General features: G+C 38.9%; 4 protein-coding genes and 1 long non-coding RNA gene across 17 annotated transcripts; 3 read left to right on the top strand and 2 right to left on the bottom strand.

Annotated features, from left to right (window-relative positions):
* Window positions 1-13,951: 13,951 nt before the first annotated feature.
* Window positions 13,952-27,357, bottom strand: LOC111259825 (U3 small nucleolar ribonucleoprotein MPP10). Of its 3 annotated transcripts, XM_022832102.2 has the most exons (11): window positions 27,094-27,357; window positions 25,835-25,859; window positions 22,393-22,539; window positions 21,791-21,918; window positions 21,167-21,421; window positions 20,315-20,451; window positions 19,707-20,036; window positions 19,230-19,439; window positions 15,058-15,411; window positions 14,710-14,931; window positions 13,952-14,274 (listed from the first exon to the last, which is right to left on the bottom strand). In XM_022832102.2, exons 1-11 carry the CDS (start codon window positions 27,155-27,157, stop codon window positions 14,128-14,130), a joined length of 2,019 nt encoding a protein of 672 aa, XP_022687837.1. In that variant the 5' UTR covers window positions 27,158-27,357; the 3' UTR covers window positions 13,952-14,127. The 3 variants fall into 3 exon arrangements, with proteins under 3 accessions (XP_022687837.1, XP_022687836.1, XP_022687840.1); XM_022832101.2 differs by lacking the exon at window positions 25,835-25,859; XM_022832105.1 differs by lacking the exons at window positions 25,835-25,859; window positions 27,094-27,357 and adding an exon at window positions 22,814-22,896.
* A 117-nt stretch (window positions 27,358-27,474) lies between these two features.
* Window positions 27,475-34,113, top strand: LOC111259826 (eukaryotic translation initiation factor 3 subunit J). 7 transcript variants are annotated; one of them, XM_022832110.2, is made up of 6 exons: window positions 28,086-28,232; window positions 28,334-28,422; window positions 29,250-29,311; window positions 30,168-30,320; window positions 31,628-31,969; window positions 32,517-34,113. In XM_022832110.2, exons 2-6 carry the CDS (start codon window positions 28,407-28,409, stop codon window positions 32,622-32,624), a joined length of 681 nt encoding a protein of 226 aa, XP_022687845.1. In that variant the 5' UTR covers window positions 28,086-28,232; window positions 28,334-28,406; the 3' UTR covers window positions 32,625-34,113. The 7 variants fall into 7 exon arrangements, with proteins under 7 accessions (XP_022687844.1, XP_022687842.1, XP_022687848.1 ...); XM_022832111.2 differs by having other exon boundaries at window positions 28,117-28,232; window positions 28,331-28,422; XM_022832109.2 differs by lacking the exons at window positions 28,086-28,232; window positions 28,334-28,422 and adding an exon at window positions 27,475-27,627.
* A 3,042-nt stretch (window positions 34,114-37,155) lies between these two features.
* LOC111259824 (uncharacterized) lies at window positions 37,156-38,644 on the top strand. The gene is made up of 2 exons (XR_002679866.2): window positions 37,156-37,249; window positions 38,186-38,644. It is a non-coding gene; the product is annotated as an uncharacterized LOC111259824 (long non-coding RNA).
* A 4,217-nt stretch (window positions 38,645-42,861) lies between these two features.
* Window positions 42,862-61,635, bottom strand: LOC111259822 (spatacsin). Of its 4 annotated transcripts, XR_002679864.2 has the most exons (18): window positions 61,552-61,635; window positions 59,986-60,498; window positions 58,275-58,408; window positions 54,542-57,822; window positions 53,664-53,862; window positions 52,086-53,233; window positions 51,096-51,248; window positions 50,584-50,802; window positions 49,749-50,199; window positions 49,498-49,618; window positions 49,100-49,229; window positions 48,503-48,665; window positions 47,846-48,111; window positions 47,368-47,531; window positions 46,334-46,752; window positions 45,386-45,464; window positions 44,984-45,109; window positions 42,862-43,945 (listed from the first exon to the last, which is right to left on the bottom strand). XR_002679864.2 is itself a non-coding variant. In XM_022832096.2 (15 exons), the coding sequence occupies exons 2-15, from the start codon at window positions 60,177-60,179 to the stop codon at window positions 46,569-46,571; spliced, it is 6,807 nt and encodes a 2,268-aa protein (XP_022687831.1). In that variant the 5' UTR covers window positions 60,180-60,498; window positions 61,552-61,635; the 3' UTR covers window positions 45,442-46,568. The 4 variants fall into 4 exon arrangements, 1 of the variants encoding a protein (XP_022687831.1); XR_002679865.2 differs by lacking the exon at window positions 45,386-45,464; XR_015310750.1 differs by lacking the exons at window positions 44,984-45,109; window positions 45,386-45,464.
* Window positions 61,636-61,682: 47 nt separating this feature from the next.
* On the top strand, window positions 61,683-66,995 carry LOC111259823 (carbonyl reductase [NADPH] 1). Of its 2 annotated transcripts, none has more exons than XM_022832099.2 (3): window positions 61,683-61,824; window positions 63,701-64,075; window positions 64,324-66,995. In XM_022832099.2, exons 1-3 carry the CDS (start codon window positions 61,747-61,749, stop codon window positions 64,717-64,719), a joined length of 849 nt encoding a protein of 282 aa, XP_022687834.1. In that variant the 5' UTR covers window positions 61,683-61,746; the 3' UTR covers window positions 64,720-66,995. The 2 variants fall into 2 exon arrangements, with proteins under 2 accessions (XP_022687834.1, XP_022687833.1); XM_022832098.2 differs by lacking the exon at window positions 61,683-61,824 and adding an exon at window positions 61,831-62,057.
* The last annotated feature ends 4,587 nt before the right edge of the window (window positions 66,996-71,582 follow it).

Genomic DNA, 71,582 nt, shown 5'->3' with positions numbered 1-71,582 from the left:
AACATTCTTACATTGAAAGCCACCATAGGGGCGGGTGCGCCATGAACTGGACGCCCTACCGCCGTAACATAAAAATCGGGGTCCGTCACAACTTGTTGTGCGGAGCGCACGTCTCTTTTACAAAACGTTTTTCAGAAAGACAGGAAAAGAGAGAACGAGGAAGAGCTATGAAAAAAGTCAAATACAAAGACAAACCATGTATATGTGTTCGTATAGGAAATAGGGCGCATAGTTGAAAGAGGGGCCCACTCATTGAGCTCGCTGCCAGTCAGTTCCTGTTTGGCACAAATTCGCAAACGACACTGCACTCGAAGCGACGCACTCTACTTGACAAATTTGCGGAGACTATCAGCGCCACATGAGCTAGGAAATCAGTGGCCCACTTTTCGTCGTTGCATAATAGCAAGAATATGCAACATAAAGAGTATGAAAGAGACGAACGTGATAGCTATTTACGTAACAGCAACCAATGACCAGTTACCTGCCGTTGCACTTATTATTGGTGGAAAAACTTCTTCACTTTCTAACAACAAAGATTTGTTAGGACGGGTAATGCCAGAAAAGACGTTTCGGGGTCGGTAAACGGGGCGGATGATCTTCGAACGAAATGCCGCTCACGATTCGTGGATTTACTCAATGATGTTTACTATTTAGACGAAGCTATCGATCGCAGTGAGTGAAAAAGAACCTATTGTCGATACTATGTCTTAAAGCAATTCAATCGAGAGACAACATAAATAGATACAAAAATAGGAAAGAGAAAAAAATACCCGCACGTAAAGGGTCCAATGCATTCGTTTATTTAACAATATATTCGTACATATGTCATCATATTTTGTATATACGCCTGTCTGATACGCAAAGCACTTGTGATTTTCACTACTTCTGGTCGGATCACGTTCGTTATAGCTTATGCGGACTTAGTTATTGATGGCAGGAAACGCTTTGCCTGTCAAAAGCTGAAAGCATTATGCTCTAAGAAATCTTTGTTAATCGTTAAAAAAAGATATGGACAGAGAGTAACATACAAAGTAAACATAACAAGGAAATTAATGTTTCCATCGATGCGCATAACGCATTCTACGGGAATTGGCATAGTCAACTTCTGAAGTCCGAAGTCACTGAACCCTCGACAGTTTTGCTCGTTTGTGTAACCTACAAAAACGTTACAGCAAATCAGATAGTCTAACAATTTTTATGGTAGTATTCTCATCGTCAAACAAGTATCGAACGCTGCATAAGCTAACTAGATATAAAAACTAACGAACCGTGGGTGGTCACTAGAACAAGTGTTTGATTTTGGCGGAAATGAGATTTTAGTGAGGTGAACATGGAGTCGCACAGCAAATATAGGGCATGTTAGCTTGTTTATAATATTTGTTATGTGTATTGTAGTATCGCCTGTGGCCGTTAGGACCATATGGGGAAACGAATGTGACGATGATTTACCTTGAAGGCCATTTAAGCTTTTCATCGTAACCTGTGTTGTCGTAACATGAACATGCTTGCCTGTCAGGACAAAATACCAAAATTTTTCTAGGCAGAAAAGAAATATTATATTTACATACACTTACACGTGTGATTTTGTCTTGATAGAAAATTCTCTCCTTGAATTTGTTGTCTGTATAGTCAAACAACCTTATGATCTTTACTACTCAAGCAGACTCCGTTAGTTCTGGAGTCTTTTGCCCAGGATTCTGCCGAAATCGTATAGTATCGATCTTCATTCTATCCAACATCTAGACTCAACTTTATCAGATAACCATTTTTTCTACAAGGTGTTTCAAATGAGCAATGTCATCCGCTTATGAATGTACCTCATTTCGCTATCAGAGGCCAAGAACGGAAGAGTATGGAATGGCTAAAGCATAATGCCTACATTCGTTTTACGTAAATGCGGTATCCGCTCATTTTTGCAAACTGTTGTCATAATCCCTATTCATACATGTATTCATCAACTAGCTTAATATATGAAACAGACCAGCCTCCTTCCAGGTGGGTCGTCCACTTATAACTTAGGCCACCACCTCTAGTTACCACCAAAATGTTTTACGTCCAAGCCCTTAATTGCATTATTTCAGGCGGCAGCTTGGTGCTCTAGCTACCACTGCCGACAGTCACTAACGTTAATAATAATCTAATGAATTCTGTTTATTAGTCTGTTTAACAGTTCTTCACTCACTGTACCTTATGTATATCCTTGTGCTTTTATACTCACCTAAAAAAACCCTTACATAGAGAAAGCCGATCAAAGATCGCCGAACTCCTCTCTACTCGTAAATTTTTGCTTAGGGGTAGATGTGCTTCTACCCATTTCCTCGTATGAAATCTGTTTCTCTTTCCATTTCTTCTACTTCTCCTTTAAAATCATTACGGCCCCAGGGTCCGATTACTCCTCTTCTATGTTTTTTCATCGGAATCAGTCGCAGTGCTTAGCTGTGTACATAAAATGAAATGGTACAGATCGTCGTAATACCAAGAGACTGAGCCAACTCTTTGAGAATCTGCTTAGCTTTATTGCTGCTGACCCTGCTCGAATGGGGACCCTCTAATATTCTCGCCTATGGTCGCCTGCATTGCATCGAAAAACGATGCAAATTTCGAGCTCAAACGACGTCTGCTTCAAGCCTTCGAGTCTTTGTGTCTTAAATGCTGCCAGCAAATTATGAAAATGAGTCGATCATATGTTAGGCTACATTAAGGTTCGGCCTCAGTCGAGCAAGGCTCAAAGTCCACATTAGACAAAGTTAGGAATCACCAGTCTACAGCGTATAATATTGTTTGATTGAGATAAATCTAAAATGCTAGAAATATTAGGCAATTCATGTGTCTAATACACATATGATGAATATGGTTGTTTTACGATTTTCTTGTATGCATGTATGTATATGTATGTATGTATATATATGTATGTATATGTATATGTATGTATGTGTATGTATGTGTATATATATGTATGTATATGTATGTATGTATGTATATATATATGTATATATGTATGTATATATGTATATGTATATATAATGTATACATATGTATATATATATGCATGCATGTATACATGTATGTCTGTATGTATGTATGTATGTACACTTATTTCTTCTGAACATGGTAGCACGGTTCTAGCGCAACCTAATTCAGAGGTAAAGCGTAAATTTCGGCGATCGGTGCCATAGAAAATAAATCCCAGTAGAATAGGCGTGATTCAGTAACTCCAAATCGTATTACAAGCACGAGTCATATTGCTTGGTCCCTTAAAACTTCTTAATCTATTGAGAAATGGCCAATAACAAGCTATTAACTTATTGTGCCAGGAGTTGTTACCGCCGCGAATGCTGTTGCCACGGTCATCTTGCTTATTTAGGACCTATGAAAGCGCCTCCGAAACTTTCGCCCTATAAACGGACTGTAAACATTTCTTGCCTCATTGGACTAATTTTAATATTTGATGCAAAAATCCTGTCGCCGAAGACCCGTACCGGTTCATAGTTAGAAGATAGGATTTATATATTCTATACAAAGCGATAGCGACCTCGAGCCTAGGCACGTATTAATGAAAGGTTTCGAACTAATTTAATTTGATGCGAAAGTTGTGTGAGCGCGGGAACATTACCTTTGTGCATCAGCGAGCACTCCAATGAATTATTGGTATTTTATTACCAGAAATATGCGAGAACGCTCTTTAACTAGTTATTATAGTATCTAATATTTATTGATAGGCTAGGTTTCGGTAGCCTTAGTTATAATCTCCACACTTAGCAGAAATATCATAAATAAATAGCTACATTTCATACTTAAAACATCCTCCTTTTATTAATGTGCTTTCTCCTTTAGCTGATCTATTTACAGTACCGTATGTAGTCTTCACTCAGCTGAGGGTATTTCAATTTTATTACCATACATCGTAACTTTTCATAATCTGAACTGTAAGACCTCGATAACAATACCCTCCTTCCTTTAACGGTCAACACAGTTTTTCTATGACATCAGATTGAGAAATAATAGTAATAATAATAATAAAAAAATCGAGAAGTTTAGTAATAACCCGGCGCCAATACACTTTCAGATGCCTGATCAGGGTTGGCTTCGCGTAACACGATCGTGCCTTGGAAGGTAAATAAAAATATGATGAAAAATTCACTTATACATCCCTGTGCGACGATACATACCGAATGAATATACGTTTTGACGTAATATTTTCAGCTCGCAAAGAAGCAGTTGGCTCTGAAATGGGCTCTACATACAAACATTGAGGGACGGCCTCTAATAGCCGAACAGACGAAATACCCAATATATAACTATATGCTAGCACGATTAGTAGTTCTCCACGAGAAAGTGAGGCTTATCTATAATTTGTCATGTAATTTGGACAGAATACGTTTGGACAAAAAACGTGAGACTACAATTAGTATGGTATTCAGCATACGTTGTTATAGACAATGATGTTTGAGTTGTATTTTCCCTACGTGTTGTGATTGCGATAGTCCAGGGGAAAACCAGTGCATGATAAAACAGATATCAGTGCTAGGTGGAGTCGTCTTACGATAGTATAAAAACTATATTTCCTCAGAGCACTATTCCGTGGTCGTTACTGTTGCATTTCAGTTGCTCTATTAATTTTTCTAGATCTCTTCTAAATACGGTTCGTGCAAGGACATGAACCCGTACAGCATTCAGTAATAGGTACAGCTTTGTTACCAGCTTGGAAACGGTCTTGAAGTAAAAAATCTGGCAAAAGTCCTAAAAATTGCAGGCTAAATATTTTAACACCGTACAAGCAGAAGCTTGCAACTATTCACTGGCATAATCAGAGTGCTTTACCTGTATTAATAATCATAAGAACAATATTATTATTTTTACTAGATCCTCATTAGTGTCAGAACTGGCACTCAGCGTGTAATAATGGGTCACTCGAAGCAGCGAAGCATATACCAAATATATAGAAAATTTCTGAGAAGAGCCAAAATGTAAAAACTTTTCCGAACGCTATTAACACCCGATGAATGATTTTCTAAAATCAGCGTTCATTACTGCTGTCTTCCCTATAGAACTCACCGTATTGATTGGCCATCGGTTTAAAAGATATCTGGAAAGTATATGAGTAAACGGCAGACCGATTTTCAATACATCCAAACTCGTCAAATTCTTATTAGGTCCTTTGCGAGCACGTGTATGCGTTCTCCAAATAGCACGTCAACTCAAAAGTCCATACTTAAGCTCTAGGATCGGGTATAAGATGAAACACATACCAACTAGGTTGACTAGACGTCGTCCGATGCATCTGGAGGGAAGTGAATCTCAGATGCTATCGTACTGCTCGAAAGACGCTATCAAATTAAATCCAGGAAGCGTTTCTTTGTTGCGTCATTCCGTCCCTTCCATTCAGTGCTCTCTGTCACTATCGCTGGCAAAGCGACCACTGAGCTCGCTTGAACAACTAACGAACTTGTGCGGGTCTCGTTAATCTTCTCATGATACGTATAAGCAGAAACAGGGTAGGGTAGTGTATCAAAGAGATACAGCGGAACACACGCTAGAGGGCACAGCAAGTAATCAATCATTAGCAGTACATGGCTTTGATTGTCGTATAAATATAATATTTTAGTGCTTATCTGCAAGTGAGTACTATGCCGCTGTACCTCGTTGATAGAAATTGTTTTTCTATCTTCCTGTTATACGCCTTAATAGTTTGTAAAATATCATCTAGTAAATTCGTCACCTGAATGTAGCGTATTCCTTCCCACCCATAGACAAGGTAATTTTAGGGTATTTAAACTATTTTCATAAAAGACTGAGTAGATTCAACTTAGAATATAATCAATATTTCATTATATGTATAGAGAGGATAATTATATGAGTTATTTCTCAGTTAAATACTATACGGAGTACCAGAGCTATGAACATAGGTGGCTGTAGGATGGCTCTAAATGTCCATCACGCCTAGCCCCATCGCTTGCCTAGGATAAATGTGGAAAATATGTTTGATAATTTGTTTACAAGAATTTTCTTAAGCGCTACTCTGTGGAATTACTTCAGATTTCACTTTATTTCGTCCGGACAGTAAATGAAGCCATTTTTAGATTCGTACAGCTTTACCAATGATCAACAGTAGAGTAGATTAAATATCGTGGCAAAAATTATGTATAAGACGATATAATATCTTTTTTTTAAATAATAAGATGAATTTCAGTGCCGCATTTATCATAGATTTTGTGGATTACATTGGTTGACTAAGCTGTAAAAGGGGAACTATTTTTTGATACAACAATCTGCTCGTTTATTTCAGATTTAGAACTTGCGGATAGCTAATTATACGAGTTAGCCCCTATAGATAATCGTACGTACGCCAAATAAACGATTAAAGTTTTCTAAATTTAAGATGTAAATGTATCTTCCCTGCAGAGGAGACGAACCCACACCCTAAGCCGCGACCGGTCTACGCGCAGATTTTTTTATGTTCATTGTAGATCTGCTTTTTACCGCTCAGGAGGACGAGCCTCCGTGAGCTGAGCCGAACTAGGCTTTATGTGTGTGTTGGACGCCTGATTGTGGATACCATACTTCGTACAGCTGGCATAGTAAGTATGACCGTGTCTGTCTGTGTATGGGGTAGGTCCGTGTGTAAGGACGACGTACAAAAGGAAAGAAACCTCTGGATAGCTGGATGGGCAAGGCTTTGCGTAGGGTAGAAAGTGAACCATCGGAGTTAGCGTTGACCAAAATCGTAACACGGCTGCCTCTACCACCGAACGAAATGAATAGCCAGCCGTGCGACCCATCTGGCTGGCTTGGTATAGAATTCAGGGTCTACAGACTCGCCACTCAGCACTCGGCTGGCGTAAGCTTTTCAGCGGCCGGCGGCGGACCACCAGGCGGCTTATGAGAGAATGGTTGAAATTGTGTGAGAAACCCCTTATTATATTTATAACAGCGTTTTCAGCAGGCCTTATCCGTTGAATGTAGTCAGGCTGGCAGGCAGTAGACCTACAGGTCGGCTGGTCCGCAGACCGGCAAGCCTACAGGCCGAATCTCGACCTGCTACTAGTCGAGATGGGCTAGCGAAAGCTAACGGACAGATTGGCGGCTGCCGGTTGACGACGAACTTGAAAGGCTAGGCGGAGACTGCCGCTGCTGGACTGGGCAGCCAATAGAATTTTTCGCTAGTCAAGCCACGAAGGGATCCTTGGACGGCTCGACAAGCACACATGTACGCATGCAAAAACCTGATTTAACAGCGAGCCCAGTGTAGTCCGGACCCAACCGTAGGCTAGCGATCCTGAAAAAAAGTTAAGTCACGTGCTGCGCTTATGGTAGTTTTCCTAACTGAGACGGCCACGAATAACGTTTTAAATGCCAGTAATCGTATTACAATGGGATTCAGTTGATTCCAATACGGGAAATTATTTGTGCGTCCTGTAATAACGTATGGCGAACGGACGGGTACATAATCTGTTGTAGACGTTTGCACACAATCGCTAGAATTTCTGTAGCCATGGAAATTGAACTGGTGCACATATCAATAGAGATACAGTGAAATGAAGCCATCTGTAGATGTTATTTTGTTGGGTAGCTGCGGGAACAACGAACTAGTTCCATTTCCTTCACTCAAAACGTATACGCACATATCGCACAATGCAACTTTAACTAGCAGCGATCTCTGGTTATTTCGGCTAACGACTTTCAAGCAAATTAATGCTGCGACTGTTATAAATACACATTTAATCTATATTTTGTAATTCAGGGATGACAAAACTGTAATTAAAGTTACTATATATATATATTGAATTATTTTATTTCTACTCAGGCAAATGTAGCTATCTGCTCTTCGCTTCGATTCGTTGCTTCATATATTCTATTTGCAGGTATTTTTATATTCTATATTTCGCTAGTTTGTGTTAGGTGATTACTTTACAACTCACAAGTACAAGTCAATGTAGTTTACAACTTTACTTCAGGTCTATAGTTACGCAAATAGATTAGATTGTGACGTAAATGACTAAAACAAAAAGAAACAAAAGTTATTTGTTTTCAGAAAATATTTCCTCATGCGTTTTTCAAACAAAAAAACCTTCGTTTGAAAAACGCATGAGTAAATACTCAAGTTTGTGTGACAAGGAGATATTCTTAACAATCGAAGGGATAAGTTGGTGGCATGAACGATCAATCATGAACAATATTCAGCGCGTCGAAGGAAAGTTGGGCGAAAGCATCTTTCTCCAGTAAATTTTACAGGCTAACAAGAAAATTGTTGATAACCTTTTTCAGTTGGTAACAATAACGATAACATTAATAATGGGGCGGTCGTCCAACGAGACGTGTCCAACAACAAATTCGATCGAGGCAAATAATTACGTCCACTGTTCCGTCAATTTACCCTTAAAAATCTACTCTCAGGCCTTACAATACGTACATTTAAATGATCTCTTAAAATTGCACCTCCAACAAATATTATGTAATTGGGCATGCATGCCTTACAGTAAGTACGAGTTAGAACCAATAAGCCGGTCGTCTAATCAGGTGAAGGGGCTGCCTTCTTAGGGTTCAGGCGTGACTGGCTTTGTCAATCACTTTATCTGGCCTGTTTTCAATAGCCGAATCGACTAGACTTGTGTCATTGCCAAATAGTCTGTCTGAATAACAACAGCGCTGTGTGCCAGTATGCCAGCATAGACAGAGACCATACAGCAAAACGCTGCATGGTCTCTGTATATACTAAGTACCTTCATGTGTTGCTACTAGTGAAAAAAACAAGGTTCCGGGGTGTGTTCAGTATCGTGCTGGAAATCATTCGTTGAGGCCAGTTAGAGGATGGGACACAAAATGAATATATGGAAAATGTATCTATGGGCTGAGTTTTGCGCTGAAATCTTTCAATGGTTCTCCTCTACCGTAAAGTTATCCGCAGCGCCAGCAGCGTAGCGGGTAAACAATGCAATGTTCAGATGGTTTAATTCCAACAGACACAGCTATTTTAATTAAACCAAGCATCTTATTGTGTTTTGTCAACGGGTGATGTCAATTTTTGGAAAAATCCACGTATCAGCTACGGCGATAACTCTTCTATGTCGTTTAAAAATGTGAACTTTTTCCACAGAAAATCTTCGGGATAGCAGATTATAGATGAGACCAAGCAAATATGTGATACGAATCAACAAACACACTTCTAAAGGTGCAAAGTGAATCTCATAGCACTGCTCGTTCCCGGCAGTAATATCAAAGCTAAGTTAGTCCAAATTTCTACATATATTTTTTCCTTACATTTCCTAAGACACTAACAATTAATGTCTGAAGATACTTGAGCTGACACTTAAGTTCGCAACGACGATTCACATGCTATAATTAAACGAAAGTTAAACGAGGCTCAGACTTCTGAGCATACGCAACATCCTCTTACCTATAAAACCGTCTACATTATAGTTTAGCATTAGGCAAGGTCATCACCTAATCAGTAATCTCAAAGGCTTGAGCGCAAAGCGAATTCCAGCTGCACGATAGCTAATCTCTTATCCTTCACTGTTTATCCTTTCCTTTGGCCTTGAAAGTTTTCTAGTCAATCACTTGGAACAGCGATGTCTTAGGAAGTAGTTGATTGTTATCTGGCTTTGGTTTTAAGAGGCTGAGTAGGTTTCGAAATCTTTAAAGCACTCAGGTAGCCATTTTTATAAAAAAAAAAAAAGAAAAAGCATTTAGTTCCAGTGCGATTGTGTTCTGCGGTACACACGGCACAGTAAAATGCTATGTTTTTTAGACTAAAGCAAATAACATATCTAAAAGTTATTTACTTTATTCTAAAAAACATAACTTTTTGTGAAGTATTTAGAGCCAACTTTTAAGTTTGACTCTACGATGCGGCACTCTTTACTTTTCAGTTCAAACCTAAGAATACAACTACGAAAAACGTTTTATACAGGATGTATTAGTAATGCTGATTTTGCTTAGAAAAAGATAATAGTACATTGACATCAGGTAGAAGTATAAACTACTACTAAGCGACTTAATCCACATATGTTTAATAAAATTGCATGACTTCTTGTCTCCGGCTAGAACTGTGCCCAAAGTCTATAATACTCATCATCATATTGACTCCTCATTATTAATACGATCTTGGACTGTTACGTACATTATAATCTATTCTTTCTAAGCGCCGTTCTATTCTTCATAGGAAGTTTAATACGATCCGAGAAACCCGTGTCTCCACGTACGGCACTTGCCTGTTTTTGAGTCGTCGGCTGCTGGCGTTTTGTGCGTTCATTTTTGAGGCTCATACCCCCTCTTATGAAACGTTCCGTAAAGGCGACAAATTCAGTCAACCCAAATTGCGTGACGCATCTCGTCACGAGATCAAGTCTATACCGTGGTAGTAGTCAGTACAGTAGAAATCTTAAGGACAACACGGATCAATAGGCTGAACGTCAAACTTTAAAAGAGGTTCACATATGGAAGATTTGTCGATTTACAGTTAACTATAAACCATACTGCAGCAAACAGTTTCGCAGATAAATTACGTCTGATGGACAGTGGCGCTCGTGGCACAAGAAAAAATGGCATATGTACGTAATAATGAGCTATGTGACATTGTTCAATTGGACCATTTATCGAACGCTGGCACGAGCTTCGATTTTGTTTGAGAATTACGACTATAAAGAACCGACCGTGAGAAGGCTGCCTTGTAAAAAGGCCCTCAATGCCAAGATCGGCATCGTAGAATCGCTGTCGGATGAATTCAGTTAGCTACGGTCCGTTGTATTTAAGAGTCCATAACTCCGATGATTAATATCGTTAAAGCATTTAGGTCCTTACTTATTTGTCGTCCACACAGGAACGGTGTAATTACTTTTAGAGCGGCCTTAGAAGTAATTTCTCGATCGTAATATGGAAGGTTCTCTAAGTCGAAGGGACCCAAATAAGGTATCAACTCTGAACACGTGACTGCACAGGTCACAGGAAAACAAGCCGTTCATTTTTATGAATTAGAGATTCAAAAAAAGCACAAAGAATCTTGCGAAATTGTAAGATTAAGTCGGTTTATCGAAGTACATTCTCAAGACGAGAGAACATTACGAAAGCTCTGTATTCTCACATATTCGTCAACACAAAGTGTGAAATAACAAAAAATCTTTTTTGTTATTTGCAGTTTTTAGGCGTCCAACGTTTCATCCCCACGGTCCATCGAGTGGCAGGTTCGCGCTAACTTTTTATTTTCCCTAACCCAAAGTAAAAAGTACACAGCATACGTAACAAATATTGCTATATATCGAACAAAGCAATAAGCGCCATAAGTCTTAGATGAATGCTGTTTTTAAGCCTTTGCGGTCTAAGTTCAATCTGTCGAACTAAATTTAAATTAACCCGAGGATGTATTTGTTGGATCGTGCAATGCACTTAACTTTGTTTTGACTATTATAGTTTAGCTTTCTTTTAACTGCTCTCTTCATATAACTCCTTTTCCGTACCATTTGACACCTGATGTACCAACGAAATGAATATTCAAAGCCATACCTATTGCCCTATATAAATTGATATTTCAATTTATACTGTGCATTATGGCATTAATGCTCGTTTCTGGTTGTGATGCTTGACAAACGTCGTTAAGCAGGTTTGTAAATCCAGCTTAAGTTAGTATTTCAGCTTAATTTGAGTCGGTTAATGCAAATGTGTGCGACCAGGATATATATATGTTTCAGTTGACTGTCATGAAACACCTTTGTGAGGGCGCGTCGTCGAGGAGAAAAATGAACCTTGCAGTAGAAAATCATAATTATGATCATCTAATTGTCGTACCTCTAAATAACAAACTACTACGGAGAAATGCGGAAAAACACTTGCTGTTAAAGTGGTTAGCAAAGAAACATCGAAACAATATCCTGCCTAATTAGATCTATTGTGTGAGGTGACATTGAGTGAGTCATAAAGCAAGAATATATTCTTGCTTTTGCTGGCATATAGACTCTTATCGGCAATATCTATGCATCGGGTATTGAAATCCGTTATTTTTATCATTTACGTACATTTAAAAAACGTTTATTTTGCACAAAATGTATACTTTGAAGTGAATATACGGAAAAAAATGTTCATCGCATTCCTGTGTGTCTATCTGACACGGGAACTAACGTCGTTTTTGACTTTTTTGTGTGATCCTTACATGTCTACCAGGGATCAGATTCTAATTATATTCTAAAACCTAGCAGGATGTTGAAAAATTTGCATAAGAATTACCACTTTCATAATCGAAAGTTCTTGACATGTAAAATGAATTTTTGAGTATGTTATTATGACTCAGTATTTCAAGTTTTACGTCTGGTATTGCCTTTAAGTATTACTTCAGACGTATGTTGTTAACTTACTACTAACTCACTACTTCTGAACTACTAAATCTGAAAGATGTCCTGGCAAAGGCCAACTCTGCCTCTGCATGTCTGCTAGACTTAATCATATGATAGAATGCCTAAAGTCGATACCGGACGTAAAACTTGACACGTAGAGAGACCTGGTTGAACTGCCTGTAGAACGACGCAGTGGTAGAATAATTGTCTACAAACCTTTTTTCAAAAGTGCTTCAGGGCAAACGCATTTGCAGCCCAGGCCTTAAGGTTAAGGCATTTATCTGGTATTGTGAGACCCTCCTCCACTAAGTCTTGGATCTCGTGCTATTGGGCCTTTATTCGGAACTTAGTTTTTGAACCAAAACTTGCAGAACAGTAGTGGTAGTGAGTTACTATTGCTCCACTAGTCGCGTTCCAGTCCATCCTTTTGTCGGGTTCTCCTCCTCACCGGACGTGATAAGGCCCGAGCGAGGTCTTATACGTTCTTCTCCGGCCAAGCGTAAATGTATAGCAGCATTTTGTTCTCGTAGTATTTCAGTTGCTAGCTGTTTCTGTGGCCTGATATGGCTGAATCGCCCTTGTCCGCTAACATATCTCTTGCAATTGCCGCCTCAATTATCCAAAGGCTTGTCGTGTTATATATGCATTTCACAAATTGTTTTGGGCCTAGTTGGTGGATTTTTAGTTCTCTGATCACCGTCCTTTGTCCACCGTTCCACTATCTTGTGTATATATGCTTGTCAGGATTCGCTTGGAGGTTTCCAAGGCTTATTATTATTTGAGTAATGTGAAAATCAATCTCGCGTACCGACCTATCAAAATATTTTTTCATCAGATCTCGTACCTTTGGCCCGGAGTTCCCCCTTCGTAATACTGTCCACAAAATGTAAGGACAAGTGGTTATCCAGATTCGAAACTGGGCATAAATACACTTTGTTTCGTGCTGGGAGCCAGCCGTCTGAAGCAATGCTTTGCGGCAGCACTAACGCAGAGCTCGGAACGTTAATTTAGGCTTGACCGAAAGCCAATTCAAATTTCCACTCAATACCTTTATCAAAACGACTAAAAACTGAAAAGTCAGGATGGTAAAAATAGTTTAATTCAGTATGGTTAAAGAATCTGTCAATTAAAATTGCTGAATTGTTTGGACGTAAGTAACGCTAAAGAAAATTAGTTTTTATACACAACGAAGTTAGATTTAAATTTACATCACTATATTAAATGTAATCTATACGTGTGTTTCAACACACATTGCACAAATTATAAACTGAATTTTTTGTGGGAACTGGATTCTTTTTTTAAAATCGACATAAGCTTCCATCCATCTTATTACCATGGTCACACTTTAAGGTTGAAAGCCATAGTATCGTTTGTTATATTACGATACAAACGATTAATGATGAACGCTTTCAGTAAAACGTCCATAAAAACAAACAGACAACAAAATTAGAAACGATGCTTTTGTCGCTAGTTAAATGTATGTGCTGCAATTATTCTTAACTAAGTATCATTAACTCATCCACGTGCCAAAACATATAATGCTTAAACAGCCTATTTTAAGTATGTATTGGTTCTATGTAGTGTAAGCTCGCATGTGCCTTGAAAACGACAATAACAACAGCCATTAATTAAAAAAAAAATGTAAGTTTGAACAATTTATCTCAACCTCATTAATGGAAGTATGTATAGATAGATGTATTTATACACAAGGTGTTATACAACAAGCCAAGCATGTCTGCTTAGCTTCCCAGGCATTCCATTTTCGGCGATGCCGCCTGTTATAATCATTGTCATCATACATCCCCTATAGCTTCAAACTGCCCACACGTACTCGCTTCAGCTCGCGCTGTTTTTGAGCTTTCTTTTTCGCGTCGACCTGATTTATAAGCTGATCCTCTAGCCGCTGGAAGAATTTCGTCGAAGATTTCAACCCTGAATCACGTTCTTTTGGCTGAAACATACAAATAATAAGCGGCATAACTGATTTAGAAAAAGTGCAGTTGAAAATGAATATCGAGCACGTAACGCCCCATTTATGAGACTCAAATACAAAGACTGCCGAACCGCCAGTGTTTGAAAACTTTAGGCAAGATAAAGTGAATGAGACTTGTGTTTTACCGGCAAGCTAGTGCTGAACTTTTTGACGTAAACAAGATATGTATAGTAAATAATCATTTCGTGTTAAATTCTCATAGAATAGAGCCATAGATAATTTGTAATAGGTTCCGAGAGCTGAATATAGGCACAAAATACAGATAATATTTATAATAAGCTTACCCTTTTGGATATAAAAAAAACTTTTGAATTGTATTAGGATAGGATAAAGATTGAAGTTAATGCGTTTTTTACCCGGGTTTGGCAGAAACATGAAGGTGAATTTACGTACCGTCTTTAGAACCTTTGTGTTGGTACTGTTTCGCAGGTTCTCTCTGGCCGTTTTGCGTTCAAGACGTTCCCTAAACTTCAGATCTCGCTCAGCACGCTTTTTCTGTTTCTCCTCTTCAAAGAAACGTTTTCTCCTCTGATGTATTTTCTTCAGACGCCTCTCACGGTTCTTGTCTGTCTTGGATCGTTCGTCCTTTGCCAACACCTCACGCTTTGGTTTTTCCTGTAAAGACATAGTTTATAATAATATTAATTATTTTTGATCTACTTTGTATGCTGAAGTTAACCTTACTTACATTAAGACACATATATAGCTATATATTTTTACCGAAAGCCTAAATTTACATACTCTGATTTCTTCTGGTGCAAGCATCGTAGCATCGCTAACAGTAGCTGGAGCAACTTCCTCTACAGCGATGGTTGGCAGGTTATTGATAAGTTTCAGTTCAGCCTGCGCAGGTCTAGGCATGAAGTGATAATTGCTCAAGGCGTCCAGCTGTTTGAACAGTGCTCCCATCAGCTTTTTGATCTCGTCATATTCGGGATTGGTGGCTTCCTTTTCGCCTTCCTTCATCTTGAGGAACTCTTGCTCGTAGACCTCCGCCAGACCAACTTTCGACTTTTCCTGATCGAGTGTTAGACGACGTCGGAACTCGAATACCTCTTCTGTTGGTTTCACCTTCCTAACAACGTCATCCCATGCCTGTCACAATGAAATCGGATAATTAATTACAGTATCAACGTATCAAAATTCTTTTCAGGTAGTTTCCTTAAGTGTCATACTAAGGTAGATAATTCTTTAACCAATCCTTGCTTCGCTGTGTCTAGAAGTTGCCAGCTTTGGAATCTCAAATACTACTACGGAATCCGTGAGTAACGCTTTAGGCCTTGTAGCCACGCAACTTCCATGTTTCTCTTCAGCGCTTTAGATGTCAGCTTATGGTAATATCTACAGACATCTCACCCTTCCAACATTTGCCTTCTACGATCTAAATTCTCAGGTCATAGCCATACTCTTCATTCTGTCGGTAGATATCTTCTTGGTACAATGATATCCATAAGACTGTTTCGCGCGATGTCTGGACTGGAGATCGCGTGTTCCAGTCGATTTGTACAATCTCTTGACTTATTTCTATGTTAAATAGGGTAGAATGGTAAACTATTCGCACTGGCAAAGATTACACGCATGGTACGTAGCGTGATAAATAATTTGAAGTTAGGTTAACTTAAAAAAACAGGTTGTTCCATGTCGCGCTCCAACGTACTTCTTAACAGGATCCTTTTAGCCTAGAGAACTGCCGTTTGGACTAAGTCTGTAGTAAAATAAAAGACTAATATAGTTCTCAACTAAATTATTGTCGAGATACGTAGAGACCACACGAAATCAACGAAATGCAACCTATAAACTGAATATATCCGTAAAGAGGTGGCCATTCAGAGGAAGGCCATATCAGGTGAGGCGGTACCTAAAAAATAAAGGCGTCGAAACAACGGCGACTCTAAAATTACTAAAAAATCGCACGAAATTCATATGCAATACGAAAGACCGTATTATGAAGCCAATCGTTTTGAAAGTTTAACTCATAAGGTTTGTATTTCTATAATGAAGTCTGTTTTTATTCATTGCCGACAGCGAAAGAGCCGACGCAAAATTGGCTAAACTCAATACATTTAAAAATATTAAAAAGAAGCAAATTAAGTTGTACAATTTGGTGACTTCATATTTGTCTTAGACTTGTTGTGCAACTTCATTTGCTCTAATGATCAAAAACGTGTGAACATGTTCACTATACTCAGGTGGATTGCAGGTGCTCTACTCGCACGCAAAGAAACCAGGTAATTATACAGACATCGCTACATCACTTTCTCACATAAAACTACTATCATATTGCTTCTTGCGAGATCATAGTAACTCCTCCGCGAGAACAGCTTTAATTTGGACACTTTCCACTTGTGTAATCCACATCACTTGTTTACGTGAGAGCCTCACTTTCGCTGTAGAAACGAATTCACTCTAGGGAGCACTTTGCTCATCACGCCTATATACTCGTTACGAAGCACATATAAGCGTCTGCTGTACTGAATGAATCTCTCGGAACGAGAGTAACAGCGGTTCGAAAATCAGTGAGCATTAAAACTTCGATTCCCATAAGCCCCCCCCCAAGAACGCCATCTTACGGATGCTTACGTAATGGGTGCCAGTTTGAAATCCTGGTGTGGGGTAGAGGCTACTACTAGGCAAATATTTAGGCAAGCTAATGCTAAGGCAATACCAAGAGTATGAAGGTAATGCTCGTATATTCGCCCATTAGAAATGTGCGCACTCCCTGACGTGTCGCCTTCTATCTGGTTTACACTGGCTAAAGTCCAAAGCTAGTTCTGACGCCAACTGGCTAATCTGCAAAGGTTGAGTAAAGGAAGGATCCTATGGTCGTACGCAGATTCGCTTGTTTATACATTCTAGTGCGTAGAAGGTTCACCACGTTGATAAGAATATAGAACGCATCTGCTTTGAACACTCTACATCATTTTTTTCTCGACTGAGCTCTTTCCATTACAGCGAACACGAAACATTTTGTCGAGAATATCATCGGCCACCAAATATCATCAAGCCTTTTAGCGAATTCTTACGATATTATACATTGCGAACTGTAGTGGCCAGTTCGATTAGACACAATGTATTCTTTCAAGCTCGCCTCTACTTTCACATGGATGCAAAATTATTATATTAGCAGAACTTTGCTGTACTTGAAATATTTCTGGAAATGAGTATGTATATTAGTCTGAGCTGCAACTGTATACGTTTGAACGTCTACGGGTCGAAGACGAGCGTGCATATAGAGATTCTTTAGGCGGGTCGTGTCGCCACAGCGTATCGCCTTATAATACAAGATTCTTAAAGAAACTTTTAATACCAGTGAGTCGGTGAAGAAGTGGCTCATGCAAAACAGATCCAGATGCTTAGAGACACAGAAGTCGAGGAGGAAAGAAAAGGGATGGCCGATGTCTAATGCAAATGGGGCTCCACTTAGAGTCGTTGAGTATCGGCTTCGAGAACAGATACTAACTGACCGCGCTATGTAATGAATATTAGCTTGAATTCCGCAAACAAGATCATCACAGACTGCAACTGTAGAAGCAGACACAAAAGCCTTTTCTGTCTCAAACATACGGTAAATTGACACAGCTCCCCAGTACTGCAGAGCTAGTATCATCTACACGTACTGGAATATTGTTAAGCTTTTGCCTTTACTAACCATTTGCTGGTAACGTTGCTTGGGACGACTGCACTTGAATAGAACATATACAATCGGGTGGCTCACCCCACATATACTATTGCGAAGCCTGTCAGTCATTATCTGAGTCACACCTTTTTACGTACTAAAGCAACCTATTTCGGACGCAATTTCACAATCACATGAAAAACTGTTGTGTTTTAGTAGATCATTATGATTGGAGTATGCTACTGTGCCGTATACCTAACTAAAGCTCCGACTGAAGGAGTAGTCGCTGCCTTAAAGTACACAACTGTGTGCGAAAAAATAAGGTATTAGAGCATTGCGGATGCAAATAAAATTTATTTCAATCATATTCCGAAATTAACGTAATACAATTATTAACAACGCACAAACATACGCCCCAATAACGTTTCGTAGTATTTTCTTTTTCAAAAAACCTAGGCTACAATTAATATGCATAGAACTAACATGATCGGCGAATAACTTGCTGTCTTAAATTGGCATAAAGCGACATTAGGATGTTGCCATTGTTATTTCTGCTTGGACTTAATATTTACCAGAAGAAAAATTTTAGGCGGCTAGTTTCACTAGGTATGTCATGTTGAAGTATAAAATAAAAAAATGCAACAGGTGAATAAAAGTGAACCAATAGAAAACAAAATGAAGCAGACGCTACACATGTCACAGAAGAACTCTATTATGAGAAATAAAAGAGTACCCTTTATATGTTGGTTTAATCGACAGTACCAAAAAACATATGCGCCTGTTTAATATTTTTTAGCGGCAGCTTAAAAACATTTTTGAGAATTCAGGAACAATGGCAGCCCTTGCCAAAATCTATACTATTTTGCTTAATTCCGTCTTCCAGAGCCACTATTTAGATGAACTTCCGGTAATGCTGTAGAAAAAAGAACTATCTAAATAGCTAATAGACGTTGTAACTATAGTTGGCAGAATTTTATAAAACTTTTGTTACGCCCCCAGAATCACGTATACGAACATTTTGTTTAAAACGGTGAGAACTAAATATCATGAAGCCTTACGCCTTATCTATATACGATTGTACGGAAGGGACTTCAATTAATTTTGAATTATCGGTAGTGGACGAGCACGTTACACTAAAGAAAGGTAAAACTCTTGTCTAGCCAAGTCTAGCGCAGCGGGGCATCCGATAGGTGTAGCCTTGGCAGATAGTAGTTTCTCATATTAGAAGCGTGTGAGAAAAGCCAAATGTGCTTATTTTAGATATTTACCAGTTCTCAACCTTCTATTGCCTTCTTACCTTGTCTTTAATGCGTTGCAAAATCCAGTCCTCTAACTTCTGCGTCAATGTCCTCGTAATCTGTGGGGCCTGCCGCGTTTGGTGATCGAAGTCGAGGTGTTCTTCCATCAATGAGTTCTCCGGTCGATTTTTGGCCGACACTTCACCACGCATTTGCCACCCTTTTTCGGCCAAGCGGACTTCCTCTAACTTAGTGATCCTCTCACGCAACTGGAAAGGTTTACACCAGAAACATTGAATACGTGTATTTAGAACTCCATGATGTTTATAATTTTCCTATATTGTTCTATATTGCACTATCTCTTAAAATTTCTGAAAGCGTCTAAAGCTCGATAACTTTTGGTGTATATTTTAGTGTGGCTGTTATTGTTCCTCTTATTCATTCCCGACAACATATTTCAAATATTTAAAATAGTGAAATGAAAAACCTATACAAGCTAAAAAATTACGATTAGTTTTCCCTTTTTTGCAACGAACCTTCTTCTCGTTCTTCTCGAATGTGCTCATCTTGTTTTCGTCCTCTGTCTTGTTATCATCTGAATCCTTAAAGAGGTCTCGAGTTGTCTTCAAGGCCCCCTCAAGTTCATTGTTTTCAACATCTTCGTCTTCGGCGTCTCGTAGATCATAGTTATTGTCTTTTTCGTCCATTTCTGTTTTACTATAACCATCATAATCGTCACCACTTTTATCATCATCTTCAGTTTCACTAACTTCCTCGTCAATAAATCGGACGGACTTCCGACCCTCAGATGCTTTCAACTTACAGGAAGCCGGATCATCGTTGTCCTTTTCTTTTTCCTGATTTTCCTGAAAAAACAAACAATATATCTTTTATCTGTAAATGTATGCACCAGTAAAAAAAAACGTCCCGGTAACTTAAATCAACCACCTTGAGCGATAGGTCGGACCAATGTTGAATGTGTGTGCGTATTATATATGATATAATATATAAAAGTATATTATACCCAATAAACCTAATAATTATGACTGATAATGAAAACTAAAATTTGCTTCATGCATGAATTAGATTACCACTTTATTTGACGACCAGATTGGTAGACTTATAAAATGGTTGAAATATTTACCAGTTCCCTAAGATCCACGATGGGGTCAAAGAAATCTTCGTATTTGGCCTCGCACCCCTCATCATCGCTTGTAAAGTTTCCATAATAATCTACCCATTCATCGTCTTCGCTTTCGCTTTTTTCTAACTCAGGTTCGCCTATATATTGGATACCGGAAAAATATAAAACAAACAAAGTTTCGTCAACACAGCTTTCAAATGTCTACGAATTTATATGCCTACAACACCTCAACGCGCGATCCTTGCTAGTTGTACCTATCAGACGTACGCGAATTCTGTGTAGCACATCGAACTGATTCGATGAAACGACATGTTGGGCACATTTTACTAAATTTACATGAAAATATCAATTCAAACTCTGTGAGCTTGCGTATCAAGAACAGATACGTTAATAACGCAGCATCACGTTATTTCTGTATTACACAGATTAATTGTTAGGCCATGGTCTAAGACAGATTTAACTGTATTTCCGTACCTACTAAATCGAAATCTATGTGCATATATAGACACTAACAATCGGTGTGTTTTGCTTTTAAACATGTAGTTAGTATAGATTTATTTTATGAATTAATTTATCTGATAAACGATCATGATAATTTGCAAGAAACACCAAAACACGTTTAATTACAGAACCGACCTGAGCTGATGAGTCGATTAAGCAAAGAAAGAGTACGCTTTGCATAAGTAGTGAGTAGAATGTATTTACACAACAGTCGTCTTTGAAAAATTGAACACGATTCAACGTACAGCACTTTGTTCTCTTTTTTTTTTTAATATATATTTGCTGAGCCTACTTTTCGCTTTATTTCAGAACTCATGTAATGTATCGATAATATTCTTAGCACCACCTTACTTTGTCTTTTTTTATTCATTTTACGCTGTTCCCGTTGATCTTCACTATTGAGGAACTCCTCGAGCGCTCCCAAGCTAAAGAAATTATCATCGACGGCCGTTTTGTGCAAAGCTTTTCGGCGTGGAGCTGGCGAGAAGACAGAACCTTCCTTAGATTTTTTGTTCCCATGTGCAGCTTGTGCCTCCAAGCCGAGCTCTTCATCTTTATCAAGGTCTTCATCCTCGCTTCCCATTTTCACCTCTTCGTCGTGGAGCTCTAGAAACGATTTATGAAGAGAAATGAACAAATTTTTCTTTTATGGTATTAAAGAGTCCCCTTGATAATGTAAAAAGACTATCTGCTAAGGGAATTTTGTTAGTGAACTGCAGCCAACCACGTCCACGTGTACAGAAGCACAATTGCAAGCAACTGCTTTTTACTTAGCAATAGTGGTCCACCGAGCAGTGACCGTTTATTTTACATTTGAAGTAAACACTTTAGTTTTTTTTCAAACTAAAGCGTTTCCTTTTTCATTTGATTAAACGCTGTAACTTTGATCGGCTACTTGTGCACAACACCTTTGTTGATATCCGAGAAATTAGGAACTTCCAAGGATTACAGAACGCATCCAGCTTAAGAACTAACCTTCATCGCCATTCGCACTTTCTTTTTCAAGCTCAATTCCAAAGTCAAGATCTGTCTTGGCTCCCAGCCGGGCAACCGCTGCCAATGCGACATTGAAAAGAGGTTCGTTTCGCAGTTCTAACTCTTGCCTAAAACAACAAAGAGACTCGTTATTCTAATCTCCAAAATACCGTTAACTATATTAACAACTGTAGAATAAATCTCAGGTATGTATCCGCATCAAGTAGCAAAAAAAAACGAGGGCATAAGATTGTAGTAGCAACTAGCAAAATCCAGGTATTATATACTATACATTGGGTCGGAGAAGTATACGATGAAAATTTTCATATTTAAAAGCGTCTCGAAACCAACACTTTACAGAAAGAAACAGAGTAGTAACCTCTGTTTCCTACTTAAATCTTGGAGATACTATTTAACAGCATTATAAATTTCAATAGTCAATGCTCAGTTTAATAAAAAAAAAAAATACATCGTTAAGCGATAACTGTAACAACAACGTAAGCACAGAGTTCAAACCTGCACCTAAGGTTTTTTGAAGCTTTCTCTGTGGCATCAAATTAACTGGCACTTAAAAAACGAATAGCGGTTTGTTTTTGGCTTACCAGATTTGTTCATCGTCGAATTCTTCAACGATCAGCTGATCAAGATCTTCTGCGCTCTGAAAATCCAGACACCGTTCATCTCGTTTCAATCCGTCATAAAGCGACTTCGACAATTGGCGAAATTTGTCTGCAGACTTGTCATTTTTTCTGAAAGCCGTCAATAGAGTTCATCAGAGATGACATGCAGTATATGAAATCGCTTTGAAATTACAGAAGGTTATTCATAGGATCTTGCACACCAGATTCACAAGATATATGCATATATATTTTCAAAAGGCGTAGTTTCAAATGGTACATTTGTACCAAGTGGCCAATCTCACGACCCTTTGTTGTGTTATTATGTTAAGTAATCAGATGTGAATATTTGAATAATAAATATGTAAATAAAGGAGTCTACTTATTCTATCTTTTTTTTTGTTACCTTTTGACGCTAGCGGTGTCTGTGTGCGACCAGGGCCTATTATATACAGAGTGCCCCCAAAAATGCATACACAGTTTTAGTTATTATAACCTAAATTTTTATTTACATAAATTAATATTCAAACCGCCAAAAAAATATAAAATATTCAACTTTCTTTTACCGCAAATATTGAAAATTGTGACCATTCTGATCAAAACACAACATATAACGGTCGGCTCTTAATTCAGAAACTTAATACTTTTTATTAGGTGTCGTGCCCTGTCTTAACTCGAATGCGGCTTTTAAATCTGCGAGTGTCGTCGGTTTTCTAGAGTCGGCTTAATTTTAAGGCACTCCTACGAGCACAAACATTCACGTACTAACAAAGTCTTGGATAGCTAGCTTTTTTAATTTACGGCGTTTATATTAAGTGTATTGCCCTGCGACGAAGGACAGCGAACCATGCTACCTTAATTAAAGCATCTTGCTTTTGTACAATCATAGTATAGGTGATTTCACGCCATGCCTAGTGTAGAATAACGTGATTGCCCCATATGGCCAGTGACTATGGTGGACTGAAAGCGCTGTCTTCTCACTATGCCTCTTTTTTAATCCTTGCGGGCGATTTCAACGCCTGCCTTGACCAGCTGAATTCAAGCTGCATTACGGCATTCAAAACACTCTGACGAACCTTCGTTGGTGGGTAATCAGTCCCACCTCGACGCTGACTTTTATCGATATATTTACAACGACCGTAACCAGGAATAAGGTAAAGTTTTAGGGTGAGGATTATTTTCTGTTAGAGGGCATAATCACTCGTGTTCACATACCAAAAGCGATAGAGCAAGTTTTATGTGCACGGACTGTCAAGCGCCAAGTTCCATCGCGTGCCTACATATAGACAAACTCCTAGAAAGCATTTAGGAATTTATTTCTATATTTCTATACCTGATGAGGTGAATGCTGAAACTTGTACGCAGCTTTTAGTGGAATCTTTACTGGCTCCGAAAGTGTAGGCCGTAGTTCGACTACACCCGCAGCCTTGCTCAGAGTACCCAGATGGTTTCAGGCTTACAGCCAAAATAGAGCTGGATCTATATCTTCTAGCCTTCGTTTTGGATACCATCTGTACTGCGTAAACCATGAACACCTGGAGGCATGTTTGTTTGTTGATGCAGGACGCTAACCATACAGGTGACTACCGCGCCATGGCAGATCGGCGGCTTGTACGATGAGCTCCTCGGCTCTCATAAATCGCTTTTCGAAATGTTTGCTTCAAAGGATACGACACTACGCGCGGTACCCCTTTTCTCCCCTGGAAGAGCGAATCTCAATACAATGTGACATCCTCGTATTTTACACCTCGGGTAGTAACGCAAGGTCTTGAAAGCCTATGCAAAAAGAAAGCCGCTGTGCTAGACATACTGCTAAATAATTATTTACATAGCAGTACATTTCCAGCACAGTGGAGATATGCTACCCTGTTAATAACCCGTAAATAAAAGCAGTACCCGACACCGCAGTGTTATCATGACAGGGAATAGCGGAGAACAGCATTTGTCATAAGCTGCTCTAAATAAGTACCCCCATCCCAACAGAGAAATATGGGTTTCGAATAGAATGCTTCATTGAAACAGTGTGCAGGGTTCTTGCGGCCAAAGTCTAAACAGCACTGGCCGCGCCGCGTAATCCTCTATACATGGTGTTCCTCGACTTCAAGGCGATCTTCGACCCGGCGCTCAAGCACAAGGTATGCTCACGCCAACCGAGGTGGATGTCCCTATTATGACTATGCTCATCCTTGTCGCTGCAACTCTGCAAAAAAGCATAACTATTGACTATGTAATGGCTGAACTCGCGCGAAACAATGTTTGGTTCAAAGGGACGCTCTAAGCCCACTCTTATACTTTATCTTGTTTAAGGGCCTGATAAAAGAGGACCGAAAAAATTTGTCGAAGTCATTTTTTATGAAGACGACGTAGTACTATACGTGGCATACAGATTAGGTTAGGTTAGAAAGCTCTAGTTCGACTCCACAAAGCAGTCACAGATATGAGTTGAATCTAAATTTGACTGTAACTGAAGCAATATCACCTTGTGCTCTTCCAAGTCGCCTTTTGCCTATGTAAATGAGTTTCTGCACTTGAAATGGCTTTTCTTTGAGCAGTAGAAGTTTCACCGCACATTTAATCGAAAGGTGCAGGAAGGCAGAGTTGACCGTATTGGTGATCAAGTCGTTTTATAGCTTGTCCCTCGTAACCGCTGTCGGTTTGTGCGACCTTAGAATGGCTCCTTGTAACGTACGGGATACACATTATTTGGAACGTTCTTACAGTGAATAACCGCAAACAATTCACTTGTCTTAACGTTTCTTTTTTCAAAGAACTACTGGGAGGACACGATGACTCAAAACCTTATCTTCTAGCCAGTTAATAATTACTAATTCAAGGATCTACATTGTTGTTGTATTTTCAACAACAAGAGCTTCCGAAGTCAATTTTAGAAACTGAAAGAAAAAATTCGCGGAAGTTGATGAGTTTTTTTTTGTTTCGCGTGCAATGAAGAATAGTGAGAAGAAAGGGAATGGAAAACAGGCGTTTTGTCTCTCACGCTGGCCTACCATAAACCCTGCAGGAAACCAGGTTTTCACGAGTATGACGATACACGTAGGTTCTCCAGATGAGGAGAAAACTGCGATAGATATTAAGCCACTCACTGCATCCTAGTACCATCTTTAGGCATATGGCAGATCCCTTAGTTTTATAAATTTAACAAGACTTTTACAGCTTAAATGACGTAAAGTGACTGAAATTGCTTTGTATACTTTCTCTGACAATGGTATATTGTTTTGTTGATCGATAAGAGATGAATTAACAGCAATGATGAGTAAATGTAACTTGATCAAGATGCATTTGCATGGCAAAATCCCACGGGCGTCCGATCTTGAAATAATCAAGCTATCATATTTTTTTCTTTTTGTTTGTCTTTTTTTGTTTCTTTGTCCGATAGCACTCTTTCGAAGACTCATAAGGATATACTCACAATGATAATGAGCAGGCGTTCCGTCCTACTGAAAATAAGTTCGAAAAAGTGTTTGAAGTTCTTTTTTGGCACGCATCAAAAGGAGACGTTTAATAACATAATGACGATAGTCACCGGCGTTATCGTAAAAACATGGAATCTCTATGGCACTGCGGAAATTTCTATAAAGGTTTTTGCAAGCGTACACAACTGCACAAATAAACACACAAGTTTAGAGCTGGCCTTTAAAACCTATCGTGGTCTTCCTGATAAATTCGCCTATTTGAGTGATTTTTGTTTGTTTTTGTTGTTTGAAATTTGTTAGGACTGTGTATGGAGAGCTGGAGCTGTAGGTATAGGTTATCTTTTGGTGAAACTTTGTCTGGGGCTTGGTTTCCTGATTAAACGGTATCCTCTTTTCATAGGGCGGTTTATGTAAAAGGATGTTCCTTTGCACCATCATTCTAAAGCTCGCGATGAACTAACTGCCTGTTCAGCTCAAATAATTGTGATTTCTATAACAAGAAAGGTAAGTCAAAATAGTGGACGTTACTAACAGATTCCACGTTGTAGGGCGCAAGCTGAACTAGGTTTTTTTAAGAAATAATTCGTTGTCCACACCAAATAGTACCTTCTTTTTTACTTCGAAGTGTGCGTACCAGTTGAAAGCAACAATGCTGGCAACGGCCAGTAGTATTGTCGTGAAAACCCTCACATTGTAGATATTTATACAAGGGTCCTATACAAATGTATACAGATACACATTCAAATGTTTTGAGTTTTTCGTCCGATACTGGCCTTAAGCATTGCTTCAGACAGCTTGCTATCAGCACGAAATGATGCACTTTCGAACACAGAGCACCATGTGCCCTTAAATTTAATAGGTGAACATGTTATCACTGAACCATCATGGAGATATACCAGAGTTATTAGAGAGCAGCCGGTTAGTTCAATTCTAATAACTGTCTTGAAAGTATATTACGTACTAATTTACAGCTCTAATATTCACACTCATATATAAGACTATATATATATATATATATATATATATATCGTGTCATATAACTCGCACACATGTAACTAGGAAAATTAATTATGATAGACACACCCATAAAGCTAAAAAAGGTGTGCACGATCATTGGATACAACTGTGTAAGAAAATTAACAAGTGATTACGCTGTGCTATTCTTCTATTTGATACAGTTTAATGCGCACCTTACATAACATGGCAGTGCGATGCCTGTATATTCACCTGAATTTTCAGTTACCGTGAGACTCACTTGAGAAATTGCGTGATATCTTGTGTAAGCGATTCGACCTCGCTGTCGACATAAGAAAACACATTCTTCTCAAAACTCGTGCCTGGAGCCATCATAAACAATTACACACATATACGAACAGCACGCGTCCCAGGGAAACACATGGATCTTGACTGCTACGTGTAGTTAGACACTGCTCAAATTCGTTCGAAGAACAACAACATCAAAAAAGGGACAGCAGACAAAACAAAACATTTCAGCCCCGTACACGCTGCTTGGCCAAAATGGCACCACGATTTTTTTCGAATGCCAGTAGACGGCGGCGGCCACGTGCAACTGCATCGAAAATAGAACTGTATCTGTACATTGGAGGTTGTTTAAATGCCGGCTGGCTGCACTGAACCGTCGAGTTGATTTCATCCCTCTCGACGGGTAATTCGCGGCCTTTTGAAAGTTTCGAAATTGTTGTCACCGAAAAAGGCGGTACTGCTGTTTCGAGACATTGCCCGCGTTCACTTTCTGGAAATTCCGGCACAGTCATGAGCGACGACTGGGGTGTGAATTTTGTTACCAATCTTTCATAAAATCTAGTAGCGATATCGGTGCAAAGTGTGGTGTTAATAAAATTTCGTCGATTACTGTAATACGATAGGTGATAAACTCTACAACGGAAACCGGCAAAACATCTAACATATGGCCGAAAATGGCGAACCTACGTGTGAACGTGCACTCACCTTCTGGCCTGCCTTGATGTTGCTGAACATCAACCATGGTTTGCGAAATTTGAAAGTTCTGTCACTCAAACGAGCGACATTTTTCCCAAGCGGAATTTGCTCTGATTTTGGTTTCGCCCATTATAACTAGTTAGATTTTAACACACTGAAATACGAAAAAAACGAAATCAACAGTCAGCGTATTTCCGTGCTGTCTTGTCTGGCTGACGATATGCTGGCCATGTTTGCAAAGGTGGTAACTTCGAGAACTTGCTAGCGTAAGCGAGCGCCTTATTATCTCGCTGAAATAAAACGATGGGTTCCGGGCAGCACATGTCTGATCTGACCTCGCTTTGTCGTCAATGACCTCGTGTACGAACAAGGAATCTGTTGTTCAGGCTGGCGGTTACTGTCGATTCGAACAAAACAAACCGTACGCCATATGCGGTAGGCTTTTTGGCTTAATTTAGAATCATGAAATGTATATATAGTGAAAGCCAACTTGTCCCGCTATCTAGTTAAGTTCCATATGTCTGTTGTTTCAGCAGTGGAACCAAAGACGTGGCCGTAAGTCACTTTACGCCACACGTATAACACTGCCGCGTGTTGAAGTTTCGTTGAATGTCGTGCAACCGAGGTATCGTTCAAGACTGAAGCGTGTAGACGCATTCCCAAGTGTTACTTGTACAAATTGTATGTTTGTGTGACCACCGTCAAATGTATGTTTAGCCTTTTGATAATAAATGTAGATAATAATGAAAACGAAGAGCAATGGAATATTCCTAAATAATTTAACCATATTGGAATGATGTGGACCTGCCATATGGTATGATGAGGTATGCTGGTAAAAATAACATGAATTATCAGTGTACCGTGCCGATAAAAAAAGTCTGGTTCGGAGCTCGAAGGCTCGATCTAATATGGGAAAATAAGAAGCGCTATGTTGGTCCTTCAGTAATGAGTCATCGAGTATCTGATGGAATAGTGATAGAAGAGATGGCTAATCAAAGAATGGCACCATTTTAAGTCTTGAAACATCATTATGATAATTACTTTGTAACGTAAATTCGACGAACGTGAGGCGCATGTCCTGCCAGCTTTTATCGTCACAAGCGATCTTTTTCAATGGTTGTGATTATTACCTTATTGGGCAATTGCACAGCAACGCCTTCCTGTTCTAGGCACGTTATGGGTCAGATCACCTGTAAAAGCCAGCTCAACCCAAAATTTGCTTTGGTCATTGACCGACCTGTACTCATTGATCGCGAGATATCATGAAAATAATGCAAGTTAGATGTATCCGTTGTGGAGAAACTTCGATGTATCTGTTGGCGAGTTTCACCAATAGTTCTAGATATTGTGATTTTACGTATCGGCGATCATATTGAATAGACCAATAATTGAATGCAGTGGCGAACGCACTGACGGCTTTGTTGACGTCTTTATTTATTTTCTAATTTTCAGACAGTAAAGATTTCAAGCCACCAGTTCTGATGGATCGCTGGGAAGGCGAGGACGAGGATGACGTAAGTAGTCAGGGAATATCAGCGTTCATTCAATAATAGTCATATATTTCGAGCTGGCTGCAATTTCAAATAAATCATTTCTGAAATCACAGCCATTGCAGCGTGGCTCTGTCAGGCGTGTATAAGACTTCGAGTAGAGGGTATAGTGCATGTATTAAAAAATGTGGTTGGCTTTCGGTAAACAAGTCTCCAGATCTCGTCTATCGTTGGTGAATGTAATTCAATCCCTGAAGATGACTATCACAAGAGCTGATTGTTTGGTCTTTCCTCTGGTAAATTTTGCACCTAGTAGTCATGTTTTGCTTATAATGATCCTGATGTTTTATCAATACTGGCAGACACAATGATATCGTAGATTTGTGAAGAACCGCATTTTCGATCTGTAGTAATGTGATACATTTCTTATATCATGTCGAGATCCTATTACGTCTATGGCGGGTATTGTTGCATGCCTGCAAACATAATTGATATTACGGTTTCTCACTCACAATTTTATGTGCAGCTGCCGACAATACCAATAGTGTTAACAGTATCAGTCAATGAAAAGACAATTGCACATTGAAAAAAACCAAATGAATATATTGCTACATTTGCAGAATATAGAATTTTTTTCGCAATATCTTTTATAATAGATGCCTGTATATGATATTGAACAATGACATTCCAAAGCAAAATGTACCGACTTTTATACATAAATAGCATTCGTGTACAGACATTTATGAAGAATTACAATAGGGGATAATGTTCTTATTTGAAGTAACAATGCTCAATAAGTTCCACGCGTCTTGCTTTGTACCATTAGTATGGGAGCAATTTCTTACGATCTTTATTCTGAACAATCGGTTACGCTCTACAGGTTAAAGACAACTGGGATGACGAGGACGAGGAGGTGGAAAAGTTGCAGATTGGCGTTCCAGCACCTCAGCCCAGAAAACGAAAGACTTTCCAACAGATTGTAGCCGAGAAGGAGGAGAAACAGCGACGTGAAGCCGAGGAACGGCGTAGAAGAGTTAGTAGCATTTTGTCGAATTTTTGTTTTTCCGTCATTTTATCTTGATTGTTTTGTTCTGGTTGATGTCTATGGAGCCATAACTAGTTGGATCGTACGTCAGAGGACCCTACAGTTAGAAAAATAAAATTAGTGGAGCTTTGCCGGCTGTAGATGGTATTGCGAAGTCGTTGATAAAGAGCAAACGATATACGTCAGCACAAAAGCATGAAAACTGCTAAAAATTAGGATTACAATTGTTCAGGGCGAGAATGAGGTATTACGGTACATGCAAGAATATCAAAAAAATCACTAGGCAAAATCTCGGCAAACAGGCTGTGCTGTAATGTAAGAACGGCGAGTGAATTTCATTTTTATTTATATATGTATATACACGGTACTTACATTTGCACAATCTTCGGCAGGTTATTTGTTTATAGTTATGTTTGTTATAAGTTCATCCGCCGTTCTTTGCATTACAGCACATCATGTTTTTTGGGAACAAAGCAGTAAACTTTATGCAGAAAAAGAACGCATCCTTCTCTCAATTTAACTGGAAATGGGCTATTATCCAGTACATTCTCACTAGACAAACTCCTCAGTAAGATTAAAGCCTCCTTTTTTGTTTGAAATATATGGCCTACCATAGTGCCAGTTTTTTAGGAAGGTTTTTATAAGGCAAGCCGAAAGATTCCCTGAAAGACAAAGAATATGAAAACTAATCAAAATGACTCGGATTTTTTAATAGCGGACAATATTTATATTCAATTGGGTTATCGAGATAAGCTCCAAGGGTTAGTTTTTTGAGACTTTACGTGCCTTTTTGAGTTCGACCGTTCTGAGAATTTTGCATTTTTTTCGCGTTCTTGAGACGTTTGGCCTGGATATTTTTGTATGTAGCGTATGCTTAACCTATGACCTAACAAAAGTCATAGATTAAACATACGATATCGGTTGATAGAAACTCGTTCGTCTTGAATAAAAATGATCGCCATGATTTTTAGCAACAAGTTCGTTGACGTTTTTATTTAGGTTATATATATATATATATATATATATATATATATATATATATATACATAACGATAATCCACAATTTGAATTTATTATAGAGTTATCATAGTTTTATTCGTTTAGGTTTCATAGAGAAGGAGCGCAAGTTGCACCTGTAATGTTGTGGGATGCCACCTCTCTTCATTATGTGTAGCGCCTAATGCTTCTGTGGCGTTATACAATGATCTGTGAATGATCTTTTACCAGATTTTCTGATGTAAGATGTTCGTTTGCGTCGCTCGTTGACAATCGTTTCATCTTTTCCTTTTCTGTAGAAGGCCGAAGAGGAAAAAAATGCCGGTCCCGAGGAACAAAACGCGGAAAAGCTGCGTCGTCAGAAGCTACAAGAGGAAGCGGACTTACGTGCGGCTATGGAGACGTTCGGTATAAGCACGCAAGGTACGATCGACAGTATCACTCCAGTGGAGCGGGAAGACTATGAAAATTTGCGAAAATTGCTTGTCGCCAAACTGACTCCGAACGAGAAGAGCCCTCTTTACATACCCTTCTTGGACGATCTTTTGAGGGACCTCACTGCTAACCTTGAAGCGGACGACATTAAGAAGCTCAGCTCGAGTCTCAACACTCTGGCAAATGAAAAAATAAAAATGGCTAAGGTAATTATCACATTCCAAAACGAGATCACTATAAGGAAGATAGGCATGGAATTTTTACTTGAGGAAAAAGCTGAAATTTAACAGACGTTATAACCACGTATTGTAGAAAAGCAGTTATACTTTTTGATAAACCAGAAGTGAGCGTATAGTTTTGAAGGAATCTTTGATTGTAATCGTCATATGTATTCCGGTTGATTGATAAACCTAGAGAATGGTTTAATTTAGTTGTATAGGTCGTATATATAAGAAACAGAAAAACGACGTGAATATGAAGAGCTTCAGTGTAAGTAGGACTAAGTTGAATAAAAACAAAAGAACAGACAAGATAAAAATTACGTTTCATGCGCACGCACGCTTCAATTTTTCGATTTTTACGTACACACACTTTGTCTCGAAAATCTGACCGCGTATCTTATCTTAGAAAGTTTGCAAAGTAAGTACTCCAGCGGGTAAGACCCATTAGTAGTTTAAACGGAAAGAAAGCTAATTATCTCTGTTTACTATGAAATCTCCTATTAAATATTTTTGTTAACTTGGAATTATTTAGGGAACTAAAGGCAAGAAGAAGAAGGGAGCTTCACTGAAGATGGAACGGGGCGAACTTGACGCGTACACGGGTGGTGATGATATATGCGAATATGACGACTTTATGTAGGATTATTAAAAAAAATAGTTTGAGGGAAATCAGTAAGCCATAGCAACGACGAAGACGACCGTAGAGTATGATCTACACCGGAACGTATCAGAACACATCTGGATATAGTTGCCCAGCAGGCATCGGGATAGTATCAGTCACGGAGCCCTGTCGCGATCAACACGACACTTCAATCTTCCTTGTACCCTCCTGTCTTGTTTTTCGACCCCTAAGCGCATACCCCTTCCCCCTCTTTAAACGAAGAGAAAATGAAGATACTAAATAGAGAGCAGTATATATATATATGCTGCATACACACAAAAATAGGCAATTATTATGCGATGATGTTATTAATGGGTCCGTAGGCAGATAAAGTTTGTGATTGACTAAGGATAACGTAATGACTAAAAATCATAACACATTATTCAGGCTCGACCTGCACGTGCGGGTGGATTAGGCATAGATGTGTCTTTAATACCGTTGCTATCTGCCAGCCAAACATGCCATTCAGGAGGGTTAAATCCTACGTGTGTAGCATGCACTAGTCAGGGATATGATAGATGCAGTTAACTAGCGGCTATCTAATCTTCTGGCTATTACAGAACCTGTAAGGTTCTAGTAATGTCACTCATACCTGTTTGTCCTAGACACATTTTTATTTGTGAAGGATGTACCAGCGCTAAGGAAGAACTTGTGCGCGCAGGTACAGAACTGGTGATACACTGGGAGCATGTGATGTCGATAAGTGCAGAAGAATGAGGTGTCAATAAGGAGGGAGATGGCCGTAGAGCGTACTTTTAAAGAAAAACGAAAGAACCAGGTAATTTCCTTTCAGAAAAATGTAATTGACCGGTAACACTGAGCAATATCTGAATAGTAGTTTCTGCAGTGGTTCCGATGTCGTAAAAAGGGATTTAGAGGTTCCGTGGAAAAAAAACAAAGTAGTAGAAAAACGACGTGGGTGTGAAAGAGGTTAAACGGGGAAGGTGTGTATGTGCATATGATCGTTATGGGGCTGATGACATTTGGGTGTTGAGTGTTCATGTTGTCTCTGGCCCGTTCGAATGTCTTTGTGTGTGCATATGGGCGCCATTAAGTGGCTGGGTGATCAATCCGTGCATCGGCTGATATGATTATAAGATTACGAAATAAAAGATGCATAATCGTGGTAGATGCGAAATATAACGTCGGGTCGGTGCAGACTCGGATGGAATAGGTGGTAAGACCAATGAAACGAAAATGTAAGTCGTGACTCGACTATATCAGATGAACGGTTTTGTCATCGGCGACAGGCGCAGGATATATAGATTGAAGTTTGTTGTACAATTTATTTTGTATGGAAAAATTGTTGTACGCAAGATAAAATAATACCACTACTATAAAACTGTGAAAGCCAGAAGAACGCGTCAGGTGATGATAAAGAAAAAAGGCATACATTTGTTAATAAAAAATAAGAACTAATGAACAGTCGTCTTGCTGACAACTGTGGTGCTTCCGGGCCAATAATAAATGATGAGTTGTTCTTTCATAGAATATATGTAAACAATTAGTACTGTTATTGGAATATAATTATAATACGTTAGTAGAACCTAGGTTATTAGGTATTATTATTATACACGGTCTAAGCGTTACTGTTCCTTTATGCAATGGTGTTCATCGAGCTTTGTATTAATCAATGTTTGGATTGCACTACTACCGTGAAAGAGATGGGCACCTTATGTTATGGTAATTATATTACTTATTCTGGCCAGTCTTTTCAAATATTGGCCGGAATAAATAATATAATTAAAACGAATAGGTCTTTGTTGAAATTAGGGCCGTTCTTCATATTAATAATAACCTTCTAGATAAATTTAGTTGTCATAGCTTATTTAAGTTTCTTCCTGGAATACTTGCAGTGGTTAAGTTGGCCTCAGGTTTTTATGTTCACAACTTATTTCAGTGATACGGGAAACAGAATTACTTGATTTGTATAGGTGTTTGGTCAAATTAGAGTATTTTATGCAAGACCTACTGAGCAATTTTACTGCCAAGCATGAATAAAAGGTAATTGTCAAACATGGATTTTTGGTGAATTCAACCTCCTTATTAACATTAGTTTGAAAGAAGCAAAACCATATCTGCTGCTTGAGCTAATTTAATATGGAGAGGTGATACACTTGCACAGGATAGCTTGTTAAGTTTTCGTTCATATGAATTAGTGTCCTGCTAACGTTTCAAGTTTTTGAAGTCGTCGAAACGAATCATCTTTGGGTTAACAGAAGTTGTCCTCGGTTTTGCTTTTTAAAGACGCAACTATTAGATCAGGCCCTTCACCTACTCTCTGGCTAAGTAAATTTGTATATAGTGAAATGTCTCTCCTAGACCTGATTTAAGTTAGGTAAAAGATATTTTTTTTTCCTACAATGCAGATTATGCAATTTGTTATTCAAATGTTCAATACGTGTGTTTTTAAAGTTTCGACGTCTTTTTCTAACAGAAGTCAAGGATACGACCTAATATTTTCTAGCAAAGTTTTATAACACTACTTGCGCCACTTTGTTAATAATTTATGGCATCTGGAAGCCTCTTTTAATCATATTTGAAAATGCGTTCTTGCAGGCTGAACGTTTGCGATCATACGCCATGTCAATGCGTGAGCATTTGTTTAACATAAGGGAGTGTGTTTTAATAATTTTGGAGAAATCTGCAATTCAATCACTCCATTATTGTTACTATCTGCTTCAATGGAGGTAAAGAGGAAAGAAGTCCAAAGGTCAATGTATGATACGAATATATCACGTGGTGGTTGGATCTGAAACGACCCATGTATTATTTGAACAAGTAGAACGAAAACACGGGTGCGGTAAACTACCGTTGGTGTTCACCTGTTTTGAAATCATGACGTGCAAATAATACCTAAAGTATACACTATAGCGTTAATCAAGCTAGTATTCTATTGAAACAGTATGCGATGAATTGAAAACTTAAGCATACGATTTATAATAGGATTACTCGAAGGAAAGTTTGCCTATTAATAAATAAAATAGTAAAGTTTGCTTGGTGCCGAGTGCAAAGAAAAGCACAGTTATATGGAAGTATATCCTTAGCATAAATGACGCCCTGCGCTAATAAATGATGGTTTTAGTAATTGTATGGTATTGCGGCTATTAGTGTGCAGACGGAAGCCGTGTTAGAACGAGGCCGTTAGTTACCAGATCCGATCACAAACGATTTTACCAGTTTTTGAAGGATTATTTGGTAATTTCTATTATAGTCATGTCTGACACATAGTACGAACAAGTGACCTGTAGATATCCACAGGTTAACTGAGACCTTTTTGTCAATTAGATCTATATCTACTGAGAGAAAGACTGTACACATTACTCAGTGATAGTCTGAAATGTGCTAATTAACACAATGATAATGAATTGGTAAGAGGTTAAAGCAATTTGAATCAGACAGCTTGCGCGTTGCTTAATAAATTCAGTATATAATCTATTAATTCGAGGACTGGTTAAGTTGTTCCAACCACTACCCTATCCGCATCAAGGTGAAAAAAATAAGCAACGAGCTGTCATGAACGTGTCCGTTTTTTGCTCTAGGGTTTCATGATCTGTAGTCAGGTTAGCGAATCTACCTGAAAATCAGAATAAAAAAAGGCTTATTCGCAAATTTTTACCAAGATGGAACAGCAAGACTTTCACGACAAGTAGATGCGGTAGTTCAAAGTATTGAATTTGTCGATCTTCCTTTTGCCATGCTTTGGCTAACACAATACAATTTTTTGGTCAGTTTTGATGACATGCCATTTTTGTAGTTTCGTGGGGTGACGAAGTGGTTAATACGCGCATACAAGTTTGTTTTGTGTGCGGAGAACTATGAATGTTGAGTTCAACTGCTTGGAGGAGAAGTGCATGTCCGCTTACAGTATAAAACTATCCTTATTAGTACGACCGTGGTACGTCGCCTTGTTATATAGAACTTTACTTAATCATGGAAGTATGGAACCATCCTCTTTAGCTTACGTTAAGCTTTTGGTTGCGGATAATATAGTCGTCGTAAATAGTGTCGCTACCCTTTTACTGGGAAAACTTCAAAGGCCATCAAGCACGGCTATTTACGGACACGTTAAAATTGTCGAACACTATAGATGGGGAAAAAAACAGAACTGAATGTACTACACTATATTGTATTTGAGCTTAGAAAAGCGAGACATTTTTCAATCTACATTAAGAGATAGACACATTTTCTGAGTTGACCTATCGTTGATGCCTATTGGAGACTAACGTAGCCTAGAAAAGCGTGCCCAGTTTTAATATTAGCTAATCAACTGCGGGAAGGCCACATATTTCATGTCATGAGGACTAGTTTTTTAAAGCAATGCCTTACGCCAGTATCGGACATCAAACTTGAAACATTTGTTTGATTGATATTGAACCATAGATTTATAAGTATTCTAGTTCATGTAACAGTCTTGCAATGATTTAGTAATGACAATTGCTGTGGCAAATTGCTATCTGTCTGGAAATAATAAACGTACTTAGTGTTTATGCAAACAACCTATTTATTTTTCATAATGTGTGTTCCAGGTTGATCTGGTTTGCCAAGATATGGCCCGCAATCGCCGGGACGGAAAAGACCAGGCTGAACATGTTACGACGAAGGTATGAATGATTTCTACTATAGGAATAATAAGCAAGTCCTTTTGGCTGTAAATTTAACAAGTGTAATGCCGTTGTCATGTGAGCTTAAGAAACGATATATAACACATCACAAGAGTTGCCAATTGTTAAAGTATGCAACTTCAACAGCTTTAGTTTGCCAAATCATATCCGTATAGGATGTGCACGTCCAAAAAGAGCTGTAATAAACAGTTAGCGTACACCTTTTCCCTAAAGTCTCAAGAAAGATCTGCTAATAGGACATTTTTATATACTAAGTTGTGTATGATTCCAATCGATATATTCTCGGTGGCTATTGGAAGCCACGAACAACTTATTCACCTGTTGAATTACAGATTTTTTTCTGTTGCTTTCACTATGACTCCCATAAAACCTGTTCGACGTTTGTAGCTTAAAAAACAAGAGGAAGACCCCAAGTCCTCTAAGGGGCCTGCAGTGGAATTTGAAGTGACTTGTGCCGCTGAACTCACATAGCTTTAGCAGCAGCGGTTTTTGTATGCTCTAAATTTTTAGTTACTTTCGTATTTCCGATTTTACACCTAAAATTTTACATTTACAATGCAACAAGTATCCAACCACCTATTTGTGAGGAATCTTCGACAGCCTCATGCTCATACCCCGCAAAAGTCTCACTAACATGTCAAACAATCGGCGTTTTTTTGACTCTTCACCACCATGTAAATCCGAACACATGTTTACTCAGCATCCCTGCTTCCTTGTAGCCTTTGCCAACACTCCAGTACTTGTAACGTCAAGTCTAACGGATCAAATTTTAAGAAATGGTGGAACAACGCTTGAAAATAGTTTTCGTATGTCTTCAGTCACACCTCTTTTGTATAGTTAGACATTGTTCTCATATACTGTAAATCCAGCTTGTATCACAGGTTTATAAATAAAGTTCTAATCGTGTTCAATTAGCGCATCTAGCGACGGAGCGCTCATACCAAAATGGATTACGCAGCGCTTAGCGCAGTATACGCGACAGATTTGATCGATGCCATTGTTCTCAAGGATGCGGAAGATCACCAAATCTTTGGAAGCTGTTGATTGACAAATTGGGAGCTACTGAGCGCAGCCCTCGATACGTAGCCTTTGTTGAAGGCGTGTTCCAAGATCTCGTACAGAATCTTCATCTGGGCAGTGTTAAAGCACTTTGACTCGTATCTCAATAACCTGGTTCGCAGGAAGGTCAGCATCGAACTTGGGTTTTTCAGATCACCTAAATAGACCATTAGAGAGTGAGAGCCCTCTACTACTTAATTTTAACAGAGCTTATAGGTATGCAGTCGACTTTGACCTAGCAAAGCTGTGATATATTGTACTACAAATACAACACAATAATCTACTAATAAAAATGAATCTGATTTGTTGATCTTTTTCTGCATTTTTGTCCCTTGTCCTCATATAGACTTTTTTTTACTTTGTGTTGCTTCTCCACCGCCTTTTTGTCTTGCATATTTTTTATGCGGCATCTTTTGTTCGGCGCCTTGAAATAAAGCAGTAGAGCTACCGCTGCTTTTACTGCAGCATGTAGGTTCATTTGTTACCTATTGCACTGTTTTAAGTCTTGTTGTAGTTTTTCTATCATTCCATTTATTATTTCTAGGATGTTTATTTCTATTAATCCACCTATTCTTCCATTCTCAGATTGATCGCTATCCCTATATCTAATTTCCTCAAGAGTTAACTTGCGCGAAATGCTGCAACCTTGGTATCGTACTAGAATTAACTTCCTCTTTTTTCTGCTCGGATAAGAATAAACTGGCGCTGAACTGCATAACAGATCCCGAATTATTAGAACGGTTCACGTTAAAAATCGTTGTCAGGAACAATAGATTATCTTGGGAACTTGCTAAGCACGCTCTCAAGCTTCTAACGTCAATTGCATTTTGATGGAGTATTTTTTCCATATTATTAAGGACCAAAACTCTAATCTGAGATGTGTCTAACATGCATTACAGCATGAAATGAGATGTAGAATTGACGTTTGAATTGATAGATGTCGTTGCTCAATATGGGTATAATACTTATAAAGCTCGATTTGTGACAACTTATTATTGTGCGAATTGAGCAAGTACCACTAAACCGGACGTTTAAACCGTTTTTAAACTGAGCTGCGTGGTACTCCGCCACATTTGTTAGCGATTTTATATGATATTCCGAAAGCTTGTCGATGCTGCTAGCAAGACTCAACGAAGAAGTGTAGCTTTGAGACAAAATGCCCCTTTTTAAACTCGAGGCTAAAGTGCACAGGTATAAGCAACGCCTTTTGCTACTTCGGCAATTTAGAGTTCATCATTTCGTCTTCCATGAATTACATGTCCCAGGATTGCAGGGATATAGCAATGCGGCAACATTTGCAATAATAACGTCGTAGTTACCTATAACATTTTAGCTCTGTTATAACAGTAATCCTATTCCTCCATTTTCCGAACCAACCTAAAAGGTAAATCAGAAATCATTTTCAAACAAATTTTTGTTTTGTATGCTATCGAAAGAGCTAGCTATGTCGAATTACGTGCCCTGCGTCCACTTTCAAAGTACACTTCGACCATTCAGAGTGTAAGTAATAGGCTGCAAGTGTAAAAATGGCTCTGAACTAAAATCATTAACTGTTTTCCAACGGCAATTCCCATAGGTTTATTATCATATTTATGTTGCAGGCAGTGTATCAGCTAAGTTTCTGGGTAATGCGAAGACCTACTTTGTCTTAACGGATTATATTAAGCAAACTGTATGTGAAAAATCCTCGCGTCCTGTTTTGCAAACACGAGTGGCTGCTATCAAGGAGCTGATTAATGAAATAAGAAAAGGAATAATTTGTCGTCTTACATGTTAAATTGTAATTGGCCTATATGTATTTCGGAAAGGTCGACTACGATCAAACGGGAGCTTTTCTCAGAAACTGCTACGTGACAGCATGTTTTGTGAGACCAGTGCTGGGGATTACTTTGATAGATTTAGAAAGTTCGACCCTGAATAAATGCGTGATCTAGAAGCTTCGTTTTATTTAAAAGAAAAATTATGGACGACAACGCGAACCAAATATGTAATCGTGTGAATGACACCTGTTGGTTAAAGACGGCAATTCAAATCTATTAACATTACCCAGAAGTTTTACTTCAAGGCTTTAGTAATTCAAGATGAATAAATATTACTGTTACCAAGAATCAAGGTAGGAAGAATGAAAATTTTGTATAAAACGTTTCTTTTTCACTTATTTTCGACTTGATGTCATGCATCTTTTAATGTTTGATCGTCTGGCTTCCTTATGGCACAGGACGCGGGGAAACGTTAAAGTATAGAAATCAATTCAGAAGATCGAATTGTATTAATTGTCATAATCAAAAACCATTCTATCAGCCCATTTGGCGGAGTACAAATGTTCTATCTTGAAAGTAAACGATGTTGCCTTTTTTATTTGAACATAGCTAAGTCTACTTCTACGTGAGCTTCGATATGCGGGCAAACTTACCTCATAATTTCGCCAACTAAGGGGAAGTCATGATAAGACACAGCGCTCTCCCAGTCATCTCGTGCTGATTTTGGCGAACAATTTTCTGTTTTTACTTATCAATACCTCGTGATTTTATACAGTCGCGTTCAAAGGGCCCCAAATGAAAATGAGGCACTCTTGACCAAGAATCAGTCAGGGAAAAACTTTACCTGTTTGCCTGTCCACGTGGGTCCGGAGCACATAAACGGATACCGTATTTTAAGTTTGTCGGCGAATAAAAATGGCAATTCCTTCTAGCGCCTGTGGACCCTTTTTTTACGTAGCTTTGCGACCTGCTATAGCAACGCATTTCATGTTCCAAATCAGTCAATACACTGAGCCTGTTAAACTTAAAGACACGTGGTGGTCTAGGTTCTACTCCGGACGTAGACATACTTCATTTCATGCCGAAAGCCAGCCTGAGGTTACAGTTAACGGCTCAAATACCAGACATAAAATATAAAAAACATTTTCAATATCTACTGCGTCGGTGAGGTCCCGACATTTAGTAATTCATAGTGTCTGTTGGTTGGCCTGAATACAGAAAAAAGCCTCCGATTGAACCTTCAAGGCAACCATGTCTACTAAATTTCTGTGGGGCAATGTGACACGGGAGGCCGCGCCGGTTTACATAGTCCAACTGTGTTAGCTGATTGGGTATTACATGTCCTTTCATGGTCCTCACTGGCCGCCTGTCCGGCCCAATGATGATACGAGCGTCTCGAACGTCTGCAGGGGCCTTTTACCTATCGTCATACGGAGAAAGTAGCGATTGATCCGTCTGAGTATTTTCAAGGGCTTAAACGATGTTCTGAAGCTTTATGAAGTAAACCTGCAGAAATTGGCACGGCTCGTGACAAGGTTACGTTAGGGGACCTACGCTATGGTACACTGGACTTTTTATAATTAGCGAAGAACTGTACGTGCCTTCGACAACACGGAACACCCCACTCTCTCCAAATGAAGTCGTCGACACAAGCATATCGTAGTGGCAGTCGTTTTTTCAAAATGAACAACCGGTTCTGTCCCTTCTGTATAAATGGTCCAATTCCTCGAGGAGCTATATGTCGGGCAACTTTATCTTCCCTGGAATGAAACTGGAGTTACATTTTTCGCATTTGAAGAACAGGTCCTTCTATCGCGTAGCGTTGACATTGGCGGAAGTACTAATTTACTTTGCTCAAATTGAATTGGCAGCTCCGAGGTCTTCGTTCTCAGCAATGGTCGGTTATCATTTTTTCAACTGTCGACGTGTTCCAACGAGATACAGCTCACTGACTTGTGACACGTCAGATGCGGGTCGTAGCACTGACACGCCTGTGAGCGATTTGAAATTTATCATATCTTCGAGAAGTAAACATAAATACTGACAACAGGTAAAGTTCGGCCGATGAGTATCAAGCAACTAAAAGGCGTTTTATCCTTTTATGTATAAGCTCTCCTTAATATTTGAATAGAAATCTGTTTTCCCCGAGGTCGATCATGAAAAAATGATAAATGTTTTTAGATCATGCCTATGATTGCAGCAAATTTCTACTAAATAAGGATATCTATCGATTAGAAGCAGATAGAATCTTGAGCATATCTTTTGATGCCCCTGGATACATGTACCGTTATGACCTCATTTGCTAGTGTCCTATTTCAAGCTTTTGCTACATGAATGGGTTGATTTCTTCGAACATCTTTACAACTTCGGCGGAGAGCATACTTTAACAATTCCGGTACCAGTACCCGGTGGTGACAAAAAAATCTACTCAAAATGTCCTTATGTCGTTCGTGAACTCCGTCGCGATAACGACTGGAAAGCCACGACCATCATCAAATCGCACCGCGTTGGCATTCTCAAATACAGACCGTACCGTCCGCGATGTTAGAAGAAATGAAACGCAAGGCCTGTCACTTTGCATCTGGTTGTACTGGACCGTGTGATAATATTTTATGTAAAGAAGGTAAATTGCACAATCCCGTTTCGCTTTCACCAGCTCGTTTTCGAAAGAAATATTCTCATTGAGCCCCACAGTGAAGCCAAGCATCAAGACCAACATTTTCGATGATAAACGTTTTTAAAATATCTATATAACAAAGAATACACAACAGATTCGTGTAAACATTGAGCACTCTTACCTGTTTAAACTATGTCAAAATAATTATTGAATTTATATCGTGTAACAGAAATTCAAATGAACAAAGTTATCAACTTATACTATGTACATTTGTGGTTTGCGTTGTTTAAAGTTCCATCACAGAACGTGGCAAAATATTTTTCTTACCTATATCAGACTTCTCTTTATTTTGGTGAACGGCAAAATGGTTCGCCTCCTGCGCTTGCTTGTTACGGAGAGTCTTCTCGACGGTTAATTTTTGCCGTCATTTCTTGCAACACATTCTTATCTTATAACAGCTTGAAAGACTGCAGATTTTAACAAATATTTTACTGGAGCACGTGAAAATTATATATTTTGTCGACTTGCCTGTAAGTACTGAACATACCTCTCTTCACGTACTCCTTTCGACGTATTCTATAAATGATTATTTCACTAGCTCATGTTTCTTTCTTACTGAGATGCTTAAATAAGCCGTTATAAATAGGCTTGTGAATTGATCACTCATATGCCTATTGACAGGTCGCCTTTGATCAGGGGGTACGCTTAACAAGAAAGGATGGCTACGGACCCACCGGGTATCCCTCGGGGTTGTCGTCCACCGTTACGAGAAGCGAATGCATATCTTAGTTCTCATCGTGTAAAAGTAATGGAGTTGTCACTGTTAACATAGGACGAGGGTATGACATCTGGGCATGCTTATATGATGGGGCAGGATGCCGGACGTCCAAGCGCTGTCGGTAGGCGGCTTCAGGCCCTCTCGTGAGATTTCACTGATATAGTCGGAGCGCTTCAGGGTGTCGTGCTCGACTGGTGTGTATGAGCCTTCGCTGTCACTGCTGGATTCTGGTTTGTCGGCAGAATCACTATACGCGCTAGCCAGCCTTGTCTGAGCGTGATTGAACAGGCCGAATATCGCAGCGCGGTACAAGTTGATCGAAACTTGAGCAGATATGTTTGTGCGGTCCAATGTCAACGTATCACAAGTACTGTGGTACGTGCAACGCAATAGCAACGGAGCTGGTTCGGCTTCGGGCTTTCTTCCGCGCCTGTTGTGCTATTACACACGTAATCTTTTACCTGTATAGAGGCAAAGAGACAGACTGTCTTTATACTAGGGTTGACCTGAGTGTCGGAGCTTTTTTTTTTAATTTTTACGCATGTGTACATTTGCACGGGATCTCTGTATTAACTTCCATAATGTGGTAATAGGACTTCGGCGACAGTGCTACTGGTCGTCATAATCATATTAATCAATGGTTGCTTTCCATTCGTGAATAAATCTATGTAGACTTTAACGTCAAAAAAGTGCCGCTTCGTCAGGAGGATAAACCACGCGAACGAATTCCCTCATAAAACTAGCTCGCCTCGGCTCCTACAACTTTGGTCTATTGACAATGTATCATTATTAACCACTATTGTATATGACCTCTCCTACAGAAGCATTCAATATCACAATGGTGTTGCAGGCAAACGTAAACTGGATCCTTTAAAAAATGTATTAGTTGGCGCACTTCTTAACCACAGTTCCTCACCCAACGCACGTTTAGCACGCTTGTTTGCATGACAGAATTCTCAAACTGGTGAAATATCAGCACGGGTGGTTATCAGCCACCATGGTGTTTGTAAATGCTGGTTTTTAAATGTCGAAAATGAAAAAGAAACTGCTGCCCTCCACTTATGATCAGCTAGACGAACTTTACGCTCCCTGAAAGACAAAGAATGTTTTCCGTTGGCGGAACAAATATTTAGCCGATCGGCCCAATCTCGCGCGCAAATATTCCCATTACGAAGCTTTAGCGACCCACAATCAGCAGGTCATAGTTATATCGTGTCACTTTAACGGTCGTCTTGGTTCAGACAAGCCCGCTACCCAATTGTAGTGTAGCTAGCAAAACAGGTATCGTCCAGTTTAGCCAGTAACCGTTAAATATTTGGCATTATATTAGCATAATATATAGCGTTTACCTATCTAGTATTTTGCCGAGCAGATAAAAAATATACATATATCCTGCTTAATCCTAATTTTCGGCGACTTTAGTTGGCTCAAACATACTCATATTATTTGCACGAAAAATAATAGAGAACCATCTATTATTAACGAGAAAATTGGCTTACAGGATGCACTTGCCAACTTATTAGGTCGTTTACCAGGCCTGAACATAGAACCCGCCAGGATTTGCGTATATGATTGCTTGCGATATTTGACCGATAGCAATTTTCATTGCGTTGTACGAGACTCGTCTGGAAGTATAGGTATTGATGTTTAGAATCAAAAGAATAAATCAAAGAACGAAATCGTGATTTTTTATACATCTGGGTATAGGCTGTCTTTAAAAAATATATATAGGATCGAAGCAAAATGACGCTTTCGTATCTAGGTTTTTGCTCAAAGAACTACCTAAACTAGTAGAATTCAAAGTTGACTATTCGACGAAAGATAACCGTAAAATACAATGATTATGTAATAGTTATTACATATTTAGTCTAATAGTAAACTCTTCCTTGCAACAAACTTACTTTAATTTATCCTTTTTCCTCGTCTGATTCTTTCTGTTCCATTTAATACCTTCCAGTACCAGTTTATTTAATAGACTCCCTACGGAATATAGGAACATTTATTCATAACCTGTTGTAACAACATACCGCATATCATGGTACAGACGCTTGCATTATTTTGTATGCATACATAAACACGTACATATTTTGAATTTTCATGTATCTGTATTCTTTACTTTTCACTGGAATTTCAACAAAATAAATCTCCATATACAAATATCAACTTCGTCCGCCGTCGGTCGAAACTTATAGCGATAAACGGCATCATTTCATAAATATAACAAACTATAACGCAGCTTTTCACGTATTATTCTATCGATGAACGTATGGTGATACCTCGGAAATATTTGGTACACAAATAATATACGGTGGCATTTTATATATAAGCCTACCTCTTGGTGGGAGACTAGATGTTCATTTAATTTTTACAGTATATCATTTGATAACGAAATTGTTCTATATTTGATATAACAAAATTATAAAATAAGTATATATAAATATATGTGCTTCTCATCAATTTATGGTTGCTGGTTCTCACTTCTTTCAGCAACAATTAGGCAATCGATCACTGCAAACTTTAAACCATACATCCTCCTACATGCCGCTCCTAAAAAGCATAGTGGTATATCTATTTCTTTACATGCAAGGTCCATTTGTCTATGTGTGTATTAGCGACGAAGCTAGGTACTCTTTCTATTAATATATTAAGGATTTTTCACATCCTTATTCATGACATAAATTTATATTAATTTTATAAATACTCTACAAAGTAACCTACATATGCCTGTCACACAATTTCTTAGACCCTGGTTTGCCGCCTAAGTAAGCGGCATCCCATATCCTTATCATCTATTTATTCAGAAGTTTCTTAGTGACGTCAGTAATTAAATATAACAAGCAATTTCTTACCAGCTAGCTAATGGGCTTAAACATGTGACACTGGTAGCGAGATTCTTCCAAAGAGGAAAGTACGTTCTTTATTAGCGCACTTTTAGAACACGCTGCTCTCTAGTGGCACATAAACAGTAATGGGGTAAACTCCGATTTGGGATATTGACAAACAAAACGACGTCTCTTATTCGAGGCCCAATTGTACCTCAGGCATTTCCGTATATTAAGCTCCATTAGGGGTTCATGCTGCTATTCAATGGTCCAATGCCTCCTGGAGTAAATCCGCGAGTATAGCGTTATTGGCAGCGAGCCTCGATGCAAGCTGGAAGCCGAGTCTTCTTGCACAGCGATACTTCGTTTCGAGATCATTAAAACATTCGAGAATATTTTCCATCGCCTCAGCCATTTGCGGTGTCGGCCGCTGGTAGCGCGCGTAACTAGACAATCAATTAGTAAAGAATCATTTGTTAGCCATGCGAAATATGCGTTATATCGAATTGTCATCATGTGTTTACTGTTCTAATATGAATAGCAAATATGTACAATACCTACATGATCACTATACATTTGAGTTAAGTAACGAATGTTGGAACAGCTAAATAATAGATACTTAGATTTATATATTGTCCATGGTTTACATAAATAAAATCTCAATCTCCTTGTAGGGGTGCTTCGTGCATTTTCGTTACCACACACTGACCTAGGTTATTAATTTTTAGTTAGAAAGTGTGGATATTTTATTTAACGTAACATTTTTCTTAGTTTGTTTATTTGTTTAATGGGCTCCATTTTACTAGTTGGTTGAATATTTCTAATATCTAACAGTATAGTGGTAGTGATTAGTTAATCCAGATCGAAGAAAACATATAGTAGTTTATACCGCGGCTGAGAAAATCACTGTTAACTCCAAGAACGGATAATGCATTACCCTGTTTTCACGATATTATCATTACCGATATCATAATAATTGAAAAAAATAAAACACTTCAGCGATGATTTAAAGTCATTGGCTTTGAAACAGCATCTCGGCCAAAGCCGAGTTGGACTCTTACCAATCTGTTATTTTCTGCACGATTTCCTGGGTAAGATGTAAGCGCATCTCGAAGTCCTTGAGGTAATCAACATTGCCTTTAACTATAACGTTGAGGAAAAGTGGAGCATGCCAAGCGACCCGCATGTGATATGCCTCTGCGACAAGATACGCCTCTGGAAACACCTATATTAAAAAAATAGGTCAACAACAAAATTTGACCACGGATTCTCTGTGTTCGCGTTTCATATCTTTTCTTAAGATAGACACAGGATCGCAAAAAAGGTAAACAAGCCATTTTAAGTGGCATTATAATGAAAACATTATAATACCACTTAAAATGCTTTATCTGACTTCATAAAACAGCTTTTCCTATAGTCCCATTTTACATCAATAGCTTTCGGCCATGACTGGTACTAGAGCATTGTGTATAATGAGCGCGTTCGTAATTAGCTTTCACCTTTCGTGTGTATACTGTGTACCTCATGATAAAGACTAACCGTGTGGTTGTTTATCCAAGTTATTCTACTTTCGGCAGAAAGGTTGATGATCTTGTTAGGTTTGTTTAAACCAATGCCGTGAAGCTGGGGGCTGCTGAGGTAATGTATCTGAAGTGCAAGCAATTCGGCTTTGTGAGCGCACTCAAGTGCACGCATAGGGCAATCAGCTTTCACGAAAGCCTCGGCGGCATCAGCGAGATCAACCATAACGACATCAAGGGCAGCTTGTGCTTCATTGAGGTCGACGGAATCCGGCCAGGTAATGCCTGCCACGACACATGCGCAATACGAAGCACCATCGAATACAATGCATAAAGGAAGCAAATGCCATTAGGTGAGAAAATGTGCACGGCACACCATCGCTTGAAATTGAATAACTCATTTCTCATGTAAGTGTCTCTTGAATGCAACTAGAACTGAAAAGGGAATATTTAATCAATTCAGATGTAAAAATGAGAATACAAACACTGGACCGTCTACTTCTGTATGCTGTGTGTAAACTAACGAAACAGGGATGAACATCTATTAATGTTTAAATTCTGCTACGAAAAAGGCCTTCTGTCGCTTCTTGTGAGCGTTGTAGATTGATATTCACACAGTCTGAACATATTAAAAACAAATCCTGTTTAAATCGTTCAATGAAAAAGTTTAACTGACCATCGGAAATGGCGATCTGTACTATTCGTTCCTGTGCCGACTCAGAATTCATTTCCGCGATCTCACGGTGCATTGCGAAATTTAGCTTGAAAATTTTGTCTAACTGCGAAAGCTTTTTTTTTTTTTTCAAGTAGTCTAGTAAGGCGACTTTGAGATGCGGTACCTATAATAAAATTAAAGAGTGAAATCAATAATTTTTTTCATGAAAGTCTACGAACATATCGTAATCCGAACAATAAAGTTTTTTTGCAATATGTTCCATATATTAGAGTTTAAAAAAAGCGTTACGTACATTTTTTTTTATTAAAGAATGAACTTGATTTCATTGACTTTGCTAGTACTAGTAACTGAAATGTCCCTGTACAGTTATCACAACATGTCCGAAATAAAAAGTGTATAATGAGAAATTAGCGCATCATAAACAGACCTCGCATTTGTTGATTATCAATAATCTTGGCAATATTCTTAACCGTTAGTAATTCGTTAATGTGCAGAGGTCAAATCGGGAACAAATGACCCAAATATGCAAGATCTTGTTTTAAAGAGATCTGCAATTAGACTATAAGCCGTTTTTGTCGAAGTACTGCCGGTGGTAACCTTTTCCATGCTTTGCTGGATGAGCATTTCAAAGTGGCCATGTTTACCGAGCGCGTCAAATATGAATGTCATCTCACTGTATTGACCGATGCCCGTTAGCAGACGAATTATTAAAGCGAACTTATTGTGTCTGCAATAGAATAACAAAGATATCATATAGGTGTTAATGCACGCACACGAGTTGAATAAGGTTACAGACGGACGAAGTAATAAAAGAGGCAATAATGTACAGTCTAACTGAAAAAAAGCCTCCGTAAATTGATCTCATATATAGAGCCATCTGCTCGACTAGTGGAGAGCTATTAAGATATAAAGGATGCCGCGTCAATACGAAAGCGGGGCTTAATTTTAAGACAATTACAGGTCATCCTGACGTATGTACACATCCCTGTTCTTACCGTATCAGCCAGTGAACAAGGGTGTGGCAATGTTTGAGCACGTGTGAAATCCCTTCCATACAGCACGCGACTGAAAAGCATTTATGAGCCAGAATGCACAGCTCCACTTCGTTGTAAAGTACTGAAACAGATATGGAGCATATAGGTGAAAGTTCATAAAATTTTTATTAACTTCAAAGACAAGCTGCATGTCACGAGCCTTTCGAAATGTTTTCTTATGTAGTTCATTGGAACTTGTGTTTTCCACTTACCTTGTTTGTCCGTCTCCAGCTGAGCATCCTCATATTTTTTAAGTCCATAAAAGATACGGTTACCAAGAATCGTAGCATCTTTGCAGATGCTAATAACCTTTTCAAAGTTACCGAGCACGTCAAACTCGTTGAACTCTTCATTGTTGAACGAGAGGGCCTTCTGTACTTCGCGGTAGATAAAGGACGACAGTACCACGTCTTCTATAGAGTACACAGCAACAAGTTCCTTGGCCAACGCGAATTTTGGTTTGAGCGAACTATTTAGGATTCGCTTTAGTAACTGCAGTGGGTCAGACTCTTTGGCAAGACTATCGAATTCGACCATGAGCGACAAAGCCAACAGATGTAGAATCAAAATCCGTCGGCAGATTCTTTTTGACGATTGAGCAATGAACGATAAATCTTCAATGGCTCGGCAAGATTCAGAATCCAGTGCATTTGACAAGCGAACCTATTGGCAAAAATAAATAGCAATATCTGTGTTCGGCGTATATGAATGAAACCGAGTTGTCACGAACGTTCGAATGATTGAGAGTTACTTCCAATAAGAATGCCCAACTAAACTATTATAATAATAAAATATGCAAAACATGTCATTTATTAAGGCACGAGCACCGCAGATACAAGTGTGAAAACGAATAAGAATATTTTTGTTTTTAGAACCCTATTTTGCGCACTTCAGCTCGGTGTATTCTAATAAAAATTATTATTATTATATAAAACTTCTCACAACAAAGTTGGTGCATTATTCAACGGTCAAGCTATTATGACGCTTCCAATTTGCTATGACGTTTATAGTACTAGACACACGATACGTCTAATTAAGAACACATACCTTTGGCCTGGACGGGTCTTCCTCCAGTTTTTTTAGGAACTCTTTGATATTCGGATGAAAAGAATCTCTGACAATAAGTCCCTGGGAAAGCTGGACAGCTGTTACTGCTAATTGGTACTCCAACGTCTCAGTGCAAAATACCGTTGATACAAACTGCGCCTGACGGAACGCTACTTTGGCCAGGAGGGCGTCTATTACAACCTGCACAGCATTTCTTTCCTGCATCAACGTAGATATTTTGTTTTTTTTTTGTTTTTTTATATATAGTTGCGTTATTAGATTGCTTAGTGCTTCATTAGTTATAAAGTAATTATTTCATATAACAGCACTCGCTTGTTTGTTTGTTTGTGTTTTTTTTATAACTAAAAATTCAGTACGCACGTTTAATTTTATCTCTTGGAAAAGTGAGCGATAAGAAGCAAATAAAAAATTGTTACACTTTGTCGCCGTATAGGTGGTGAACTAAAGGGACATAAACGAATATGTAAATATGTGTCTAAAGGTTACGGTACCGATTCACTTTTGACGTGTCTCCTAGCGGATGGAATATCTTGATTACGTAGTAGAGTCAACTCCTCGGGCTCACAGTCAATTTCATTTAAGATGTCCATATCCTTAGCTTCAATACATTTAAGCAAATAGTCCCAACAGACGACTCGATGCATCTTGAAGCAGATACACACAGACAGAACTTGAAGAGCAGTGAAACAGACTACGTAGACTACGCTAGCTTAGCAAGTTAGTACTTTCTATCAATAAAAGGTTTCTCAAGACTTGAGAAACAGACGAATGAAAATTTATACCACTACATAGAAAAATAGCAGTAGATGAACACCGAAAAAAGATGGCACACTGCAGACAGGTAGTAAGATCAAGCAATATTTATTCGAGCTTTATTTCCATCTTTGTAGGTGCCCCTTTCATAGAGATGCGGTCATCTTCCGCCTCGATTCACTTACATCAAAGTCTGCTTATCACAAGCCACATGTTTATTCTAGATGTATCGATAACTACACAGTCCACATCATACGTTCATTCCAAACATCCTAAAGTACACTTCTGTTAGTTCAATTAGTCAAAGCAACGTTAGAAATAAGTCTTTTTAAGGTTAGTAATGTTTGGAGCCTTTATAATTCCGACCGTATAATCAAATACCCCAAAGTTATTGTTAGTTAACAGGAAATAAAGAATATATATAGCTCTTTGACAAATTCCATCTAATTCCAAGATATGTGTTGCTGCTTTTCAACCCACAAGCGCCTTTTAATGTCAACCGAAGACGCACTTGACCTACGTACATAGTTGAAGCCTCAGACGAAGGCCATCTTGAAACGGAGCGCCAGAACCAATCTACTACAATGTGCATTTAGTTTATAGGCATCGGTAAAAACTTCATTAATAAGCGTGTTTAGTCGCTCAGGTTACTGCACTAGAGAATGCTGTCTAAATTGCTATAAGGTTAGATCTTTCATGCGTAACCAGAAGTCAATACATCCGCTTACCTCAGCATCTATCCATCGGAGTCCATATTTCATCGCTATGAATTTATCTCTGTAGTTGTCCACAATTTCACTCTTTTTTTTGAAAAACAGAAATGCCGTTGTGTCTTTGACACTGTATTTCCGGAATAGAGTTTGCGCCGTTTCCCAAAAAGATTTCTCTTTTACCTCAGATTCATCGATGCTGCGCTGAGTCGCTAATGCTGAGATCTTTCGTTCACTGCTGTCGCTTACGATCGATCCGATACTTCCCGATCGCATCATCTGGTGCGGATTAACGGCATTCTCGCAGGATCCGGGCAAGGCTGAAAGCTTTCGCCTGAGCAGGTGTCTGTCATTGACAGCGGCCACCTGTTTCACTACTCTCGTCGTCCTTGTCTCGAACTGATGATCGAGCAGTTCGCAGAGGATATCATCAAAAGGCAAACATGCTGCGCGACTGAACCGGATAGCCAGTTCGTATAATTGCTGATTAATTAGCCTCGTAACTTCTTTCCGTAACGCATCGTCTACTTGTTCGGCGTCGGTGGCCAGTAGCAGATGCTCGAATGGTAGCTGCCAATTGGCGTCGGCAACACTCTCGAGAATTTGTGCGAAGAACGTAAAGTTCGGTGTTACTTTTTGCGGAAGCGACTTATACTTGCGCAGGAGAAGCCGCTGCTCATAAACTGACTCGCAAATTAACACACCGTAAATAAGAATTTTTCGAACGTATTCGTGGTCAGCATTTTCCTTGGTATATCTGTCGAGAAACGATTTCCAATCCTCCTCACCGCCAAAATAGGCTTTGTTGATAAGAAATTTGTAAATGTAAGTAACCAAAGGTGCACACACAGAACCTGGAATGAACAGTTGATAGCCCAAGAGCAAGGAGGCAATACATCGCAGCTTAAGCGCATTTTCCACGCATTCGAGCAAATTGTTGAGACTTCTGTCTGAAGAGTTTTTTGTGTGCGACGTAATTGTCGTTGTTTCTAGCCAGACGGCAAAGCACTGTTGGACATTTTCGTTGTAGTAGGTAGCTATGAGTGCTGGTGCGGGATTCCAATGGTAAGTAGCTGCTGCTAGAAGCTCGTTCACCGGTGAGGCGCTGTTATGCGCAGAAACCACGAGATCGATCAAATTCAAAGGGTACTTACGACTAGTTCCGCCTGAGACGATAGAAATAATAGATTAATGATGAATTAGCATTCACATTAATTTGCTCTATACAGCGGTAGTTGTCACAGTGAGTGATGAAGCAATGTGGAACCGAGCGAAGCACTGGCCCACAAAACTCAGTATCACTCATGACCATTCATGTCAGCGATGATTAAGGTACTTAGCAAACCAAAGTAAACAAACAGTCGATAATGATTTTTATTTTACATTCAAGGATATCTAAAATTTAATTTGGAAGATGATTTAGTTATTGCTTTTTTCTGTGCAAGTCATAATTATTTCGACGGAACATTGTATAAGAAGGCTAAGAATTTTTTTTTCTGCGTGCACTGGTGAGTTATCGAAATTAGCTTTGCTACATCTTACGGCGGTAATTTTCGACTAGGCATCGTACGGTACGACTTGGGTGAACTGCGTTACCTGAGCCCTGAGTGTTGGATGATTGCAGCGTGTGTGAAGAGTCGTCACTCGTAACCGAGAACGAATCGGGATCCGAGTTCGAGTTCGAGTCTTTTTCTCTTTTCTTAAACTGGTCTGGAGGTGAGTAACTGAACCGCTCAGTCATTTGTTGCTGTGGTTTAACCACTCCGATTTTGTTATATAATGACGCTCTCAGGTCCTGTGAGCCGAAGGCAATTGTGTGTTGTTACTATGTTGAGGTCGTAATATTTGCAGCGAATCAACCGCGGAGTAAATGTAAATTACATTTTTTAGCATTTTCGTAAAATGGTAGAGCTTCATATACAACAGGCAGTATATTTGCATGCCGTTTGAAGTTAGGAATAGCTCGTAACGCTCCACTATGTAGTAGACGATGCTCAGCGAGACGGGAAATGACAACAATATCAATACGACGCCATCACGCAACAGACGTTGACAAACCGAAAAAGACGTTGTCAACGCACTCCGCGTTCCCAATAGGTGTGTATGAAGCGGCTGTATCAGAATGAAAATTCCACCAAAATAAAGCCTGTCTTCTATAAGCCCTCTCTTCTGTACACACTCATTTGTTCTTTTATATATATATATATATATATATATATATATGTGAAATATGCATGCTTTCGGAAACGGAGTAGCTAAATACTGGCCCCGAATATCATTCTGATACTGACTCTCCACGGCGGAGAATAAACATCGTAGTAGTATTCTAGTTTGTAACTACTAATATACACGAGGTAAATGCCAAGAAATGTATCTGACAGGTATACTATAAGTATGCGTCTGTACAAACATATAATAAATATAGCTCTAATGTAATAATTATAATCAGGCAGCAGTTGGTCTAAATGACTTACCCGTCCACGAGGCGTTGTCAGACTTTTGGTGTTCATGTCTTTTAGAGAACTGACTTGAGACAGGGCCTTCTCGAGATGTTCACGATAGATTACGTTCGAGAAATTCTTTAACAATGGCATGACTCTGCGCCGACTAATCTGGAGCGTCTGAGCCCATATTATGAAGCCCAACCAGTTGTCCGATTCTGCACAGAGCTCTAGAATCGTACACGGTATCTCTAGCTGATGGAGTTGGCTAAAATCGTGCTGTAGAAAGACGACACTGTCCGGTTTCAGCAGCGGAATTTGTGAATGGTCATTGACAAACTGCTCCCTCACAATATTATCCAAGTCTTGGAGGATCACCTGTGCGGTCTCCCTGTAAACAGCATTTTGGCTGGCCGTGAGCGATGATAAGTTAGCGAACTGCACGTGACATAGATTTTCGACGACCTCTTGTTTAGCATGGCGTGGAAGAAGTTGGCGCCCAACGGCGACCAGCAGTCGGAGACTGTAGGAGTCCTGACCGATGGCTTCAATAAAGGCAACACAGCATGTCACAAATTTGTCATCAGTAAACAGATTTAGCGCAATTTGCGTGGTTTGCTTAGCTGCAGCCTTGAGGATTTTTGGACTCACGCGGTAGTCTCGGAAGAAGCATTCGATTGCACAGCCGACCCGATATTTGAGTAGATAGTAAATGTATGTTAATGGCTCCTTTAAGCCGTATGTTTTGACCAACTTTTCCTGTGCGAAATAAGGCAGATCCATCGGTTCGCCCTCGTAGATATTATTCCGTTTTTGGAAGCCAAACATTTTCGTTATATCGAAAAAGGTGCTCTTGGAGAGAAGCTGATACATGCTAATATCCTCACGAAACTGGCCACTGCTTTCTTCAATGAAGCCTGCTAGAGGGAGAGGTAATTTGACAATAAACTCTCTAGGTACTGCCCAGTTCAGGGTGATTGTGCTGACAATACATGCCAACCGCAATCGACCACTTGACCAAAGATCGTCAACGGTCTCAGCTCCGTATATTTCGTTGGCAAATGCTAGCGTAACGCCAAGGATCTTCTTCGGCTGTTTCCTCCATTCGTTGTACTTGATAATAGCGACTAGCAGCGGTGTCATGCATTCGCTGCATGAGGGCTGTATTTGCACCTTCATTAGAAACGTATGGAGGAAGTGCAAGTAGCCATTTGACAAGCAGAAATGAATCATTCGATGTACATAATCATGCTTTTCGAGGAGCACTTCAACATCGAACAAATCATAAACTGACACTTTGATCTTTGACATAATGTTAAGCAGACGGGGAAAATCTTCTAAAATTGAATCGTTTAACAAATTCTTCCTCGCCATCTGCAATCGAGTCTCCTCTGCCAAGTCAGGAAGAACATGGTCATCCTCTAACGCATCCAGCATGTCGCTGGTTACCTCTATAACGTTAGGAAACTCTTCAGAAAACACTTCGCCGGTCGACTCGGCCACACAGTTAATTAACGCTTCTATTTGCTCCGTCTTGACATATTTAAGCAGATGGTTCCACACTAAATTAGGCTCCATCTCTTTGACTTCGTCCTTTGCGGTGCCGGAGTGTAACAGTATTTTATCAAAAGTCTCCTTGTCCCATTTTGCTAACCAAGCTAGCACTATCCCGGTATAATGACCAGAGGAGCAACGTCCACTTCCCATGATCATGTGGTGCTGAATCAGTCTGACGTTAGGTCCCTCTAACAGGCTACCCGTTGTCGAAATAGCTTCACCTCTCGTCTCCGAATCGAGCACACCTTTTGCAGAAGGACAACTGTAATGTTTGAGATAAACTTCCATTTTTCCAAGCAGACTAACCAGATCTTCGGAAAAATTTGGCCGTTCCAGAATCTTTCTTAAAATTGTCACTCGTGCGTCTTGCGACTTTACGTGAAGGAAAAAAAACTTCAGCTTATCATCAACATCCCATCCGAGACTTTCCATCAGTTTATATGCATCAGCCATCTCACCTGACAAGACGTAATCTAGAACAAGTTCTTGACCAATTCTTGTCGCCTTGTCCTGTAGGTCTTGGTCATCTTTACGCTTGCTCAAATAAACCTGCGCTTGATTGAGCTTGCCCCTTGCAATGGCATCCTGAAGAACCTCTTCTTCTGAGAAATAATCCCATGACGCATTAAGGGAATTATCAACGATTTCATTCGAATCTAGTATCGACGTTGACGTCTGAAGTAGAAACCCTCGAAAAACATTCATCTGGGCGCACAGGTACGAGACAAATTCTTCCTGCACTGGCGTGGCCGCCTCAACTGAAGAAATCCAGTGGAGTAACTGCGCTATATACGAAACTATAAGCTTAATCAGTCGCTCTGCAAACTCCCTTCTGAGAAGGGCATCTTGAACGTTACGCGTCACTTCTTGAATGACAGCTTGCCATGACGAGAATTCAATTCTTAAGCGTTCATGGCTCATCGTAGTGTGAATAGCCGATTGTGACAGCTCTAGCTTGGTCTTGAAAAAAAACTGGATCATGTCCTGATGCTCGTTGGCGATGCCTTGCTGCAGGACAGTCACGTCCATTGAAATGTTACTCCAGTTGTTCAACTTGCATATTTTCTCCGCTGTTGCCGATCCCTTTCCTTCAAGGACCTGCTGAAGAATGCTTCTTGTAGTGATCCCATGGTAAAGAACTTTAAGGCAATCTTTCTGTAGAAACGTTGGAATTCCTGTCTCCATTGTAATCGTATTTGAAATAATCATTATGGGACCAGGAAATACAATGGGAACTTTATCAATAAGGGTAAGTTTTTCTCCAGCGCAAATGACACTTTTACCGCGATACATGCCCAACGCAAATGGCGTTGGAGAGTCCACAATCACCTTCACTTTCCTTGTTCGTCGAAAATTCCTATAGCGAGATCCACCAAGGAAACATGAAAAATTATACCAGCTCTCGCCTTGACATTCAATTTCTAATAGCTTGCGGCCAGTCGAGACATATAGCTTGTTTAAATTAGCCGTAAACAGAAAATCCTGAATATTATCCTTCACCATCTCACAGAGACGCCAGCATGCTATCTGGGTACCATCCTCCAGCACTAGGCAATTGATTTCCTTTTGCTCAGTACATACAAAGATGTACTTGTTCCTGAGCGTATGAAATGCAACGGCATTTCCGCTAAGCTTGAAGGTCCACTGTACGTACAGGACGACAGATGAGATTGTTTTATACAGGATCCTATCCTTGTCAAGTAGAATCACAAGCAACTTGTCGCTGCAATATATCAGTGATATTTGGCTGAAAGAACCTGCGTGAGCAAATAAAAACGTTCGTAATAACAATTCACAACAAACACTCGAAATGAATTAGCTGAAACTACTTTGCGAGATTTCATTTTCTATCCCTACAGCACGCCTTCGTGCAGATGTAGCCGTTTGAAGTTTCACTGCGACAACTGGTTGCCCTACTTTCGGTCATAGGCCAAGGTAATGGGTAATTTCAAAAGCAAAGGCTCTCGATGTATTATATTATGAAACGTTCTCGACGCCATACAGCCTACCCAAAAACTGGAATAAGGCTTAACTAGCTTATACAAATCGCTGCTGTATTGTAGGTCCAAAAAGGTGTCTCTGAATATTTTCATAATTATACGCTTGCCTAAAAACGACAATCACTATTAGTATTTCACTAGCGTAATTATCGGTGACCCTGAAAAGCATCCTAGCAAATTAAGTAAGTATTATTTTTCTAGCCACTTACTTGTAAATTCTGAGGTATAATTTGTGTTTGTCGTGACGAATTTTGAAGCAAATTGATACGTGCTGTAGATATCTGGACCACTTTTTTTTATGATAAATACTGTATCAGACGTCGTATTGTGCTGCCAAGCGAAGCTAAAAAGATAATTATTATGCTGACATGAGAACGTACGCTTAATAATAATAATAAATAACTGGTAAACCCTTCTTGCAATGGACGTAAAACAAATAGTACCAGTTCGGATGATTCCGACGGATGGATGTAAATATAATACTTTCACACAGTTCTCAAGCCTACAATATGGCGGCGCTTGTGTTGTTAAAGTTCAATTAGATAAATTCTGTTTCTCACCCATACACTGTACCTAGATCTCTTTTTATAGTTTGTGCCTTGTTTGGTTTATAAGAGATTTTTACAGCACACTTAGAATATAACACAGCCGACGCGTTTTTCAACAAAAAAAAATCAATAAGTTCGTCTCTGGCACATTCATACATGGCGTAAACTTTTACGAGGTGCATTATTATGAGTTAATTTCTGCACATGCTTCATAAAGAAATATTTCTGAATGGCCAAAGGAGATCATGAAATTGAAAGCTGCTTAGTCCTAGTGTTTTACAATTGCTGAGACAGTTAAATGTGACATCGAATTTTCATTCGGATGAAGCTAAATGCAGAGAGATTTCGCATAATTGCGAATTATTAGTATTTCTATAATAATATAAAGTAGCATTTTTGGCTTTAGGTCATCTCTAGTTTGAGAAATATAACCTCGCTAACCAATAAAACCGCGTCATCGAATCATGGATTCGTAGCAGCAATGATACTTAATGTATACCTCGAAAATGGGGTTCAGCGATTTTGTTGACCCACGACCTTAAGAAGCGATATCTGCATGGAGAAAATATGTTTCCAAAGGTGGAACCGATTGTCACATTGCATATTAAACAATATGCATAGAATTCGTGACGTATAAAATTGTACCCAGACTCTATTCAAACAGAAATTGAAAATGTCATTTGGTATCAAAAATAGCGACCGGTGTCACGACGGTAGAAAATGGTTCTCTCCTGAACAGTGACCTCAAGCTATGCATTTCTATCTGATGTACATAACCTTTTAACAAAAAATAACCTAAAAATAACATAATGAACATAAATAACCTTTCAACATTTAGCAATCATCGTTGTAGAGCTGTAGCCAGTAATCGCAGGTGGATAATTTAGGATTAGATTATTCAGCCGCGACAACGCGTGTGATTATGATGCTCTTTACTTTACATATAAGGTTACATATACATATAATAACCCTGATCCGGCCTTGTTTATAAGTACTTTGTTTAACAATACTAAATCACATAATTTATTAATATATAAATAGATTGTAGTAATTCATTCCAATGAGTACAAGTTTTTGCAAGCTATTTGTAACAAGTACAAATCAAATGAATCAATTGTATCATTACATGTTGCAGCGAGTTTTATACTGCCACTCGGATACTCAAAAATAGAAAATACCTATTTATAGTTAGTTCGTTTTACTATCGATAACTGGGAATCTTTTTTATTATCATTTTATCATATTATATTAGTTTCAAATTATCCTGATAGCAATCGCTATGGCAATCTATTCATAAACATATATGGAAACGTAAGAGTTTACAGGCGTGTTAAGCTATATATATAGACGAACTATATGGTAATGAACTTACTCGGCCACGTTCGTCAATTGTAGAGTCGACTCTCCCGATGGACAGTCGAGAGTCCACAGATCGCCATCCGTAGTTAAACAGCTGATTCTCTCGCTTGATGGAGAGATTTCGACTTTGGCAATATCTTCGGGCAACAATGGAAACTCGAATTGTTTCAGTGCTGTGACACTGTAACCCCGGCAGGGATCCGTCATAGTTGCACTCTTTTTCGAGGCTCTCTCTTGAGAACGTCTAGACTTTCCGATCAACTAGTCAACATTGATGAAGAATTCAGTAAAGTACTTCCCTCTATTTATATCCGTATAGACAGTCGGTGTCTACCAGGCGTTTCCTCCGTCTCTATACATTTTGAACAAACGAACGATGAACAGGCAAAAGCCTTGTTTTCCCTGGAGACATACTTCACTCCACGTTGCCTTCTTTGAATAGCAGCATTTACTGTACACGTCTCCGTATCGAGGCGAATAATGCCGCCGGGCATAGTCTCGTACGTTCCAGTCGCCTACTTAACAGCTGGACAGGCAGTTCGACGGACAGAGAGACACACAAACACGAGAAGAGGGAGAGTTGCGAAGGCGCTTAGCAACACTACTATCCCGCACTCGACAAAGAGACCGGATGATCACATGCTTGCAACGTTGTTCTTCTAGTTTTCTCTCTATTTGTTTATCATTGAAAAGAAGGTAGAGGATAGAAGCTTGCCGTTGCATTGACGTCAGCTACGGGCACTAGTCACTCGTATTGTTGACCAGCTGATCGGCTTCTTTGTATCGCTAAGAGCCGCTCATTTTTGCGCACTCATGGAATACCTATTTAGAATTGATCTCAAGCTGTCGAAAATAACAGTATTCTTATGTGATGATTTGAAAAAGTGCACAGTAAACAGACTTAATGAAAACCCGGAGCAACTTAGCGAAATTAAATTAACTGGAATTGTTGTGGTTGAATCAAGACGTCAATAATTGTACATCTGACACGTGTTACATTTCTATTCAGAGTCAAATACAGTGCAAATATAGATCACAGCACTAAAGCAACACCGTTTGTGGAAATCACTTATAGAAATTGCTGAAATCACTCAAAACATCTGTCATTTTACGATCTCTCAAGTATAGAAAGCACATGTCAGGACAAGACTTGGAAAATTATAGCTATTTCTTGTATGAAATCATCAGGTTAATTTTTAAGCTTCAGCTCGTTTTAGAGTAAATTTGTTTCTCACTTGAATGTGTGTTTGCGCGGCTTAACAAAGATTCGACATATATGCTTAATATCAAGATAGCCGAGTTAAGTCTACCGGCGTGATTCGTGTTTCTAAAATTAACTTTTATACTATTTTAACTAGTTTTAAACATGCAACGTATTTAGAAATCGAGCATAGTTATTGATTTGACTTTTTTTTATTTTGCTAAGCTTTGACCCATTTAGAAGCCACGCTAGAAAATCGTTTGTATTACTGCCATCTCGAATATAGGCAGTTTTTATAGCCGCAGCACAAGGTATAGCGTATTTCAGTGGGCGTCACGAGTTAGTAGATACTCATTACCAAATCATCTTTTTGCTTACCAAGTTCCGTGGATTGAGTAAGCGTCGCGTCGAATTCACGAATCGATACTGCAAAATCGTAAACAGGTGGGGCTTCATTTGCGCATCTGTATTACGTGAATGTCGGAATATGCAAAGGATTAAAAAAAAATCCTAAGAGTGAGTATGAATGAACATTTTCGACCTGCCGATTTGCTCATTCAGCTGACCTGAGAAATGCGCGAATACACGGCAGGTGCTGGTGCAGCATCTAGCAACGAAGCTTCTATGTATATCGAATGCCTTTTGGAGTCGGTGAGCAATTTTTATCATTCGCAGATTCCTGCCAATTGCGTGTGGAGGTTACTGTTGAATCAAGACATCTGAATGTCCTTTTCAAGCTCCTAAACGGGTTTAAAAAGCAAGTCATAGTCCGAGGGATTTCTATTGCTATCATGACAAGCGTAAAGCGAGTTGCCGTTGTGACTGGAGCCAATAAAGGGATTGGTCTGTCTATCGTAAAGCATCTTCTTAATCGATGTTTCCCGGTATGTTGCTCCTAAAGAATTCCAACAGTGAAATTGCCTCAGGTCTCTTAAAGACGAAACGTCAGTTTCTAAATCAGTTGCTAAAACTACTTATTGAGTGACAGGTGTGTGCACTAGAAGGGACATGTATTCTGAAAAGATTTCTTTGATTTGTACAGGCTCCGGGGACAAGTAAAGCTTATATACAAGTGTGTGACAGCCATGTAATCGATTGGCGCCGACGTGCCTTTCTCCGATTTTCATTCTTCATTACAACCCAGTTTAACCCATTAAAAATGACATCGTTTTTCAGCATTGAATATGAATCGTTGTAAAGAACTATGTGACATAACGCCATTGAAAATGTAAGCGAATTGATAGTTTGTTGTACACAGCTGTCAAGCACGGATCTGCTTACTATTAACTGGGGGTTGGAAATCCACACCTTGCAAGTCATTGAGACATGCACATAGACAAATAGTACGTTTCGAAAGCATTAACCGAAACAATGCCTGGATAAGAAGGTAAGTGGACGCCCGACCCGCTAACACGTTACGCCTGGGTAGAGCTGACTACATAGATCAGTTTTCTGGTGACAGCCGAGATTGTGCAGACGACTGCGTTATAATATGATCTGTCTGTTCAGTCGTATATACTCTGGTAAAAAAAAAAATCAATAAATTAGTTTGTTTACCTAACTGAATTTCGGTAATTAAAACTGCATGAGCATCTTCCACAGACTTCTAAATGGATTTATGCTTCAGTTTTGACAAAGTTTTCTAGCTAAAAGCCATGGACTGTGACGTGCCCAGGTATTTCATAGATGTTTTTGACGTTGCTAACAAGAACAGTCGGTCTGGCGAAGCTCGCCCTCAGTCCCCACAGGAATCAGTGTATCACAATTAATAACTGATTAGTATGAGCGGCTATCGTAAATGTTTGATTATCATTGGTGTGCACTGTGACATATGCTAAGTGGTGCCCGTTGCTTTGGGGTTATTGGCATCCATTCAAGTTTTACGGCCGCCATGTTTATCTGCCTTATCATTTCATCATTGTAAAAATTAAAAAGCCTATTTTAAAAACGAATTTTAGCGAAATATTACGCCTACTTGTATAGGTCCTGATAGCTGTAACTATTTGTTTGACACAGATAAACTCAACAAGATTGGACTGATCTAACGTATTTATTGCAAATGCAAATAACATGTATATTATAGGTATCGACGACAACAGAACGGTTGACATTCCTTCGGGCACAATAGTACATATTAAATAATAATAATAGTAGTCGCAATGCGTGTGATTTCTTGTCACACTGCCTACTGTGAGTGTTGCCGTAATTTTTACATTAAAGTGCTTTTGCGATATGCCACTACTAGTAACGAAGGGTGACGAGTATTCAGCATATGTAGACATTCTGGAGTACAGTTATAAACAAGGTAAACTGAAATAATAAACAGGCACAGTACAGCGTAAAACAGCGAAAAAAAACTCAACAAATGAATAAAAAGTATGGAATTTCTGAGATGAGTATAAATCAATGCCTGAAAACCTTTGCTTGAGACGCCCTAATCGATGGAGACAATATGAAACACCTAAACGTAGGCACAATGTGTAGCTTCTGTTGTAATCTAACTTGATCGCATGATATTTGCTTACAGGGCGACGTGATTCTCTGCTCACGAGATGAAGATCGTGGAAGACAGGCAGTAGAAGTAGTGGTCAAGGAGTGCGGCAAGACCCCAATCTTTCACCAACTGGACATCGATGATGCCAACTCTGTTAACAAGTTGCGGGATTGGTTGAAGGTGGTATACGGCGGATTGGACGTTCTCGTTAACAATGCCGGTATCGCGTATAAGAACAATTCGACCGCTCCCTTTGCCGAACAGGCTGAGGTAACGGTAAAAACGAACTATTTTGGAACACTTCGGGTTTCCGATACTCTATTTCCGCTGCTACGACCTGGCGCACGAGTGGTCCATCTTTCCTCGTCTTGTGGACACCTAAGCAAGATTCCCAATGCTGAGCTTCAGGTGTGCTGAAACATGTGCTTATGTATTTGTAATACGTGATAAAATACGTTTCATAATCAAAATCGTAATATTATGTTAGATATTGTTCGTTTTATACGAACTATTGCCGTATGCATACATTCGGGATTTTATTGAGACAGATTCTTAAATGGAGTCACCGTCAGATTCCACCCCTGCAATGGATGGATAATCGTATACATATATATTTATTTGTTATTGTCTAATGGTAAATGTTGCTGTAATTTTAGGCTCGTTTTTCTGCGCCAGATCTGACCATCGAGCAGCTGAGTGCACTGGCAAATGAATTCGTAAAGGCAGCTAAAAACGGCAAGAATCAGGAGCTCGGATGGGGCTCATCTGCTTATTGCGTGTCCAAGGTCCTCGTTTCAGCCCTGGCTCTGATTCACCATCGACAGTTTGAGGTTGACTCTAGGGAAGATCTGATTGTTAACTCTGTTCACCCGGGTTACGTGGACACGGACATGACAAGTCACAAGGGCCCACTGACGCCCGACCAGGGCGCTGATGCTCCAGCCTACTTGGCGCTGCTGCCGCCTAAAGATGCTAACAATCCAAAGGGAAAATACATCTGGTATGACCGTAAGATCGTCCCTTGGGACTCGAATTCCGTACCAGTGATGTAAGCTCCCTAGCTGTTGATAGAACAATTCCCAACAGGTCACCTTTCACCAGTATGCGAACTAACGGATAGATTTGAAGATCAAAAAGCAGTATTACTTGGTGATGTTTATATGCATTATATAGACTGAACGATTCGTTCATCTCTTGTCAGTATGCTAAAACCCCCCTAAAAGTGATTTCATTTCAGTATTTCTCGTTCCTACGCATACTATTTTTTTGGCTCATTGCTGAAGAGGACGAACTACTGTTTATTTTGACTACAATACAGTTCGTGTTTTGCTTTTAAATCTAAAGGTTGTCTAATTTAGTTTACAAAGCAATATTAATTCACCATAATTTGATTATGGTACTACACCAACAGTACACTAAAAGAGATTTTTTTTTTTTTTTAAATTAAATAAAATCGTCTCTTTTAATGGTTTCATTCACCTTTAAGCGCGACCCCATAGTAACCTAGAACTTCGTCACACGGCCTTGTTAATCCCAACCAGCATTATTCAATACACATTTGTTTTGCTTAGGCATAGAGGCCAGATTAGCTGGAAATTTTTTTTATCTTAACTGGGTATCAAACAGCGTAATAAAATATTTTAACCGCGTCTCTAGTTTTAACTCGAGTTCTTTTTCCATCATCGCACTAAGCCAGCTTGATTACGGCACCGATTCTGTAGACATGAGGGCATATAAATTTCGACATGCATTACAGAGTGTGTGATTTAATAAAAGAAAAAAAGAAGTCATTCAAAATAGCGGCTCGATAGTTGGACGTCGGTGTCAGTTAATTTGCTAAATTAATAAACATGCAGAGTAGTAATATATATGTATAAACATATAAATTGCTGGTGAATCTATAGGTTACTTGAGTTTCAGTGAGTTTACTATTAAGAATCCGTCAATGTATAGCTTGGAGTCTCAATTAATTAATATTTGGAGAATATATAGTCTATTGTGGCCCTTTTGTTGTGCCATGTATGAGATACAATTAAATACCCTCAAATTGATTGGCTTACAAACAATGGCGGTTCTACCGTTCTCCAGAAAAGGAAAATCTGTATATCAATAACCGCCAGTCTTATCAGGACAGTGAATTGGTGGGAACGTATTTAAAAAATAAGCCAACTGATATCTATGGGTATGTATTATTAGTGTCGTTACCAACAATCGACCGTAAGCGAAAAAAAATCTAATCCAAACTTCGAAATGAAATTTCGTAAGCATGAGTAAGCATGGCCAGTTTATACAAAGTTTACTAATAGTAAACTTTTTTATAGTTTACAATAATCAGAAAGTAGACTGTTAATGATTTTTTGCCGTTTGTAAAAAAAAAATACGTGAAATGCCTAGAAGATGATATTGCAGGTTATGTAACAATAGCACTGGTAAAATGTGATGCTATACAAATAATGCCATAAATACTAATATGTATATGGTTTTTCTCTTATTGTTCGCTAACTCAATTTTGGAACGAAGTTCTTGCAAGAAAAAATTGCTGGCTCTAATTCTGAAGTAGATTTTTACTCAGGGGTAAAGAACTACGTATTATACTATCACATTAGTAATTGCCTAAAGCAGGACACCTTGTACAGAGACGAATCTAGTAATTGATTGATAGCACAGGATCTCCCGGTCTCGTTGCCGAATAGCTAAGTACAGTGGCAAACGAGTTCGTCAGATCCGCCAAAACAGACAAGGATAAGCAACTCGGCAGGCGAGTCGAAGGTTCTTGTGTTGACATTGGGCTTAATTTGCCTTAGATTTAACGATTGCAGAGACGATGTAAGTGTCAATCTGATAAATCCTGTATACGTATTTACATTAAAAAAAAAGCCGACGCTCCGGGTTACTCAGTGTTGTCCTTATCGCCTGAACCAAGGACGTCATGTAAATGTATGTGGCATGACAGGAAAACTGTAATATGAAGTTGCAATTCTACTGAATGCCCTGCACTGTTTTCTTTATATTGGTTTAAAGACAAGGTCTGAAGAGCTCAGAAAAGAGCCTTTTAAAAGATGCGTTTAAAGAGCTTAGAAGGAGCTGGCTTGTTAACGTAGGAATTCTTAACACATAACTGGGATGCGATTCCTATGTGCCGCAAATTTATGTAACTGCACGTTATATATTCAGTTATTTTTGTAATAATAATACACTAAACTTTTACCTATGCTGCTAATTAATGAAGCGAAATTTGCTGAACGCATAAAGTATTATTGTATAATGGGTTTGACCTTAGACATGTAGTTCATTTAATTATTTGCATAAATATTGATATCTTCTGTTACTTTGGTTTGTTTTGTCTCCTTACTGTGACGTGGAGAGTGGTTCACCTCACGTTCGAAATACTGCCAGCGCGAAAAGATTTTTGCCGGGATGCTGGATGTAATGTAGAAGTCTAGGGTTTTTTCTACCTTACATAACCGTATCTAGGCATAGCGGCATCTTCGGATCAGCTACGCGACGGTAGCTGGAAGACTACATCATAGATATGTATGGTATATTGTCAGGAGTTGTGATATCAATAATGCAATTAGGTTACCAACAAGACCTTTGAAACACGTGAAAGAAAAAGAGTTCTCATTCCCAGGTATTTTCAAAGGTCATAGTGCTACTTCGTCGGCGGTTACTCGCAGCTGCGCTGCTCAGGCAGATTAATATATATATAATTTCCGGTTGTAATCATGTAGGCTGAAAAGTACTCTACTTTCCGGTGTCATCCTGAAAGAACTTCACAACCGAGAGTTCAAAATAAGTTGTTTGCATTTTCATAATTTATCAAGAATAACTTGCCAGGAAGGTCATATGCGATAGGAAGACCCAGTCCTCAATTCTGGATTTAAAAGGTTGCGCTCAATTTCCGGCTGTATTTGAAGCGGGTTATATCACTTTAAACTAAGGGAAATTGGTAGGGAAACATCTAGGTGCAGCCGTAGATATGTCAGTAAGTACTCCCTTATCTACCTGTCGAAGAAAATGAATTGTAGGTTTCTACGGTTTATGTTAAGATGATGAACACTTCATTCTCTATTCTCTATAGCACGTGCAGTAACGCACTCTGCTTCGAATAACAAATGTCGGAAAACGCGAGCCCACACGCGTAAACAACAATCTGCAGGCAGTCATTTCCATTCAAATTATTGTTAAGCTACGTAAAAAACAGTATCCATAAAAAACAGTTATTTGAAGTATGTCATGGCTAAAAAAGACCCATCTATAAATATAAACAAAATTTTCAAAAAACGACGTACTCTATTTTGAAAATGCCTAGTAGAAAATGCTGGCAGATACAAAAACCACAATCGAGGCATGGTTCACGTTTCATAGAGGTAATTTATTTATGTTCGCAAGGAGTCGTCTTTTTCCTTGTATCTTCCTTGATCCATCCCATCTAGACTTTACGCGTTTATCAGTATCCAGGCCTGTTCCCTTTTCGCCTTATCATGTTATTGCGGATATTTTCCGTAAAGTATATGAAATGTTGATGCCACGTTACATAATGGATTTTTATTTTCATGGTCAATGACGAGTAGGTACACATGGGCTTGTGCATACAGCTTCTACTTACAGGTTATAATTAGAGGGTCAAACCAGATCTATGGGAGTGCATGCGCAGCATCGCTGCGCACTGTAAACTTCATTGGTGAAAGTGACTTTATCGCAGAATCTTCAAAACGATCAGACCCATAATATAATCTATTGACTGCGTAATAATATTTCTGCATACAGTTTTGCTTGGATCCCAACATGCACATGCTTGGAGGATCCCAACATTAGCCCTTATCGCTGGACAAATCGACTATTAAGTAGAATAGCAGAATAACATTATAAATGTAAGCTTATTGCATACCAATTCAAAGAAATAATTTATCAAGCGCATTAATATTTAGAATAATCATAAAACTGTACCATATAATTCAAGTTCTTTCTAAACGAGATTTTATTGTACGATTCGAATTTGCTAATGGCTCTAGTATCTCGACGACCACTCTATCCGAGACGTAATGTCTTGCCATTGTAAATTTTTTTCCATGTTTCCTTTTTCGTTGTCTAGCACCAAGGTTCTACTTATTTGTTTCACTTGAGTTACTTGAAACAATTTTTGTATGCTCTTTTTTTTGATATCGGATTTTATGCACAAAGCGAAAATAAGCTGTAATGTTATCACTTCTGAATATTTGGTTACAGACAATTGTCTCCTTTGTATCTCTAAGACAGTGTGATACTAACAACCGCTGGTAAAAGCAAAGAAAGTCAGACTGTAGATAAAAATTACCAAAGAACGTAGTAAGAGGCCGCATTAACCATCGAAAGCCAGTAAAGAAGTTCCGGGGCTACTTTAGGGCAACTTATGGAGGCTTGGATGTGCTAGTTAACAATGCTGTTATTGCGTACAATGACGATTCTACTGCACCGTTTGCTGAGCAGGCCGAGATGACCATAACTATAATCTATTTTGGCGTGCTCCGCGTTCTGAAGGCTCTCTTGCTGGTACTGCGACATAGCGCGAGCAATTTTTATGATACCTTAAGCGCTCGACACTTTAGCGCAATTCTCGGACCCAAACTTCAGATACATTTCTATCTATCTGTACGGATTTTCTGTAGATATGATTGGCGAGATTGGTCGATTTACAACGTTAAAGACGTAGTTCGTTTGAAAAAGTCCCGATCTTATATTAGTGGTGAATAACTCGTCAGAGCCATAACTACGATATAAATAGTAAGTTAAGAAAAATAGAAGGCCTATTGAAGACAGATTGTTCGTACCTAGGAAATTCAATGATTTGGCGTAAGTTCAGCAAATAGAATACTGTCAAATAGGATAATTGTCATACGGTCTCCTAAGTTCTGAACACGCTCCTTAGCGCAGAATCTGACCGTGGACTAGCTCAACGCGTTAACAAACGTATTTACGAGTCAGTTGAGAGGGGTATTAACAAGAAATTTCATTGGAAATTTGCATATAGGGTATCGAAAGTTCTTGCACCAATCTTTGGATTCGTCTACCAGAAACAGTTAAAGACGACTTCCATAGAAGACTTTTTATGGCCGTTCAACCGTATAAGTGAAATACTTCGATACGGATATGACGAGCCACAAAGGTCCTTTGATACCTGATGAAAATGCCGATATTCCTGCATAGCTAGCAAATCTTGTGACCAAACACTCTACCTATAGGGACAATACATTTAATTCGACCAAAAGATTAAGGTTTGTAACTCGAATCTCTTTAGCTGCTATACGCTACCACAAAAGTTTGGCCTACTCAGGGCTAGACAAGTGCATACTATTATGCGTATTCCAATATGATATTAAGTAGTCATCTAATTTGCCAATACGCCTTCGCTTATGAGTGAAATACTGCTACAGGAAGCTATAAAAATTCGTAAAATGCACATTCCAAACTGTTACCAAATCAGTTGTACCTGAATAATAAATAGACCTTTCCCAAAAGCGTAAGACAGTTGTTATTTTCATTTAGTGTAATTTAAGTTATTTTATATTTCAAGAACATGCGTGTCGTCAAATGTAGAGGTCGTTCCGAGGCAAAAATTGTATCTCTTTCATTCATCACTGGCCTTCTTTCCTCCAGCTATGGACAGCCTGGTTGTTAACCTATCACCTTGGCCTGTATAGTCAGGCAAAATAATGTTCAATATTAGTCGATGTCAGAGAGTGCCAATCTATTTAACGCACCAATATAGATCGCTGTAGTTTAATTATATTGTTCGCTTTGCTTGTCAGATTATATTAGGATTGAATACGGTATTAGGCATTAATTACATCAGGCTGCAAAAAATCCATCTAAAAGTACGGCCATATAGCAATTTTACTGCCTTATAATTATCATACAAACTTGATAGATTCAGTTTTGTTCCGCCCATTGAAGCAGGTAATGCACTTTTATATTATAATAGAAATTTTATCTGGTTTTTAGTACAGTTAACAAGTTCGTAGATGATTAGGCAAGGTGGGAACATAATATTTTGCTACGTTTGTAAGCTCGATTAGCTGAACGTAAAATACAAGCACATCCCAATTAGATGTTTAGTCCTTCTATAAAAAAAACCAGCCTTAATCGATGACGCAATCATATCTTGCAGATATCTAGCAATGCTCAAATGAAAATACAATCAATACTATTTCATTGTGTTATTATTATTATTCAGTCTAAACTATCTCATTTAATATTTACGCAGCTTTTATCTTTTACTTTATCCGTCACATGGCACTCACACTCTGGTCTTCTTTCCAAGGTAATTTCAACGAGTTCGTTTAGTATCCCATCATCCCATAATCCTTTTAGTTATCTTTAATGCTGCCAACTTCATTAGTGCTTGCTTTTTATCGTGACTCTTATATTATCTCTCTTTAATAAACTGTCTTCATCTGAGTACAATATCAACATTATACTATTTACGTTAAGGGCTGACCAGCATTTCACTTACAAACAAGTAAATAAATTATTACTGTTACTCTAGATATCATTATAGTTATAATAAGATCTCTCTATATTTACGAAGAATGTAAAGCAAAAGTACAAATACTATTATAAATAGCTTAGGGGCCTAGAATCGATATCTCAAAAACAAAATGGCTGAAAAGAAAAAATACATTGATACTTTCTCAAAATCTACCTCGGGTCACTGCTGATAACGCTTTATTTCCCGTATAACGGAAGCAGTGCACTAGAATTTTCTTCCGTTATCATAGAGGGTAATAAAGAATTATTATAGTATAGATCACCTATTTGATCAGCATATGCACATAATTCCGAGCATGTTTAGCAGATTTCAACACAACTATCAAAGTGGCTTAACCGATCAATGCAATCCACTGTACAGTGACTCCTTTTTGTATAATCCTTTATA

Source organism: Varroa jacobsoni, unplaced genomic scaffold, assembly GCF_002532875.2.
Source record: "Varroa jacobsoni isolate VJ856 unplaced genomic scaffold, vjacob_1.0 scaffold_370, whole genome shotgun sequence".
NCBI classification, from domain to species: Eukaryota; Metazoa; Arthropoda; class Arachnida; order Mesostigmata; family Varroidae; genus Varroa; species Varroa jacobsoni.
Note: the sequence above shows the minus strand (reverse complement) of the source record. Positions and strands in the feature narration are given on the sequence as shown.

Bases quoted from the DNA above. Each gene is read 5' to 3' on its own strand.
- LOC111259825 (XM_022832101.2), bottom strand. From the start codon at position 27,188: ATGATGGCTCCAGGCACGAGTTTTGAGAAGAATGTGTTTTCTTATGTC. The intron at 21,919-22,392 runs GTAAGCCAAAAA...TTGTTGTTTTAG, and splicing joins TTCGACGATGAACAAATCTG to GCAAGAGTTAGAACTGCGAA. The intron at 15,412-19,229 runs GTAAGAAGGCAA...TCATTGTGACAG, and splicing joins TGCAACGCATTAAAGACAAG to GCATGGGATGACGTTGTTAG.
- LOC111259822 (XM_022832096.2), bottom strand. From the start codon at position 60,179: ATGACGGATCCCTGCCGGGGTTACAGTGTCACAGCACTGAAACAATTC. The intron at 50,803-51,095 runs GTACCGTAACCT...ACGTTGATGCAG, and splicing joins GACACGTCAAAAGTGAATCG to GAAAGAAATGCTGTGCAGGT. The intron at 50,200-50,583 runs GTATGTGTTCTT...TTTTGCCAATAG, and splicing joins AAGACCCGTCCAGGCCAAAG to GTTCGCTTGTCAAATGCACT.
- LOC111259823 (XM_022832098.2), top strand. From the start codon at position 61,965: ATGACAAGCGTAAAGCGAGTTGCCGTTGTGACTGGAGCCAATAAAGGG. The intron at 62,058-63,700 runs GTATGTTGCTCC...ATTTGCTTACAG, and splicing joins TTCTTAATCGATGTTTCCCG to GGCGACGTGATTCTCTGCTC. The intron at 64,076-64,323 runs GTGTGCTGAAAC...CTGTAATTTTAG, and splicing joins TTCCCAATGCTGAGCTTCAG to GCTCGTTTTTCTGCGCCAGA.
- LOC111259826 (XM_022832106.2), top strand. From the start codon at position 28,148: ATGACCTCGTGTACGAACAAGGAATCTGTTGTTCAGGCTGGCGGTTAC. The intron at 28,233-29,249 runs GTAGGCTTTTTG...TCTAATTTTCAG, and splicing joins CAAACCGTACGCCATATGCG to ACAGTAAAGATTTCAAGCCA. The intron at 29,312-30,167 runs GTAAGTAGTCAG...TACGCTCTACAG, and splicing joins AAGGCGAGGACGAGGATGAC to GTTAAAGACAACTGGGATGA.